We start from the raw sequence: 72089 nt of genomic DNA on the forward strand, positions 1-72089 counted from the left end.
GGGATACCTTTAACGAACAAGCCATGATGTTGTGGGATCGGTTTGTTGAAAGGGGCTACAAGGTTGAAGATATAAGAACAGCCTATGAGAGGGCAGTTAGAGCTGACCGCATCAAATTGTTAGAACAGAATCCTAAATTTGAGAAATACCCCAGATCTAAAATAGCCAAGAATGAAGGAAAATCTGATGTTCGCTTCTGCACAACATATAATCGTGATGTTTATCACATTCAAGGCAGTATCAAAAAACATTGGGGTATTTTACTTCAAGATCCAATCTTAGGTAAGATCTTAGGAAGCACACCGTGACACCATCCTTTGTTTATAGTAGCAGCACATATATCTAAAAGTTTGTATACCACCAAAGTGCAGAGTGAGGAGAGTGCTTGGTTGAAGTATAAAGGCTCCTATAGATGTGGACGCACCAGGTGTAAAACATGTGCACTCATGCAAGTATCCAAAACATTTCACAGTACTGTAACTGGCGCAGGGTTTAAAATTAAACAATACTTTAACTGCGCATCAAAAGGGGTTATATACATGGCAACCTGTAGCTGTGGATCCCAATATGTAGGGAAGACTACCAGGACAGCCAGTATTCGGGTGTCAGAACATATGTCAGCTGTGGAACGCTTGGATACTAAGTCAGCTATAGCGAAGCATTTGATTGAGAAGCATCAGGATACATCATGTGTAAGTTTCCAAATTATAGATAGACCACCAAAAGACATGAGGAAGGGCGATTTAGATCAAAAATTATGTCGCCTTGAGGCTTTCTGGATTTACCAGTTGAAAACCACTGAAAATTATGGAGGGCTAAATAGAGAGTGGGAACTCGCTTGTTTCTGCAATTAGTGCATTCTTTAGCGTGTTTATACTTCTATATTATGTACATATATTTTTAGATTTTCTATATTTTGGATTATAATAGTTAATATTTATAACACGCTATTATTTGTAAATAACCCCCTTAAAAATATGCCAGATAGCTTCAATTTGCTACATTGAGATGTTGGAATTTTGAAAATATTATGTAACTACTAACAAACATTGTATACTAAACTCTCCCTTTTTTTACAGTAGCAATTTGTAACACTCCATAACTGTGCAGGATTTTTTCATTGTATGTTGTGATGGGTGTATGTGATTCACAATGCATTTTTTGGTGTTTATCTATCTATGTACAAATCCTATCTGGGGTTAATGTTTTTATGGGCGTTTTTATGGGTGTGTCTGTTTGGTGAGGTGCTATATTAACCAGCATGGGGGTTAGCATACCTTATGCTTCTGAGGAAGTGGCGAGACGCCACGAAACGGTCAAGCGTAGGGGTACATGTCACTGTCATTTATGCTTTTAATGATTTCCAATAAATGAAGATTTTAAGATTCAGCTACCGACATGCTCCGCAATTTTTTGGTTCGTTTCTATATGATATTGGCCTGGACCGGGGGCTTTCTGCGTGCAAGCACACAGGTTTGCTGAATCTACACGTGCAGGTGAGAGAAGGGGGAGTGCTCCCATTTATCTTTCTCATCTACTATTAGCCCTCCCAGTCCCGAAACTTACAAATGCAGCCCAAAAATGGATTAACCAGGTAGATACTGTAGTTCGGTTGGCAATCACTTCCAAATGGAAATAGCCAACAATTCCTACGATTCAAGAGGTAGTCTCCAGACTCGAAAAAAATAAAACATTTGGGACTATTACAAGACTACGACAAATACTGAAATTTAAATCCCTAAACCTGGAAATCTCAGTTGGTACATGTAATCTCCTCAAAGGTCTCCATGTTTTTTGGGTTTTTTTCCCCTTTCTTTTCTTTTTCCTTCTTCCTCCCTTTTCTTTGCTGTTTTTTCCTACCTCCCATTATGCGATTGTTTAAGTATTGGGGTTAAATTCTTAAACTATTCAGTTTAAAATAATGGATAAGATTGTTAAACAAAGATAAACAACATAAGGTGATAAATATTGTATTTGTACTTTATTGTGAAAACGAATAAAAATTATAAGTTACAAAAAAAAAAAGAACCATGTACTGTTGGTGAAGTCAACTGTTATCCATTTTGGTTGGGTTCTGAATGAAGAGAAGAGTTAACCAGTACCCACACAGAGGATGATATTCCTGGGGGCTCTCTTCGACACCAGTCTGGGATTGGTTTCTTTACCTCAGCACGGATTTTCTCAAGTTACTTCGGAGGCAAAGCATCTCCAGAATCTCAGTTCTTTTCTGGGCCTTCTAACTGTGAGGTGGAGAATGAGGCCTGTTCAGACATGCAGCGCCGGATTTCAATAAGGGGCGCCCCTAGGCCGTGCGGTCCGACCAGGCGGCCGCGCGGTCCTAGCACCCACCTCACCTCCCCTTCCCAGCGCGGCGGCGAAAAAACGCCGGCGCAGCTGCTGTAATTGAATGGGGACGCACGCGTCCCCATAATGCGGCTGGGCGCCATGCCGCCCCTATTTTTTTGCCGCCCTAGGCCCGGGCCTGCAGACATGGTTCCTGGCTCACTGGAAGCAGTATCACAAGGATTGGTCACAGGAAATCTCTCTTTTTCTAGCCTTCAAGTCTCACCTGGTGTGGTGGCAGGACCCACTGAATCTTCAAAGGAGTTTTCCCCTGGAGGAGCCTCAATGGATAAAGGTTTTTATTTTAAAAAGTGGTTTTTATATTAAATGTTTTTAATAAACAGTAAGTACAGAAAGAAGAGATGAGAAATGTCTTACATCAGGTCATTGATATGTATACATAGATTCATGTACAGCCAAAGAGATTACGAGAATGGTGTATAAAAAAATACCAAAATAGTTATAAAAGTTATAAAAGGAATAGATAATGCGGAGAGCAGGTCATACTTGGTCTAGACTATTGCTTACTGCAATGATGCAGTTGTTTCTGGCAGCTCAAGCCAGGGACCCTATATCGCTTGGAATTTAATCGGACATCATCCAAATAAACAACTTTCTGTAGGAGAAGTGTTTCGTTTACCAAAGTTTTCCATTGGCTCAGGGTGGGGGGGGGGCTGGTGTTTGATCTATGACCCCTTTCCAGGCATCCTTGTCCATAGCAAAAATATCAGCAGCCCACTTTAGGTGGTCTATCTAAGCGAGTGTCTACTGACTTTAAAATAATGGTGTGAATCCAAGTGATTACGTTTGCAGTCCAGGCTGTCTAAGGTAGCGCTCAAGTGTACACTGGGTTATTTATAAGGGACGGGCCTGGAACTGAGCCTGGAAGGCTTGTCTTAGTTGTATATATCTAAAAATCATAAGAGTTGGTAGTTGATGTTCTGATCTCACTGTCTGGAATGGTTTGAGCTGCCCTCCTTCAACAATTTGTGCTAAGTATTTTACTCCGCAAGAGGTCCAGAGCCCTGATTCAGAGCGTTTAAATTGCTGGAGTTTGGGGTTCTCCCACAAGGAGGTACCAGGGGAGCAAGTATCAGGTGTTTAAGATATAAATTGTATAATCTCATCACTGAGGCCATAGAGGTTGTTTGTGGGAATGCAGAATGCTCACCTCTGTACAAGTGATTGGCCAGTGCTTCCAGTGAGGTGGCACTCGCAGCCTCAGACAGGAGGCCTTGATTATTTATGTCAGGTGTCAACCACCAATGTGCATATACCAATTGTGAAGCATGGTAATATAGTAAAAAGTTTGGCAACGCCAGGCCCCCCTTGGAGGTCGGGGATTGCAAAGCAGCTAAATTAATACAGGGAGCTTGGTTAGCCCAGAGAAATGCACTGTTACTTTTGTCTATTTGTTAAAACTATCTTTGAGGTATATACACCGGGCATTATGCAATTTAAAGAGGAATTTTGGGAAGAAGACCATCTTAACCAGCTTTGCTCTCCCCGCCAATGAGAGGGGGAGATTAGTGGATGAAGTCATTTTCCTGCAATAATCTTGTAAATCAGGCTCCAGATTATCCATTACAAATCTGTTAGGGTCTTTGTGAATGGTCATTCCCAGGTACTTAAAGGAGCAGGTCCAATGTAGATGAGAGGGAGTTTGGTTAGGGATAGTTATTTCATCCAAATGGTGGATTTCTCCCAGTTTGCTCTGAGCCCTGAGTGCCCTCCAACTTGATTTACCACATGCAGGAGTCTAGTCAAGGAGGCCCCCGGGTCCACCAGGTACACTAACATGACGTTGGTGTACAAAGACACCTTTTCCACCAGTTGCCCCAGTTTAAGTCCCACCATTCCTTGGTCATTCTTGATCTGAATGGCCAGGGGTTCTATTGCCAGAGCAAACAGGTGGGGGAGAGGGGGCATCCTTGCCTTATACCCCTATGGTGCTCAAAGGGTTCTGAGAGATAATTGCTTACTTTTACCTTGCTCCTTGGGGATTTATATACTGCTCCCACCCACTTGATGTTGGATAGAGATATTTAGCGATGCATGCGGCACAGACTGGGGAGCCCATACAGAAAGAGCACAAGTCCAGGGGCTGTGGAATAAAGATGTCACACCTGCCGTCGAATATTTTGTAGTTGAGAGTGATTCAGGAAGCCTTGATTGCGCTCAGCCAATCCTGACAGGCCTGTCTGTGAAGATCTGGTCGGATAATGCCTTGGCGGTGTCATACATAAGGAAGCAGGGAGGCACACATGCTTAATGCTCTTGAAAGAAACTGATCAAGTCTTCGGCGCAGTCCAATTTAAGGGGCATCACAGCCATCCACATTATAGACATTCAGGCAGATGTTCTTAGTCAAACGATCATAGACAAGAAAGAATGGGAGCTGAACCCAAAACTATTTTGGTGGATTGTGGCTCACTGGGGCCTTCCCCAGATAAATCTGATGGTCTTGGATCGCAACCCCAAGATCAAGACTTTTTTCTCCTGTTTTCCATCTGCATAAAATGATTACAGTAGAACCCCGATTTTATATCCCCTGGATTATTGGCTGATTTTTCATAGTCTGTTGTACTGTATTTGTTGGTCTTTATACACCAAGTCAGTCCATACAAGTTAATCCCATATTCGAGAAGAGAGCCCATTCTTTTGTTCTTTTGTCCATTATCCTTGCTTACTCAGTATGGCTCCCCTTAAACATTGACATAGATATATCGTACCACAGGCAAAACACCTGCAAGCATACCAAAAAAACTATGGTCACCTTAAGCCAATTCTCTTTATTTAGGGACTTGTACTGGGAATAAGAAAGTCTTAGAACATAATTTAAAAAAATACAAACTGAAAACATAGCAAAATATAAGATTTTTTTTTATAGCCATTGACAACTACCAGCCACTTTACTACTGACCTGGTATATATTTTGTAACTTTTTTTTTTTTCTTAAAAAGACATGTAAATATATAATTCATATTTATACATTTTTTAGCTATATACAAAAGGAAAGCATTATTGGATTCCCTGCCCACCCCATTTTTATTAGGATAAAATTTGACTATTTCCCATGTTTTCTGGACAATTTGATGTGGACCTTAGGAGTGAGATAAAGCCTCTAGTTCTACCGACTTTATATGGGGCTTTCACTGAAACACACGCTTCAGTCAAACCTCTAGTAAAAACGTTGCAGGTCAACAGCCATATTGATCGTACCATTAACAGATCACTAACATTCCTGAATAAAATGATTTTTTTTAGGTTGCATAATGAGCACAGTCCATATCTTGTGCCTTTATGCAGGTACTTGCTTAATTAAGACTTTTGAAAATCCACCTCGTGCATAATAAACATTCAGGAAGCAGAGATGGTATGTAGCTTATAATGAGGTCTCCCTTCATAATTCAGTTCAAGCAACAGCACCTCTTGCATTGGAATATGGAGAAGTATCGGCTTCCTCAGAGCAAGCAGAAAGTCTAACCTAGCTACAAGGAGTTGTAGGAAGGAGTTGTTGTCCATGAATATTTTTCCACCAAAAGATGAGCTCAGACAGTGCAGAAAAAGCCAAAACGATGGTCTTAAATGGTAGCCTGGAGTGTTTGAGAAGGTTTCGGACACCGGTCAGGTGTTGATATATAGATGAGGTCAGGAAAATAAAATCTCATAAAATTGAGGAATATTAAAAGAGTTGGCAAAGTTTCTACTCGATAAGTTCCCATGATATTGCCATGTCACATGGTGCAGACCTTGGATCTTGACACTTGTTGCATTTTAGAAAGTGCACTGGCTGGAGGTCAACATTAGGAATATTGCTGGTTCCATCCTCAACCAAAAAAAGTACCTCCTACAAACTGCATGTGTAAAGGAATAAGGCTGAAGATGTAGGAGTGGAATTGTACCATGCTTCTGAGGAACTTGTGGCATTTCTGGAATGCTCAAAACAAATGTTCTTTAAATGGAATTTATGGAGAAGAACCCCAAAACAACCCCCAAGGTCAGCGTTTTTTAAGTCCACCATTGGAGTATTTGGGAAGGCAGGGCTCATCGGGGAGGGGGTCATGAGAGAACACAGAGTCCTCGCCTGAAGAACACGTCGAACTTCGAGTGTCTGGGAAACATGGAGAATACTGATTCACTGGCATGGAGAGATCAAGATATTCCTGAAGAGAGAGAAAGAGGAGATGTTACCATACAGAACATTATAAGTAACCATATCTTCTGGGGAAAATACAGCCATTTTTAGTGAAACTATAAGCATACACAATAGCATATATCCTTGTACAGCCATGTTTCAGTAAAAATGTACCTGATTGGAACTCAGAGCAAGAATTCGGTCAAGATCCTCAACCAGCTGATTGAATGTTGGTCTTTGAGAGGGCATGGCATGCCAACAGTCCTTCATCATCATATACCTACAGAAAAAGTTTAAATTAAAACTTCACTGGGCACGAGAGCAACATTGTTTGAGAACATTATAAAGAGGTACAAACATTGGAGCTCATTTATAAACACTGGGCAAATTTACACCTGGGCAGTAACCCATAGCAACCAATCAGTTACTTGCTTTTTTCAGCCAGGTCCAGGTTGAACAATGAGAGCAAACATTGGATTCGTTGCCATAGGTTACTGCCCAGGTGCAAATTTGCCCAGTGTTTATACATGAGCCCCACTGGGTATTAGCATACATGCTCAGAAGCATAAACGTTCATAGACACTTACAACTCATTGGTGCAGTTAGTGGGTTTATCCATCCTGTGCCCTTCCTTGAGTAACTTAAAGAGTTCTTCCATGGGGACACCCGGATATGGGGAGCCACCAAGTGTGAAAATCTCCCACAGCAGCACGCCAAACGACCACCTGAAATACAACAGGCAAAGATTAAGAGTGCACTATCGCAATTATCCTACCAAAACATTAAAGCCTACAAGAAGAGTTTATATGGCCAAGAAAATCCAGTTCCTCCACACACATCCACAGATATTTTGCATATTTCGATCAATTTAGTCTGAACTGTAACACCAACACAAATGATTAGTTTTGGCCAATCAGTCTTTGAGTGTGTGCGTCTCCAAGGCTCAAAGAGAACACATATTTAATAATACTCACACATCGCTCTGATGAGTGTAAATCCGGTCAAACAGTGCTTCTGGGGCCATCCATTTTACAGGCAGCCGGCCCTAAAAGAAATTCCTTGTCTTAAAATCATCATTTTAGAAAAATCCCAGTTTCTTTAAAACCCAATATACAGGAAGTTCCTAAGTGGTTCCTGGCTTATCTAGGTTGTGGGAAAATAGCAGTGTAGGAAAATAGATTTAGAATTGTATTTTGCTCTTTCCTAGTAAAACTCTACCAGTGGATCAGTAATCATCATAAAAAAAGTGATGTTTCTTAATTTACTTTGTGCTTTTCTAGCTCTAAATCTTGTATTACTTGGCTCCATCAACCCAACATTTTTTTCCTGCTGCAAACAAATCAGTCTTCGTAAAAGTAACTCATTTATATTAGCTATGCTGGGGGTGGTTCAAGGGCACATTCCTTAGTATTTATTCAGCCATTATTTCTGCACCTGCTCTTGCTAGGCAATGCACCTCGTAGTGGATACAAAAATCTGCACCTCCAACATACTGGAGACCCTAGCTACTCCCAAGGCAGCTGATAAATTAATTTTACTGCTACTCATACTAGTTAGGAATGTGATTTCTGTAAAGTACTCACATTTGTCGTTTTCTTATAATAGTCAATGTGATGGATGTCACGGGCTAAGCCGAAATCGGCAATCTTCATTATGTTGTCCTCTGTTACTAAAACATTCCTTGCAGCCAGGTCTCTGTGGATGCACTGTAGGGAAAGGCCATTCAGAGAGTCATTAGGGCTATTTTGTGGAATTTCATGATAAAACTTAAATGTGTCATAAAAAAGTATTTTATGAATTGAATATTTTTTTTTGAATGTTACAGAATAGAGAGGGAATAGGATGTGCATAATGTCACTGTAGTTCTCCTTTCAGGTCTTTGGAGAAGATGCTACCAACCAGCAAAAGATCTAGTACCTTTTTAGAGGCTAGGTAGTCCATCCCACGTGCCACCTGGTAAGCACATGACACCAGATCTTTGAAGGAAAGCAGCTGATCGGGGACACAGGTAGGGTTGTAGCAGTACTCCATGCCCGGCGGGCGCCTGGCCCGTAAGTACTCTCTCAGATTCCCCTTGGAAGTGTATTCGACAATTACATAGAGTGGACCTAAACAGTAGAAATGGTAGTTAGTGCAAACATAATGACACGTCCTCTACAGCAATGTATACAAGTAGCATGCCTAGTAAACCATGGGCCAAGAAGAGAGACAGACAAAACACCCCAATTGTTCTTGGAACAAACCAAGCAATATCAAATATGAGAAATTTGCTATAAAGGGACATAATACATTATTATACAATACAAAGTAGGGTGTATGTACTTTCATTATTTCATGAATGCTAAGTAAAATTTCTTGGAATAGTATATTCTGCTCAGAAACCTAGGGGTAAGTGCACACTCTAAGATTTGGGAGATTTAGTCGCTCAATGACAAATCGACTCTTCTTCGGGCAACTAATCTCCCTGATAAACCTTCACGCCAGCTAGAATCTAAATCACAGGCGGGATGGCACTCTGAGAGTTTCGTTTTCCGAAGTCGCCTGAAGTTGCCTCAAGAAGCAATTCGTCGCCTGGCAACTAAATCTCTCCGAATCTTAGCGTGTGCCCTTACCCTAAAAGGGTGCAGGCTTATTGGTTAGTACTTCACCCATAAACTCGAATGCAAGACAACGCCTCTGGTGTTCATACAGTCATACAGCTTTACCATATTCTTACTGTTCCATAAGCTGTCAGTCTACAGTCTTTTAGTAGTGATTGCTAAATCAAACCTCCACTAATTTAGGGATGGAAACATAACACCTTGCACTGTTCTTTTAAACTAGAAGATGTAGTTCAGTGAACAGCTACTGTAACAGGTAATCAAGCCCTAGCTACCTCATTATACCCTGGGAGAGGTGATGATCTGGGAAAAGCTACTGTGATAAATAACAGACTGCCTGCTGATTAGAGGAGGAGATCCAATCAATAAGCAATAAACAACGGGACAGCACAGTAGATCACAGAGGTTCTTGGTAAGGAGTTAAGAGAAGGTAGAGGAAGGAGGTTGGTATGCAGGGAAACGAGGGGTGCAGTTCAAAAAAATTTTATGCAAGAAACTCACCATCTTGGGTGCAGGCACCAAGTAAATTAATTATATTTTTGTGTTTTCCAATCATTTTCATCATTTCCATCTCGGAAATCAGATCCGACAGGTCCTTTTCACTCGCATCAGCTAAATGAAGATAAATTGCATTATGGAACAATAAAAATCACCATCACCCATGCTGCCATAAACCCACCAAGTCCAGCCTTATGCCTCACTGTGTACTGTACACAACAATCTCATCTGTATTATTCAATACATATTGCTCCAGTCTTGCACATTGGCTTTTATTTAGCAAGTCTGGTATTACTGTAGCCAGGGCAGCCATCAGGGGGGGACAGGGGGGAGAGTTGTAGGGGGCCCCGAGGGTAAGGGGGGCCCTGCCACGCCACACTTACTTGATTAGCCGGGCCCCCCCCATCTTTCTGAGAGCTGCTGACTTCGGGAAGGAATGGACGTTTCAGGGGCCCTGGCCACCAATTTTCTCATAATGTGGGGGGGGCCCTGGCCACCAATTTTTCTTTTCTCATGTGGGGTCCTAGCCACCAATATATTTTAATGGGGGGCCCTGGCCACAAATGTTTTTTTATGGGGGGCCCTGACCACCAATATCTTTTTATTTTTTATTAACATGTGGGAACCCTAGCCACCAATATTTTTTTTGTTTTTTTACTGTGTGGTGAGGGGCGGACCTGTAGGTGGGGCTTGCGGTGGGCGCAGCCCAGGGGGCCCAGGAAATTTTGTCATATGGGGCCCTGCGATTTCTGATGGCGGTCCTGACTGTAGCATACCAGAAATGGCAGCCGTTTCCAGCTTGGAATGAGAAGCCATTTAAGATTAATGGGGTTATGTAATAAAAAGCACTACATTTGCCATGGGGCAGTAACCCATAGCAACCAATCAGCAGGTAGTCACCTGTTTAAATGCAAGAATCTTATTGGTTGTCATGGGTTACTGCTCCCGGGCAAAATTAGTGCCTTATCTTAAATATGGAGGTAAATGTCCAACACAGTCATATTAGTACAATGGCAAAGCCCATGTACAGATGGTTCCCAAAAAACTTTTAAAATAAAATGAACTAGCACAGATTAACTTTTTATAGGGGTAACTCACACTTCAACATCTTCACAGCAACTTTTGTTACTTTGTTAGGCTTCTCCTTGTCCAGGCCAATAGCCTCCGCCATGACTACTTGCCCAAAGCAGCCTTCTCCGAGAGGTTTCCCAAGGATCAGTCTATGAAGGGGCACAATATTGGTTATCAGCACTCAAGTCTTTGCTTTGGTGAACTTGAGTGTAAAATGTGACATTGTATGCAATCCCCTCACCTGTCCCTTGCCACTTCCCATCGTGGATCTTCTGGAAGCTCATATTCCGATAGTCCAGACAACATGGGAGTCCCACTGGAAGAAAGGCGTCTGACTAATATCACTCCAGAGTTCATTGATGAGCTGGAGTCCCCTGAAACCTGTTCCAGAAGTAAGAGGTGGGTTACTTTATGAACACAAATGTAGAACAGCTTTAACTATGCTCTTAGAGCAGGGGTCCCCAACCTTTAATACCCATGAGCCACATTCAAACATAAAAAGACTTGGGGAGCAACACAAGCATGCATATAGTTCCCGGGAGTGCAAAATAAGAGTGGAGATTGGCTCTTGGTAATTGCTATGTGGACTGGCAACCTACAGGAGGCTCCATTTGGCAGTAGCTGGTTTTTAAGCAACTGAAACTTGCCTCCAAGTCAGGAATTAAAAAATAAGCACCTGCTTTGAGGCCACTGAGAGCAAAATCCAAGGGGTTGGTGAGCAACTTGTTGCTCACGAGCCACTGGTTGGGGATCACGGTCTTAGAGGATGTACACATGGGGCATGTAAGCTGCATTTTGAGTATAAGGAATGCTCTCTCGCTGAGTAGTTTTGGCCTTTCAACAGTTATCTATGAAGACACATTTTATTTCCTGCAAAGAGCATTCCTTTGGCTGCCATGTTGCTTGTAATAGGTTAGGTGTTCTCCATGACAGATTAAGTCCATCAAGAGAACACAAGCCACCACCTGTCATTTCTCACTCATTTAAGACTGGTTTAAGAATTCAGAAACAATCAGTATTCTACACACCTTTACCCCAAATCCCAAGCAGCTGGGAACTAATTGGTTCTGTGGGCACAGAACCCCACATTTTTCCTTGTAAGTTACAAAGTGAGAGGATATAACATAGAAAATAAATTTTAGAAAATAAATATTACAAAAACAACAAATTTTACCAATTAACATCCTCTCTAAAATGGGCAAGTATTTAATGGAAACCCCCTAAATACTTTCTGTTACCTGTCTGCGCAGCGGGATGCTCTTGGCAAGCTTGTGCACAGCCAGTTGGCTGTTGAAGTCCGACTTCTTCGACGGGTGCTTCATTTTAAAGATAATGATGGTGACCACCATTGCGGACACAAAAGCAGCCCCCGTGCAGTAGATGATAATTTCCAGTTGTAAAGGGGAGGCCAGAAGCGCAGGTTTATTGTCCTCAACTGCACTCGCGTACATAAGAGAATGAAGGTTAATACAACATGTATGGAATGCAGTTATATGTCGTCATATAAACATGTAAATGCTATACAGTGCATAAGCAGTAATATATACACACACGCATATGGGCAATGCACTCACTCATAATCCCTAATAACAAAATATACAACTATTGGGATGCATCTTGTATAAAAAGAGCAAATACAAGAAATAAAGCACAAATTTGATACACTCATCTCCCCCTGAAATCCTCAGAGACAAAATTGTTCAAAAACTAGGATTTTGAACAGAAAGATACAAATAATTGCCAAAGGTATTTGCCTCACACACACACAAATACACCCCTTAATTGGCAATTATCGAGAAAACCACAAAAAATAAAAATATATGACTAGAGAGAGAATATAATTGTGCCATATATTTACACTAGGTAAAAAGAACCTAGACACTATAGCACCTACCCGCACACACACCCAAATACCAAAAGTCCCATGCAGAAAGGAAAGCCCAGATACCCAAGGAAGAAAAAAAAAAAAGAAAAAAAAAAAAAAAAGAGATACATTTCCAGTGCTCCAGTTTTTATAAAGCCAAATACTTAAAGGGAAGTTTTACAAGAAGAAAAATATATATAAAAATGTCTCCTACAACCGGAAAATATGAGTTGACGTTTCTTATGTTGTCTTAAACCTTAATAGAAAGTATGAACCTAAGTTATGACAAACGGTCTCCGTGGCAGCGTCAAACAACTGGGATATTAAGGGGCCACCAGACTACTGGCGTGCTCTGCATATTTTATACATAAAGACAAAAAGTTAAATCTTCAGTGGAACAGGCTTGGCATAAGGCAGGGATCCCCAAACTTTTGAACCCGGTGAGCAACATTCAGAAGTAAAAGGAGTTGGAGAGCAACACAAAAAAAATGTTCTTGGGGTGCCAAATAAGTGCTATGATTGGCCATTTGGTAGCCCCTATGAGGATTGACAACCCACACTGAGGCTCTGTTTGGCAGTACACCTGGTTTTTATACAACCAAAACTTGCCTCCAAGCCTGGAATTCAACAATAAGCACCTGCTTTGAGGCCACTGAAAGCAACATCCAAGGGGTTGGGGAGCAACATGTTGCTCACGAGCTACTGGTTGGGGATCACTGGCATAAGGAATGAGGGCCTACCATGATATCCCAGCAGGCCAGTCAGACCCTGCCTGCTATGGAATAGTTAGATTTATCTTTTGCTTTTGTCTCACAAAGTTTCTCTGAAGGCGTTGCTGTCTCAGCTTGCAGTTTTAGTTTTGTCACTCTTTCACTTAATAGCTGACCGCAAGATACCAGACCTTCTGAAGAACCAGGGACACTGATGGCAAATGAATTGCTTTTAAATGAAATACATTTGGCCAGAGCTGTCCTGGATATTTCCCATGGTCTGGTAACTTTACAATCCCACTTTCCACAGGCCTCCTGTTTTATCCAAAAACCATTAGGAGAAGGATAGGGACAAGCTACAACATAGGTAAAGTCAACTTTGTCTCAATGAATAACCCTTTCTCAAATAAATAAAAAAACTACAACAGAGCAACTGGAAAGTCTACTGGTACATGCATTTCATATGGACAAAGGATCCAGCCACTAGAGCAAACCTAAGTGTGTAGTGTACAAGTGGTTTTTATGTGGTTCACTAAGCCCTATGGCAGAGTAAATGGCTGGTAAACTAATATGGGATGGTCAAGACAGTTTGGACAGATTTAGGGAATTAGAACCTATATTTTAATTACAATAATTTCAATTTGAATTAGACTGAAATCTACCACAAAAGCTGAAAACAAAGACCAAACATAGATTTAGGACATGCCCAAAAGTTTGTCTATAGAAAAAAACTTGTTCTCTATTAAAGGGCTCCCATCGTCCCCTAAGGATTTAGCTATGAAAGAAAGCATTTTCCCTGTACATACAAATATTATACAAAAATCTTTGTATATTTTTGTAGCTTCCTTCAAGGTTATGACAATTTAGGAATAATTGTCTCTTTCCTCTTGGCTGTTCCCAATTTAATTGAAGGCTGTATGTTAAAACAGAATGCCAGCAGTGTATAATTATACCGAGATCCCAAGTGTGTCATTATACTTAGAGTCTTCTTTAATAGGAAAAGGCTCATTAAGATAACAGGGGATTTCCTCTTTGCTTTGCCTTCTGCATATTTTGTGGATTTATTATGTTTCTTAAACATCTTCACTTTTCAAATGTGTGAACATTTCAGTAGCCGTTAGTAAATGTGGGTAAATGACAAAAATAACAGTCTGCTTCATGTTTTATCTTTAACAGGAAAATATGTTTTAGATATTTGTGTATAGGGTGTACTATGATATAATAAGCAGTAAAAGGTATTCTACTGGTCGTCCTTTTTAATGGAAACCTTAAATATGCATATAATAAGCAAAATGGATAACTAAGCACTCTGTATTTTAAACTCAACACGGTTATCCATATTAGTATAACATTTATATATATTTAAATTAATTTCATAATGAAGTGTAATGCCCAAAATCTAAACGGACTACTCAGTTTGTTTACTAGAGCTGCTATATATGTTTACTCTCTTGGCATCCTTTGCCTCGGAAATGCATGGAATGTTAAAAAGTATAGTCAGATAGGACAGAACAGAACCATATATACCTTTAAGAACGGTCAACCATGCAGAATGATGAGAGATCCCAATGGAGTTAGCGGCCAAGCAGGTATACTGGCCAGCATCCTCAAAAGTAACATTTCTCAGGTGGAGAACCTCCATATCCTTGTCCGAGGTGTTGACTCCTGCAGTCTATAGATAAGAGCATCGTAGAGGGAGGAAAAGCCATCAGAAACCAGAAGAGCAGAGGTTCCAGGGTATAAAGAAAAGAACCATTGCAAGAAACCAGGTTAGAAGATTTACAATAGCTTCTTCCATCAAGTTTCACCTACGGAAAAGCTACCTTGGTTAAACCCGTCACCAAAAAAAATTGAGACCTCCTGCCTATTGGAACATGCTAGAGAATGACAACATGGAAAAAATAGACCTGGTGTAAAAGCCTGGTTTAATTTCAAGAGAAGATGCTGAAGAAGAGAATCAGGACAGAGAAAGATAAATCTGTAGAGAGGACTGTGAGGACATTTCCAGAGATCTTTAATAATGAACATTCAAAATGGACTGCCCCAAGTCTAGGCAGTCTATTACAATAAGCAGGGAAATACCAAGGGCATCTCCAGTACCCTTCATTTATGTGCTACAGTCAATTTTAATTTGAGGTGGATACTCTATTGAGAGATGTAGCAAAGGTCACTTGGAGTGTATATTTAATTCAACCAAATTTTGTTGAGTTTTGAATACATATTTATTTTTAGAGCACATTACATTGTAATATAATGTGTTTTATATCACAAATAATCCTCACAGGGAAAACACTTAAGGAAACTGAAGCCCCAACATAAGAATATGAGATATGCATTGACTTCCATATGAGTTACTTCTATGACATAGTGCTGCTCAGTTTCCCAGTCATATGCCAAATGAATGACAGCCCTACTGCCTTACATGGTTGCTCTGCAGTGACACTTTGCATAAGAGCATGATATGGATGCAGTGCTGGTGGAACGGAGATGGTAAATGAAGTTGTGTTGGGGCCATATCTCCTTTCCCACCAGTCTGCTAACACTAAGAAGTGAACACTAGCCCTATGACATAAAGGTAATTGACACAATCAAAGTCATTTTGGTTCTTCGGTTACCCTTTAAAAAATAATATGTTCCTTGTTTCTGGTCATCTCAGTTTAAAAGAAACTAGGCTGATAAATCTATATCATGAGTGGTTGAGAAGAAGGTAGGATAAATATATCCTAGAATGATACAGAATGAAACGAATAAGTTAGAAAATGACTGCATATTAGAACTGAGCAGAAACAGAATGAAATTAAAGTTGACTTCCCGCACCAGGTATTTTTCCATGGAAATAAAAGCACATTAAAAGGGGAAGAAATGTCATTGTTTTTGTCCAAGATTTTTATCCCAAAACCATTCTTTTTTTTGAGGAGGTGCCACCGATTTTACCTTTTGTCACGGGTCTGGTGACGGTAAGCCACGCAGACTGATTGGCCTCACCAATATAATTGGACACTTTACATATGTATTCCCCACTCTCTGCCTCAGTCACATTGTAAAGGGTCAAAACTTCTGCGTCTGAGCTATTAATCCCAGAGTGCTGAAACAAACCGATAACAGGAGGGAATCAAAAGAACAAAGGAAAAAGGAGCATACACAAATATCACATACATCTCTCTGTGGAAATTAAATTATCTTGTGCCATCTTCAGTCTTTGCTGGGCTGCAGTTGCTATTTAACAAAATATAAACACCAAATGTTCAGAGCTAGGGGCAGAGTTACCAAAATGCAAGATGAGAACTTACCACAGAAAAATTCACTCACTTTCTATTCATTACTATAGGTTTTTTTAAAATTGTATTCCTCAATAGATCAAGGTGAAAGAGTTCACCATTTGATAAATACAATTCTAAAAATCCCATAGGAATGAATAGAAAGTGAGTGAATTTTTTTTGCAGTGAGCTCTCTGATAAATGTGCCCCCTAGTGTAGCAGCCTCAATATACAAAAGTCCTTGGCAAGAAGACCCATGCTCCCAAATTTTGCCCCATAATGTATTCATTATGTTAACTCCCCTTGATGAAGATCAGCACTAGAGTGCTTTCAGCAGCTCATAGCACATGGAGCATGTGCAGTGCCACTGACACTAGGAAAAGGGTTGACCAGACATATATGAAACTGTGGTATGCAACTTTGGAGACATGTAGGGTTTTTTAGGCTCAATGAACGGTGGCGATATTTGCCATATGTTAGTACAAAACCCATGTATCTGCACTATGACTGGGCTGGTGCAATAGGCTCTATGTGTAATGGCACCATTTAGAGTCTAATGACAAAGATATATATGAATGGTAAAACAGACCAAAAATTTAAAAAAAAACGGTAACCCTTTTGCCCTGGTCTGGCAACTCAAAACAGTCAGTCTTCTTTTACGAATTGGTTGCTAAGAGTTCCTGCACTAGAACACAATTATTACATAATCAATAGACACTATGACAAACACCAAGTAGTCAGACCTGGACCCACCAAGGTTTGTAGATGTTAACATTTGCCAAAACCTTTTGATGCGTTTTTTTTTTTAAAAAAAAAAAATCTGCATATTACCAGTGGCATAACTAGATCTTACTGGGCCCCACAGCAAATTATTTTTCATGCCCCATAAAATGTCAAGATGTTGACCTGGTTTACCAATATTTATTGAAATTATATATGAATTAGGGCCTCATGGGGCCCTTATACATCCTTTGCCCCCCTGCAGCCGCAGTATCTGCTTCCTCTGCAGTTACACCCTTGCTTATTGCATTAGGTCAGGCACTGATGCCACCCCCTTTGGCAAAAGACAACGAATTGTACTGGTATAGTTACCCTTTGAAACAGTTCTTTTGGTATCTTAAACCCCTGCTTCCATCCAAAGCATAAATCCAATAATTCCAAAGGTGGGTAAATAATACCATTAGCAACAATTTACTGCTGCAAAGGTGCCTTTATTCACCAACACACGACATGTTACAAGCTTAATAGCCCTTTGTTATGCTTGAAAAAGGGCTATTAAGCCCAAAACATGTCGTGTTGGTGAATAAAGGCACCCGTGCAGCAGTAAATTACGCCTAATGGTATTCTTTACCCACCTTTGGAATCTTTGGCAAAATACCATTAGAACCTGCATTCAGGGGAATCCAACCTAAAACTCTTCAGCTGTTAAACACCAACTGTACTGTGGAGAGCTACAGGACAAAAACAGCTGAAGGGCCACATATTCAGCACCCTTTTGTCTAACTGTATAGTTTGTGCCTCCTCTCCAGAAATGGAAGACACCTGTGGAGCACAAAGTGTCATGAGTCCACCCACCCACATAAAAGTGCGCCTGCTCCTCAGAAAATTCTGATTATAAGCTTGTCTACCTAGATATAGGGAGAGAGTCCAAAAGGGAGACCAACAGCAACTATCTACCTATCCTTTGCCTGAAGATCAAAGGCAGCAAACAGCAAGGACGTGTTTGTGTCAGCAGCTATATTTAGCAGCACCCTGGTTAATAAATAATGCACTTATTGCTAATTACATTCAAAAGAGTCAGCAGCATCTGTTTGCAACTCTGTCCTCTCAAGGCGTCATCAATGGATTAAAAATACAACAAAAGGAAGGGAAAATATGCGTAACTGTAACAGAAGGAGTGTCACGCCTTCCAGGGAGCCAAACAACACATGGGACAAAAGATGTATTTACCTTGAGGATCTCCACATACGGGAAGCCATCCGAGGCCACTCTGCTGCCGTTAATTTCAATGTGCCTGAGCCATTGGATGTGAGGCTGGGGGTCGCTGTACACTTTGCAGGAAAATTCGGCTGTGGTTCCCACAGTAACGCTTGTATTCGCTGGGAGACCGGCTTGTAGGATTGGGCGGTGTGGGGAACGCTCTGCAAAGCAATTAATTTTTTTCCAATGGTTAATACAGATAGAGCACTTCCTCAGCATTATTGGCAACTAGAGCACAAATTAAGCAATTTTTAAAGATGGAACACTACCATATAACATAATTATGTTATCTGAAGCACTAAGAAAATCTAATATGCAGACAGAGCACTAACTCAGCACTAGTTACAGATGGAGCACCAGTATAACATTATGGTTGTACTATTTACACCACTATATTACTAGAACTAAATCACCAATATTTGTAAGCATTATTTTGCATCTGAAACTGTATTTGAACCCTGGTACCCTGCATGTAGCTGGAGCTATACCAGTTTTTTGCAGTTGGATTTTAATTTAAAAAAAATTTTTTTTTGCATAATTACACACACACACACAGAGCTTGTATTAGCTAAAGGTAGACAGTGAAATGTTCCTGTACCCCAGCCTCAAAGAAAAATTTGATATAGAAAAAATATAGACACATACAGATGAATAATAGATTAGTGAAGTTTTCTCTAGGGTCTTATTTATTCATGCAAGTTTGGGGAGATTTTTTTTCCCCTTATTCATGTTCTGCCATCTCAGTGGAGTCGCGAGGCTTCTGAATAATTGAAGGCAATTGTATTTACTATATAAGAGCAAAAATGAAATACCTCTGAAGTACATAAAAACGTCAGCCGATAAACCAAGGGGGAAAGTTGGGGAAAGTTGGGGTGGCTTTCACCATTAATTTAAATTGCTTTTACTAGGCTTTACAGTAATGGGGGGGGGGGGGTCTATCCTTAAAATGGTTCAGGCAGTAGCTATGTAAGGTTAAAATTACCTAGACTTTCTAGGCTAAACAACCAGTATTATTGTTAGAATTAAGAAAGGCCTAATGCTGGAAACGAATCCCAGATCACGGGAAACAGATGATGCAATGGTCGTGTATAGGAGGCTCTATTTATGTTGGATACATCTCCATGCTTAAAAGGAATAACAGAAATGTCAATACACTGACTTTTTTTCAAGTTAGTTAAGAATGCAATGAGAATAGCGGGGAAGAAAAGCAAGGAGACAGAATAAATAAACTCAGCACCTTAACTCAGGCCCATGGTGCCCCATGTACAGGAAATATTTGAAATTTAATAGGATCTGTGAGGTGGAAATGGCAGGCTGGGGGGGGAGGCAAAGAAAGGAAAATATGTAGGATAATTAAAGGCGGATGTTCGTGGAGGAAATATTTGAGAGGAGAATTGGCTACTCATTGAGGAAATGGAGGATAATTTCACGATCTGGTAGATATCGGGCAAAGAATGACCTTTGTTTTTTCCTTTCCTGATGGAGACTTGCTTCACTTTAGCATAAGCCTGCTATTCTTCTTCAATTAGTTTAGACATGAAAACTCTTAAGGGCTTTTTGTGCCGAGAGTCTCCGCAAGCTAGAGTCAGACTCAAGGCCTTAAACAGGTTGTTCACCTTTAAACACTTTTTACAGTTCAGTTGGTTTCAGATAGTTCACCAGAAATTAAGACTTTTTGCAATCAGTTTCTATTTGTAATTGTTTTATGAATACTGAAGTGTAAAGCTTCATTTTTAACCTTGTAAAGCAACTCTGGGAGGGAGGGGGGTCGCCGACTCTGTAACTGTTCTAAATTGATACATTTAGTTGATACATTTCTCATCATAGCCACTGCTGAGCAGAATCCCTGAGTTCCATTAAAATCAGCTGTTAGAATTGATACAATATTGCACAGATACTGCTGAGAAATGTATACTAATTGTGTCAATGTATAAATGTATACTAATTGTGTCTAAATATAGCAAATTGTAACAGTTCAGAATGTTCCTGGATCACTGAGACACGAAAATGTATGGGGAAATCCATACAAACATAACAAGCTTTTTGAAAAGTAAACATAATTTCAAGCAACTTTGCAATATACATCAATTAAAAATGATGCAGACTTTTCCTGGTTTTTAATGGTTTGGAAGAGTTCCCTAAGCCTAGCCCCCTGCTCTCCTGCTGATGTGTCAGACTACTTTGCTGAGCTGGCTGACTACTGATACTTTGTATCAGCAGCCATCTGTCCTTAGCCTGCTTCCTCCAAGCCCCACAATTCCCTGCACAAGTGATTTCAATAAGGAAAGGAACATCACAATGCAATGCATTGTGGGTTATGTAGTTCCTGCATGCTGTCTGTAAGCTGTGGAGAAGTTGTTACAATTTGTAACATCAGTGTTTAGTCCCTCCTTCCCTGCCAGGATTTCAATTGATGAAGAACGAGAACTGTTAAAACAGCTGGATTTCAGGATAGAAAATGTCATTATTCATACTTTTTTTTTAAGAAACAGGTAACTGTGATGAGTATATTAGTTGTTTCTGTGTTATTAGTTGTTTCTGAGTATGTTAGTTGTTTCTTGATCAAATTTTGGTTTGGAAGCTGGAGTTCCCCTTTCAACTTCAATTTTAAAAAAACAATAAAAAATGGAAAGCAATTGAAAAAAAGTCTATTTCTGGTGAACAATCTGAAAACAACTAAACTGAAAAAAGTGTTTGGAAGGTGAACAACCCATTTAATGTGGGTTATTTCTATTGCAAATCTAACAAGGAGGCCACATTTTTTTACGTTATCTTATGAAACTTTGATTAATACTTTTTTTGTTAAAGGAGAAGGAAAGCTACCAAGGCAGTTGATTGCCAATAGATTAGCCACACTAGTGCAAGCTAGAACACTATATTTATTCTGCAGAATGCTTTACCATACCTGAGTAAACATCTCTAGAAGCTCTCTCTGTTTGATTAGAATAGCAGCTGGCATATTAGCTTGGTGTGACATCACTTCCTGCCTGAATCTCTCCCTGCTCGCTCATAGCTTTGGGCTCAGGTTACAGCAGGGGAGGAGGGAGAAGGGAGGGGGAGAGAGGAGCCAACTGAGCATGCTCAAGCCCATGCCCTAGAGATTTAAAGAGATACCGATACCAGAAATTATGCCTTTTTACATCTATCATAACATTGGCTTTGCATGCTACTTTACTTTGCCATAAAGAATTTTCCCAATGCTTTTACATTGCCTGTCTGACTCCCTGTGTTAGTCTATGAGGGGGCTGCCATATTTGTGCAGCAGGAGTTCGTTAGCATTAGAAACTTTAACTGTTAGGCTATGATGGGACAGTCAGGTTAGCATAACAGTCAGATTTAGGAACTTTAACTAACAATTGCTTACAAAAACAAACCTCTCAGCAAAAAAACCAGCATGCAAAAATCAGCATGACCTAGATGTTACTTTAATGTACATTCATATTTTAAAAAGTAGTTTTTTTGTGTCAGTATCACTTTAGGCTGAAAGAAGTAAGTCTGATACAGAAGCCCATGTGTACTTAATAGAAGGAAATAAATTATGTGTTTATTTTGATAGAGGACTCAGAGCATTACGTTGCGGGTTTACTGGTGTATTTATATAGACCTTTCTGATAAAGCTTGCTTCGTTTTATCCTTTCCTTCTCCTTTAAGGTCCACCTTTTTTCTACTGGTAGTTGCAGAACTGTTTCAAGACAGCAAATTTTAACCTGCAGTCTTAAAACTGCTGTGCAACTCCCATTGAAAAAAATACTGAATAATAAAGAACCCTACATTGCATTTTTCCAAGGTTCTCACAGTAACAACTGTGGAACATATATGATATCCAGACAAGATAAAACCTTATGCCAGTGGTTTTTAGACATATTCAAATGAGCACACATTTGAGGTCCAACATTTGGCCAGAGCCCCTCCTTAGACCACAAGGTTGCAAACATATATATAAAAAAAAAAAGCTTAATCTGCCATTCAGCCATTGTTCCAAGAAAATCCAAGACATTACAGACAAGTGCTCACCCCAAATATAGCTGTAACTGACCTCCAAGATGGACTTCTTCCCCAAATCTTGAACTGACCTTCAGGCTGGGCCCACCCAACTAAGGCTCTGTGGAACCACTGCCTTATGCATTATGAATGAATTGTACTGGTCACTTGGCCACAACCCCGTAACCAAGAAGTGAAGGGTAGTTTGTATCCAGACAGTTATAAAAACACCAGTACAAATGGAACTAGAATGAATTGGAAGTAGAAGGGCTCCTTCAAGCCACAAACAAAGAACAGCACTTACCAACAACATCTAACTGGTATGTGTGGTTGATGGCACCATACTTGTTCTCCACAATACAGGTGTAATTTCCTTTATCAGATGGGACAACGGAATCCATAATAAGACTCCATGTTTGAGACCGGACCTAGAAGTGTTAAAGAGAAAAGCAATAACAGACAGTATTAATATTTATTTTAGGCACTACCATCTTAAATCCCTAATGTTCCCTTCATGCTAAGATCCCAGCTTTATTGCCCTGACTTGGCTTGACTTGTTTATGCTTGAGACTGCCACCATATCTTCAATAAGGACTCTGATCTCTTGCAAAGTATAAGAAAAAACACATCATCCCCCACACCAACTATACCAATACTCTACCAATATTCACAATGTTGATGGCACACTACCCAATCCACAGAACTAAAGATAAGGGATAACAAAATATATAAGGTTGGTCAATAGTCTGATGACAAGTCACACTCAGCAACAGCTTCAAATACCCATTTTCTCACTGGTTGCTACATCTAATCTGTAAAGCTCTCTAATGAACTGCAAAGCAATCAGCAAGAGGAGTGATTAATGGAAGTCCTTTAAAACAAGAGACACCACAGCATGCTGGGCAGGCAGAAAAGGCAGTGCCACTTTAAAGGTTGTGCTGGCACGCAAGAAAAACCAATGGCCTGGAACAATCTTGCCAGCTGAAATTTTAACATCCAAGGTGCTTTAGTCATTCTGGCACTGATGCTATAAAATGTTTTAAGGTTTTTAGAGTCAGCAGTATCAGTCAGCCCCCTCTCAGGGAGAACCAGGTACCAGGGAGAACCAGGGATGGTGTCATATATAAAATGGAGAGGAGTCATCCTTCTGTCAGTCTTCCTTCCCTCAGCCCACTTGTTGTGTTATAATAAGGAGGGCAATTTAACACCCTAGACACATGGTGGTCCCTTTTACATACAGCCCCCACACGCCAAGGTGAATCTTTGATCCACTACTTTACTAAGCAGGACCATCTTGGCTGATTTAAAGAGGTAATGTCATGTGAAAAATGTGTTTTTCAAAACGCATCAGTTAATAGTGCCTCTCCAGCAGAATTCTGCACTGAAATCCATTTCTCAAAAGAGCAGACATTTTTTTTTTTATATTTTATATAATTTATTCTGACATTGGGCTAGATATATTGTCAGTTTCCCAGATGCCCCCAGTCATGCGCTGATAAACTTCAGTCAGTCTTTACTGCTGTACTGCAAGTTGGAGTGATATCACCCCATCCCTTTCCCCTAAGCAGCCTAACAACAGAATAATGGAAAGGTAAACAGATAGCAGCTCCCTAACACAAGATAACAGCTGTCCGGTAGATCTAAGAACAGCATCCAGGTCCCACTGGGACACATTCAATTACATGGAGTAGGAGAAAAAACAGCTTGCCAGAAAACAGTTCCATCCTAAAGTGCTGGCTCTTTCTGAAAGCACATGACCAGGAAAAAATGACCTGAGATTGTGCCCACACACCAATATTACAACTTAATACACTTGCTGGTTCAGGAATGACATTTTATATTGTAGAGTAAATTATTTGCAGTGTAAACAGTGTAATTTAGAAATAAAAACGACATCATAAATATCATGACAGAATCCCTTTAAGAAAGCATTTTACTTTCCAACAAAATAAATTTGCGTCCATTGCATCTCGCCCATTATACATATATGGAAATGTCAGCTACCTGCAGCACTACCTCTGTATTACAATAACATTGTGAGTGATATGTGAATTACAGGAATGCAAAATATTCACTTAGTGCAGTCCTTTACTTAAACAAATGAACCATGTTACTAAATGGAAAATATACTCTGTTTATAAGAGTGTATCGCCCATCTCCATAAATACTTAAGACACAGCTTACTATGCACACAGAACATCCATCTCTTAATTTTGGAATAAACAGTTTGTCACCATATTGCTTATATTTACTGGTGTCTTTCCCTAGGACTGCGGAGACAACAGCACCCCTGGTGGTCATCAAGATTCTGTTATAATTCTGCCTGCTATGGACATCTATGAATGCAATATACAAAGCTATACATAAAAAAATCAGGCCGGATTTGTGGAAAGGCCACCAAGGCCCGGCCTAGGGTGGCAGAATTTTAGGGGGCAGCATGCTATCCAACCACATACACGTTGGTTCAGAAACACTAGGGATGCGCAGGAGACACAATAGTTTTTTTAAATTTCCAGTGCGCCAATCCCCATTTTCCCAAATAAAAGGGAGGGTATGGGGGACAATGAATGTCAGCGGGCCTAGGGGTGCCCGCTATGTAAATCAAGCCCTGAAACCAATATTATATGGTCTGCCAAATAACGGAGGCCCAATTTCCCATCTGAAAGAATTTGCCATTATACCTTATATCCACCAATGCGCTGATCTTGTTGGAACGCCCTGCCATTCTTCAGCCAGCGAAGTGTTGGCGTTGGAGTTCCATTTGCTGGACACCTAAATTTTACAGTTTTTGCTGCTGGCACTGCATGAAGCTTCTTCTCCATTTTTTCTGGATGTGACCAAAGTGGACCTGCAGAAGAAAGTGATAAATCAGTACGTTGATCTGCAAATATACCTCTGGCAGGGTTAAAGGGGCACTATAAAGCAATATATACATATAAAATATGGGGGAAAACATATAAAGTCATGGTTTTATGGTATATTTTTGTACATGTAATATAAAAACTGTTTAGCTGGGCCACACTCTTTCTATTCACATTTCTTTGGGAGGACTTCCTTTATTTATGGCTGTATATTTACCAAACCATATTAGAGGTCGTCATTAGAAGAATTCAATGTATAGTTCTTGACACTATATAGGACTTTCTCTTGCTTTTGGGTTCTACTGATGACAAATTGGATCTCCATCAAGAAAGAATGAATGAATGGTCCCTTATAGGATCAGATCACATTCTAGAGCTGATGTTTCTACAAGGGATTGCTCCTCAGCCACACCTGTCGCTGCCATTTTGGGAGTTGTAGTTTGGAAACTGATAACTATGGGGTACACTAAGCGGCAGAACTTCAGTAGATGATAAACTACACTTCCCAGTATCCTGATTCCCAACTTAAATGTTTTTAAGTTGTTAGCCAATCACTGGACTATTGGTAAAGGGCAAGAGGGCTTACTGCCTCATCACAGGAACACCCACTGTTCAGCTATGCACATAGACTACTTTGCATGCAGTCAATTGTATAGGAAAATTCTAAGTAATCTGAAAACTCAAAACATTTAATAAATAAAGCACAGCCCCCATCTTCCCCTGACCTCAGTTTTCACCACTTTTTCGATGTTGTTGTATCCTCACTATACAATACAAATCCATGTAACCTCGCTGTGTTTGATTCTAGATTTCTGCGTGTCCTCACATTCACCCGGTGCTATTAAAAATCCTATTTATCTCCAAACACAAGCGATGTGTTCGGAGGGTTAAATAGTACCCAGTTGGAGTGCTGAGCCTTTATTTAAGATAAAACCCTAACTACGCTCTTGCCTGAACTCATTGCTAAGCCCAGATAATTGGGCAGCCAATTGAAACTGGAACATAAGAAGATCACACACTATCCAGTGTCACATTGTTCCCTGCACACAATTGTTCCTTTTGTGAAGGTGAAAGAGGTAAACTTTTTTTCTGTATTAGTGGGTCTTAGAACATCCATCTACTTTTTTTTTTTTTTTTTTAAAGAAATGAAGGATTTCCGTAGTGTAAAACATATCGAGTAGGCATTTCATTGTATTGGTTCCTGTGCCTGCCCTGCCTTTACTCTGGGGAATATATTAATGTGTAACCCATACAACTGAAGACACTGGAAAAGTCTCCCCTTCCACAACCTCACTTTTCCATTTTAATGCCAATAAAGGCTTGAGGGAAATGGAAACACTTCCCACAGCCAGGGCAAGAGTTCTAAAGAAAATGTAGTAGTGATGGCTATGAGGCATCACTCAGTGACTCGGTACAGACACAGGGGTGATCTGTCTTTCACTATTAATGGGCTCTCCTGAGCATTAAGATGGATCAACAGCCTCTTCTCAGTCTCTGGGACTATTATGGTTGGTGAGATGTTGTAGGAGAGACTCTCCCTATTCCAGGAATATTCCCATTAGCCCCTTTTTATTCCCAACATAAGCCCATATATATTTAGCACTGTCTACTGCTCTACACAACTGTGTTGTGAGAGTAGGCCATGGCTAACAGGCTACCTGGAGGGCCCTAGGAGGCCAGTCCACTTCAGGGGACAGTAACCACAAAATCAATAGAATAGAATCCAGCAAGGAAAGGAAAGGAAAGCCTGCCTTAAGGAATATAAAGACCAGATAAGTTAATGATCACAAAACATTGGATCTAGCAAGATTAGGGATGCACCAAATCCAGGATTCGGCTCGGGATTCTGCCTTTTTCAGCAGGATTCAGATTCAGCCGAATCCATCTGCCCGGCTGAACCGAATCAGAATCCTAATTTGCATATGCAAATTAGGGACAGGGAGGGAAATTGTGTGACCTTTAGGAAGTAAAAAATGTTTTTCCCTTATCACCTTCGGATTCAGTTCGGTATCCAGAAGGATTCGGGGGTTTGGCCGAATCCAAAATAGTGGATTCGGTGCATCCCTAAGCAAGATACACAAGGGGCATTCCATTAGACAACAATATAACAGTACAATCAATTTATGGCCACAGCCATTAGTAATCATTTGGTTGTGATTTACATTATTTCCAGAAGGAAAGCATTGTTGTTGCGCTGAAATAGAAAAACTGAGAAAGGCATTGCTTAGATAACAGATACAAGATGTTTAATCACTGCTGAGCTGGTAACAAACACCATGTAATAAAAACCTTGGCTTCCACTTCCAAGAGCACATTTCTATACATACAGGTTAGAAATGAATATGGTTAGTAAGCACTTGTTTTCAATGTTGGGGTCACATGTCCTTGCCATGCCATAATGGGCTTGCCATGATGGGACACAATCCTCCCCTGTAAGTCTGCCCAAACTCAAACAATTCAGGAAAACATATGGCCTTGTGCATTTTTTAATATTCTTTATTAAGAAAACTCACAGTTTCAGGTTTATTAAATATTTCTCATTGAAACTTTTCCCAGCAGTAGAAACTGATTCACAGCAATCTCATTCTCCAGTCATAAATTGTACATTCACGGTTGTGTTTCTACAAAAACCATATAGCTTTTATTTGCAATCTTTGTGTGATTATTATTAGTAATATTTCAGAGAACTGAACAATTATAGGTTGATCCTACATTGTGGATACCGGCATGATCCAATTGTAGTGAAATAAGAAATGAAAATTCTTCTTGAGGAGAACATTATAACTCTCATGAAATTTTGATTTCCGTTTTCTTTTCCTAGCTTTGGATATTTTTCACCAAATAGACCCTTAAGACTGATGTAGAGGTTTTCTCTCCCAGTCAGTGGCGAAACTGGAGTGCGCCAGGGCCCCTGGCAAAAAAAACCTCAGAGCGGCCCGGGGCACTCCTATCCTCATGTCTCACTCTGACTCTACCCATGTCCATTCCCGACTCCACCCACTTCCCGCCCTGACTTGCGCCCCCTTCCTCACCTTAAGAGAGCAGTTGGGGAGGAGAGGGTTTTCCTATTAGCTATGGAAGCAGACCCCCCCCACTTCCGCCCCCCCTTTGACTGCAGGGTCTGCTTTCTCTATAGTTACGCCCTGTTCCCAGTCTAAACTCCTGTTAACAAGCTAATGGTCTAAAGGCCACTGCTTTGCGACAAAGTTTTGCAGATATAAAAACTTTATATATGGTATAAGGTGGGCTCCAGCTTTGAGAAGCACAATGTAGCTGTCCTAAAGTTGAGGAAAGGAGGCTATTATACTTACGGTTCGGTTTGGAGTTTTCTGCAGCTTTCTCCTCAGAGGATGAATTGTCATCATCTTCATCATCGTCCTCGGCCGAAGGCAGTGCATCTGTGGAAAGGCAATTAGAAAGGTATAAATAACTGAACCTATAACATGATGGGGTCTGTGTGTGGATGGAGGTCAAGAGAAGATAACATTGTACACATTAAAGCAAAGCATTGTGTTAAATCCAAAAAAACAAACAAAAAAAAACAGTATCTTTATAGGACAACAGTCCTCAACCTTTTTTTGCACCATGGACCAGTTTCAAGTAAGACAATTTTTACAAGGTCCGGGGGGGGGGGGGTGTAGATGTGTGGGTGCATTTTAGGCTTACCAAAAGAACTGTCCAAACAGTATTTTGGTCCTTATCGCAATCAGTAGAAAGTACAGTTTCACACAGCTGTTGTCACGGCAATGGCGCATCAGGGAGCTGGGATTACAGGTAATTAGGGCCTTTTTGTTTTTGCAGCTATTATAGACTGGGACACCTTTGGTCCCAGCTGCAGTTCAGCACAGCTGCAGCCTGGTGGTTGGGGACCCTTGTTAAAGATGCTTAAATGGTGGTTGGAGCTATTTGAACAAACTGTAAATTGCATAAAATGGTATAAAAGGGAATGCACTTGCTTTTGACTGGCAAAAATAATTGTAATAGCTATCGGTGGTCTACTAAAATAGGCATATGAACCATTAAAGATGGTTCTAAATAGCAGCGCCACCATGAGCAGAATGGCTACCATCAGTGAGACACAGTAATTATGATATTTTGGTGGGAAAATTTGCTTCCTGTTTTCAGACCCTGTTTTACCAGCACATAATAATAAATAAAATAATCCTTTGTGTGCATATTGCCAGTTGATGCCATTATTGAAGCACATACTGGCATCTTGGGTTTAGGTCTGACCAGGGCACCATTTCTACATCATGTTTTTCCAGTTTGCTTCTGTTTCCTCCCAGAGTCCAAAACACTGGTGGATTAGTTGGCTTATAGAGATGCTGGTCTGAGTGTGTGTTTCTTATGAGAACTTTTTGGTCTAAAAGGTGTTTTCTAAAAATCTTCTGATTTTGTACTGTGCCTTGAAACCCACCCATCCCTCCCTGGGCCTCTGTTTTAGCCCCTGCTCAAAATGGTCTACATGTAGATACATATTGTATCAGGCACCTATACAAAGCCTTCTGTGGATTCCATGGGTATGATCGCATATCCAAACAGACAGAACCTCAACCACAATACTTCACAGTTGGAGTCAGTGTTCCACTATAAATGGTATAAGGTGGGCTCCTGCTTTGAGAAGCACAGCATAGTTGGCCCAGGTTTTGATGAGCACAAACACCATGTGCTTTTTGACCACAACTACAATTTTGCTCAGATCAGTGTTAGGCCCAACACGAAAAAAATATTTAAATCAGGGATCCACAGCTTGAAGTTATCTGAATTAAAATTCCCAGTAAACTCATCCAACCCCCTCGTACAGGACTATCCAAACAGATAGCTGCTATAGTTTTACTCAGGTTTCCACCTGCCTTGCAGTATTAAACAAATGATAATTTCCCTCTGTCCAATAAAGAGTATGGAGGCAAAACTGCTCATGTGCTTTACATCGCAGAGACCACCTACATTTATTAGCTGTACAGCAACAAAATATTATAATTCATATTACCATCAGCTTAATAATTTAACTCACTATTAAAATTGGCCATTTATAACTTCACCTATAAGAATGAGATCGGTTTAGATTGTGTGACTTAAAACACAAACCAAAAATAGTTTAAAAGCCCACAATTACCAGAAAGACTATATTCTTCTATGCTTTCCAGAACTCTATAACCAATAATGATTTACAGTGATTGTGGACACAAATGAAAAACCGTAATGCAATGCAAGAAACCGGCATAAATTAAAGTTTCTGATTGGCGAATACCAAAAGTTCAGGCAAATAAACCTGATGCCCACTGGCAGAAATAATTGAAGGTATATTATGATACTGGTCGAGTGCATTACAACAGAATCGAACAGATTAATAATTACATTTTAGGCCGTAATATGCCTTTTTTACATATACAAATGTCCTAACTCTTTGTAGGATTTTGCTAATTTTGTATGCAAAGGACATTATGCAGACTGCAAGCTGTGGTGCACTTGCCGACAGCAATGACCACACACAAACTCTGAATGCACTCATACCATTTGGCCACTTTAAATAGATTAAATTCATTTCAAAGGTTTCTAAGCAAATGGCTTGGGGGTGGTTAGTATCACATGAAAACCCACCTAACACCTCAACTTTAAGTCTGTCACACACACTAAATGGTCCTTAATACCATCAGGCTGACTGCTTTGTAGGTGAGATTTACAAACAAAAGGGAGAGCACTCTGCAATGTCACACCTTAAAGAAACAGTAACACCAAAAAATGTAATTGTTTTAAAGGAATGAGAATGTAATGTACTGTACTGGTAAAACTGGTGTGATTGCTTTAGAAAGACTGTACAAACCACATATGACCTTGGGCTCAGTCTGTGAATAACATTGGCGGGCACTTATTGGTTATCTACAGTATATTCTGTGCATGAATGGCTGCCCCCATGGCTACAGAGAAGCTTCTTTATATATACTATAGTATAAACAAATACACTAGTTTTACCAGTGCAGCATGACATTACATTATATTGTCATTCCATTAAAACACCAAAAAATGAATGTTTTAAATTAATGAAAATATTTTATATTGTTTCCCTGCACTGATAAAACCGATGTGTTTGTTTCAGAAACACTACTATAGTTCATATAAACAAGCTGCTGTTTAGCAATGGTGGATATTGAAAAAAGGCTATATGGCACAGGTTAAATAATGGATAACAGATAACACCATTATATGTTCTACAGATCTTATCTGCTATAGCTGTTTAATCTGAGCCTTTTCTTCTTTGAATGGCTGCCCCTATTGCTACACAGCAGCTTATTTATATAAACAATATTGGTGTTTCTAAAGCAAGCACACCAGTTTTACCAGTGCAGGGCAACTCCATTATATTCTTATTACTTTAAAACACAAATTTTTTGACTTTACTCTTCCTTTAACTCCTGGCCGGCAAAGGCTTCTATAATTAGCAGCCTGGAAGCATTTCTTTGATCTTATGCAGAAGCCACAAAACAACTGTTATGGAATTTCTGGTTGGCTACAGGTATTTGAATTGATGTCAGTAGGACATGGTCAATAACTTACATGTCAAAATAATTCCAGTGGACAGTCGTTTAAGCCACATGACAACATTGCTTAACAAGGAAATTATGAATCTGAACTACCATGTCTAATGTGTTAAAGCATCCCTTTTTCAATAACTATAGGCTACATAGTGAGTCTATGGAAAATCACTGAAATACATCTACGAGGGTTGTTCATTTATGGAGTCCAACATTCTCAAAGACAAAAAGGGCATTTGGCAACTTTGCATTGGTTTCTTGGGCGACAATACTGTGTTTATCGTAACAGAGATGGTATAAGTTCGGCTCGACAAACAGTAACAAAGTCATAGTAAGTGTTGTAACAGTGCCAACAACCTGAATTCTCTTGATCTAATCACCAAAAGAACATGCAAACCCAAAATATCCATAAGACAGAGCTGGGAGCCTCACCATAGTTAGGTATCTAATTCAAGGTAGTGAATTTTCTCTACATCCTATTACAGGAGTATCATTTCCTACCTTGATGCTACTGGGGATGCACTGTCACACATCTATATGGTAACATCTAGCCATGCAGACCATTAAAGGAAAATGCTATGTTCTATTCCATTGCTAGTTTTACATTCAATAAAGACTTTTTATACAATGTTCATGCAAAAATGTACAAATACCAAGACAACACAAGGAAAGGAACAAGACAACGAGACATAAATTATGGTGACAGGGTGGACAGCTACACACAGGCCATGATTCTAAAAGAGGGTGGGGGTGACTTTTGACACAACACACAAGCTACAAACCTGATACATTAACGGAGAATAATACTGTATATGTTCGAGAAGGCCCGTTAGTAACACAGGCATACACCCCATTGTCCTCCGGCCCTGCGTTGGAAATTTGGATCTCCTCCCCTGTTATGCGCGTGCGGTTAGTCTCCGAAAGCTGAACTCCATTTTTCACCCAGTTGATGCTCTGAACATCTTCTCGTAGCCTGCACTGCAAAGTTATCCTGTCTCCTGGCTGAGCAGAATACGGCTCCACTTCCGTTTTGGTTTTAGGGGCGACTGAGGGTTGGAAAAAAAAAACCCAAATTAAAAAAAAAAAAAAAAAAAAAAAAGTTTATTCATATGAGGACATGGGTTTAAACAACTTTGAGACAGCCAACGCTTATATTTAGGAATACTGTTAAATTCAGATTGGCAAATCCTGACAGAGTGTATCCTACTAAAAAAAGTCAAGGTGGTGTAAAATGGATCTATAAGTAGGTTTTGGCTTATAAGGGTACAGTTTACAAAGAGTATTTTCCTTCTGTACCTCTTTACTTCTAGTGGAGGCAGCCATATTGATTTTCACAAATTAGATTACTGTAAAACTCCACCATAGTTTGAGCTGTTTTCTAAGTGACCATATTGAACCCCTCAGTCAAAGTAAGAAATATATACAGCCAGGGCTGGTCATATCAAATGTGGGGCACAATTGGGACCATGTTGGCGGGGCCCCTAGACAAAGTGTTGCTGGCTACTGACACACCAAGTATTTAGGAAAATAAGTGCATACAGGCACAAAATAGAAAGGAAAGGGGCAGACAAGGTAAGAGAGTGAGAGGGATGAAATGGGGGCACATAATAGGGGAACACAGGGTAAGAGAGAGAGGGAGGAAATAGGAGAGTGGACTGGGCCAATTAGTTTGGGGCTGGGCCGATTCAGCTTGGGAGCAGGCTTGGTTGGATTGGGGGCAGGCAAGACCTATCAAGGTTGGAGGAAAGCTGGGCCTATGAGAGTTGGGGGCAGGCTAGACCTATGGTTTTTGGGATGGGCTGGACTCTCAAAGTTGGGGGCAGGCCAGGCAGCATCATGTGCTGAGGGAAATATCTGTGCTGCCCTGTGGTGCGGGGCCCCCCAGAGGTGCGGGGCCCTATTGGTCCAATAGGCCTAAGGCCGGCCCTGTATACAGCTACTATTCCTATGTACAGATCTATGCGTGTATATATAGAAGGAATGCTCCTCCAGCTGGAAATATTGCCAACACCTAAGATGAAAGGTTTGAGTAAGATTTTAAGTTTGGGAGGAAATAGATCCAAATCCTGTGTATGCAGCAGGCATTGGATGGGTGAAGAACAGGTTGGACTGTCTAGACTGGTAAGCAGAGCAGGGAGAATAAGTGGCAGCAGAAGCACAAGCAGTGACTCAGGACACCTCCTCCTCCCACCATAGATACAGATATGGAACCTGAATGCTCTGGGCCTGGGGTTTTCCAGATAATGGATCTTGCTGTAATTTAGTTCTTTATACCTTAAGTCTACTAGAAAATCATGTAAATCTTCCAATACTGATCAAGTACAAGGTACGGTTTTATTATTAAAGCGAAAAAACAACATTTTAAAAAAATAAAAATGGTATTATTTGATTATAATAGAGTCTATGGGAGAAGGTCTTTCTGTAATTTGGAGCTTTCTGGATAATGGGTTTCCGTATAATGGATCCAATACCTGTATCAAAAATGTTCCACTTCAGCCCAAATTCTAGAGCATTAGATAATTATAGTATTCACCCAAATCTCACCATGAGTACCCTTTATGCTTGCAGTAGAAAGTAGTAGGGAGAACATATAGCCAGTCTTGGGCCTTCAGTCTACGACCCCCAAGCCACTGCTCTTGGCCCTCCACCAAGGGTGTGGGGGTTGTCCCACAGTTTAGGAGCCACTTTCCAATGGTGTGCTTATCTTTAATATAAAACCAGTAATGTATATCACAATAAAACACATAATGCTTACTGGGCAGGCCAAATACCTTTCAAATTGAAACTTATCCTCAAAAGCTTGTGAGGGCTGCTTTCTAGTGTGCAAAGAATACTATTTTATTGCATTATATCTGTATTATATACAAGGACAGTGCATAGCCAAAGCACAAAGGAAAATTGGTTCAACCACGCTTCTGGGCAGACAATTTAATTAAGGGGATACCTTCACATTTATTTACATGATACATTACATTTCTGTACATATGGGAATACCATAGCACACAGATCTGTGTTTTTTCTATGCTCTGATAAACACATCTCTGCTCGCTTGATTGACAGAAGAAACCAGGCTCATGCAAAAGGCAGCTTCTTCTTAAGATGGACGCGCCAGTGCACCTCATTAGAGGCAGAACAGTGACAATATGCGCAGACATCCTAGATGAAAACCCAGAAAGCTCTGACTTACAGGAATTTTCCACAGAGTTTAAGAAAACAATATTTGTTTTAATGATTCCCTTTTCCTTTGGAATAAAATGGTAACTAACCTGCATGAATCTATATCATTGGTAAAACAATCCTTTTGGGGTTGGGGTACTGCTTATTTTCTGTAGCCTGTAGAAAATAAGTTGCCGCTTAGACTAGCCATAGCAAAGCATAAGCATCTTACTGTTTATATTGGTACTGCAACTACATTGAGAAATTTAGCAGAACCGAAACGATAAGCCAAATAAAGAAAAATCCATCAAAGGAGAAGCAGAATGTGACAGAAACTGGCAGAGGAATAAAAAAAATAAGATAGCAGCTTGGGCTTTCCAAGTAAAACCAAATGTAACCAAGAGATTCAAACAAAAACATAGGACTCCCTTTAAAAACAAGCTGCTCACATTACTCATCATTATTTTCTTATCCCGCCCACAGTAGAACTGTATAAAGTTTGTTTAGTCCCAGTACAACACCCGGTCTTGCCTGTGCCAACAGACAGGCCTAACATCACACAGACAAACCCACTCATAGCCGGAACAGAAAGACGTCTTGACTTCCCCACCAAAAAAAAGATAAGACCATATGAGATTATGAAATATATTCAGTTCCCTTTAGGACATACATATGCATTACCCTTTCTTGTAATAGGTCCTAGGATCAAAGAGCTGCTTCACTGTACCAAACTACAATAGGCCTGGACTTGAAATGGGTATATTAACCTGCAATTCTCTAATGCAATAATTTTAAATAGAAGTATATCAACTACTACTCCCATCATCCTGCAACAGCCAATGTATTTTTATTACATCATCAAAAACCCATATCTACCATTCCAGACTCCACCAGGGAAGGGTTTCTATTGCCAAATGACATTGATACCCTGTGACCGACCCTTTAAACGGCATTTGCAATTTTGAATAAATTTCTGAGGCACACAAGGCCGGCCAGCAAACCATAAATCAGCACAGTGTTCTGTGACAAGACAAATCGCAATAGAGTGGTAGGGCCAATGGGGTGCTTTTATTGGTGGTATTGAGTTGAGGTAATCAAAATGGCTGCAAGTAGAGATTGTCTCCAAGAACAAAAACTGTGCACGCAGAGTTATGTTTATATTGACTTTGATGATATACTTCAAGTTACATATCCCCTTTAATGTTTATTTTTATTATCTGTGGTAGTGAGTTCTAGAGTGTCCTAAGCACTTTAACATACATTGTAATTGAAATACTGTGTTAAACCAGACTCTTACAAACTGTACTTACTTAGGTGTCTCCCTCTATAAGCCTATTTAACAGGCACCTTTCACAACATTCCTTTAAAGAATGTTATAAATGTTCCAACATGCTTTATGAAAAAAAAAGAGGGCAACATTGTTTTTAAAGAGACTCTGCAGTTTAATAATGTGTTCCTTCTGGATTGTGTCGAGTACACTGGGAACACAAAGTTTCTCTCTATACAGGTTATGAAAGATCTTTGCTGTCCTAGATCAGATTTACCTATAACTCAGAAATACTTTTTTATATTTGTGTAACCCAGTTCTAAGCCAAGCAGGTCCTTGACCGAAAGTGTATATGTATATATGTATATATATTATATATATATAAAAAATCTAATGAACCATCCTAAGGGGTTGCTTCTTTTGCTGTTCTCTTTGGTCTCTTGGTGGTCCACTAAATGTTGGACCTTAAAGTACAAAAAAGTAGGGATGCACCGAATCCACTATTTGGGATTCGTCAGAATCCCCGAATCCTTGGTGAACGATTCAGCCGAATACCGAACCGAATCCGAATCCTAATTTGCATATGCAAATTATTGGCAGGAAAGGAAAAAAAGAGGAAAAAAAAAATTCTTTTGTGACAAAAAGTCATGTAATTTCCCTACCTGCCCCTAATTTACATATGAAAATTAGGATTCGGATCGGCCAGGCACAAGGATTTGGCTGAATCCGAATCCTGCCCGAACCCCAAACCAAATCCTGGATTCGGTGCATCCCTACAAAAAAGCCAGAGGAACAATGTCTTAGGGGGTTGCTCCTGTTGCAATTCTCTTTGGTCTCTTGGAGGTCCACCTAAACCATCAGCGTTGCACACATACAAATATGGCCTAATATAATCTCTCTAACGAGAACTGGTCTGTTCCTTAAGAAGATTGAAAGACAGAATGTTACTAGAGCACCTGAGCATGTTATTATTTTTCTTTTCTTCACCACAAATGAAACCAATGCTAATTACCAAAACTGTAGCCTTCAGACCAAATATTATATCGCTTTGAATTTGCCTTCTGATGGGAGAGTTGCCAACTAAATTAACTTAGCTCAAATTTGTGCTTGAGGCAACGGGACAGAATAATGATGCTCAGGTGGCATACACTGGGAAAAATTTCATTTCATTTCTGCCCCCTGGCTTTTAATATCAAATTTAAAGAAAAAAAATCAGAGAGAAATACAATCAGCTTGTATTTCAGTGGTTTTTTTTTTCTTTTTTTAAAATCGATATGCATGCACAAACATTAACCAACCATTCTGCCTGTCTTAGTTAAAACCCTATGTTTATAAGTTTTGTTGTCCAAGGCCAACAGTGGGGTCAAAACAACACAACACACTTGCTACTGTATCCCATGCAAGTCAAAGATGAATCACAGATATGGGTGAATTTGCAGTAATTCTTACCTAAAAACCACCTATGCATAATTTTTGTTGAAAGTAATAGCAGTTTCAGTCTGGGTATCAGGTGTGAACAGTACAGGGTTTTAGGGTATAAACAAAAGAGGTGTCACAGGTGTGAACAATACAGGGGGGGGGGTTACATGTGTGAACAATACAGGGCATTACAGTCTGAATTTGAGGTTTAAACAATGCAGGGACCAATTAATCTCTGTACTGATGCCTTTTAAAGTTTACACATGGTAAGCAGACACAGCAGGCAGACTTTCAAGTGGGGGCCACGCAAGGGGGGTCGCCAGTTGGACAGCCCTGCCTTAGGTGCTGCTCATGGAGGGTTGCAGTCTTGGAACAGCAGTAGACCAAAAGGTTCCCCCATGCGGGTGTTCTGAGGCAAGTCTCTTAGTTTGAATGAGAGGCCATGGCACACAAAGTGTGTCACGATGAGGAAGAACATAAATCATTGCAGTCAATATTCAGGTATATGATTCGTATTGCCTGAATAATGATCCGTTCATTGGGCCCTAGGGCCCACGATCAGATCAGTCCAATATCATCAACCTCAAGGTGGGCATATCGGGGAGAGATCCACTAATTTGGCGATTTAGATCAGTCCAATATCGCCCACCTCAAGGTGGGCATATCAGGGAGAGATATGCTTGTTTGGTGAAATCGCTAAATGAGCGGATCTCTGTGTATGGCCACCTTTAGCCACCTGACTGCACGAAAATTGCCACAGGTGTTCAAAAATTATTCCTTTAGATGCGAATGAGAGACCACGACAAGTTGAGTCATATGTCTATTGACTGCCATGTTTTTTTTGTTCTTAATCATCATCTGTCCCTTAAGACCTTTTCTGCACTGCTTAACAAGGGTTGTGGACTAGCTATAGCAGTAGCACAAAAGGTTGCCTTTTCTTGCTTCACGCTGCAAAAGCTGTAACCGAGAGGTGTACACAAAGGCGGAGGTAAATGGATACATACAAGCAAGATTGCGCAAGCTTCCAGCACCCAGCTCGCAGTTGCCACAATTAAGCCTAATTAGCCTAAGGTGGCCATTTACCGGTGGGAAAGGACTACTTTGCAGGAAGTTGTACACCTGATCTCAGCAGAGGTTTTGTTTAGGTGTCACATGAAGCCTTTTGTTGCAGTTGTCTTACATAAAAAAAATATATATATATTTTCCACCCATACAGTTTGCAACTGTAATCCATTTGTCAGGTGGTATCAGATTATCGGACTCAGTGTCTCCTTCCACGGCACTGATCATCTAAACGTAAACATGCTTTTTGTGCCAATATCTATATGATATTGTTACAGGAACTATGTATGCTATGAAAGCTATATAGGGCATTACTTGCCAAATAGCACAAAGTAATTGTTTTAAAATATTTTTCCCCCCTAAAGCTGCAGTTTGCACGGACCTCCATATTGGGGGGGGGAGAAGCACTCACTGTGATGAACACAAAGACCTCATAGACCTTCAAATGGAAGGGGTTGTTCACCTTTGAGTTAACTTTTAGTATGTTGTAGAGTGATATTTTGAGAAAATTTGCAATTGGTTTTAATTTTTCATTATTTGTGGTGTTTGAATTATTTAGCTTTTTGTTCATCAGCTCTCCAGTTTGCAGTTTAAGCAATCTGGTAGCTAGGATCCAAATTACCTTAGTAACCCAAGGATTGCAATGTTTTGAATATGATAAGAGGACCTGAATAGAAAGAGGAGCATAAATGTCCAGCCGTATTTGTGTTTTTAGATGGGGTCTGTGAACCCCAATTTGAAAGCAGGAAAGAGTGAGAAGTAGGCAAAAAAAAAACAAAAAAAAAAAACTATAAATAAGAAAACCAACAGAAACATTGCTAAGAATTAGTCATTTTATAAACTGCTGTTCTGAGTCTAGAAACAATGTAGCTGAATCCAGTTCCCTGGCAGCCAAAGCTTCCCTTCTGTTATGTTGTTGATTCTGAACCAGCTGTAAAAGGGATAGACTTGATACTGCTTTCAATAGCAATTGGATTTACAAATAACATTAAAACCCACTCAACATTTGCACGTATGAAAAAGTTGCTAGAAATGACAATTCTTATTAAATTTTTTTGGCACCCCAGTAGAAAGATAGAAAAAGTACAGGCAGTACATGCTTAAAGGGGACCAGTCACCCAAAAAAAATATTCACATTAGTCAAGCAAAATTAACTTTAATTACACTATATAAATTTGAATCTTGTTTCCTTCGGTCTGGGAATTCATAATTATAGCAAGCAGGCAGGAGCCATTTTGTGGACACTTATTATTGCATCATCTCAGAATCTTGTTTGTGCACCAGAATGGGGGACCTGATGTCCATCCCCATGCACTGGTTACACAATTAAATGGTGAAGAGAAAGGTAGAAAATGTGGGGAGAGCAGTGACATCTGGGAAGTGCTGAATGGAAAGAGAAAGTAATTGTCTGCCCCGCCTCTATGCCTAAGGCATATTTGATTGACAGCTGAGATTTTTAAATGAGTTTACAACAGCTATGAATGCTTTAATAAAAATAGAAATTGGATTTCATGTTTAATTTGAAAAGGACTTATTATACAGATTTGTGTGTCTGGGTGACAGGTCCACTTTAAGGCCTTATCATCTTACCTGATTAAGAAGAGGATTTCTGTTTCACTAAACACCGGAATACTTCATTAACTCAGATTATACATCACAAGAATTTGTGAGCCATTACCTTTTTACACCCTGGTTAATGTATAAGCCAGTTTTTGTACCTCACTGAACAAAGCAAAAGGTGAACGGAGCTGCTTATAACAGAAAGGCAGGCATAAATTATATGGAAGCTCAAATGGTCCTTGCAAGATGCCAAGCTGCCTACATAGTACAGAAAAAAAAATATTTGCACATGGTACATAATATAAACTGCCTATTCAATATGGCTCCCTGCAGGGCTATGTTTAGTTAGTATTGCTTTTGTAATGCCAACAGCAACTACAGGCAACCATTGATAACAGAAGAGCCATGGTTGCCATTTTGCATTTTCATCTTGTCCTACTATACTTGCTGTTCCTCCATCACCTCACAATGAATGTGAGGGAGGCTTTGCAATAAACAAGTGGTTGTTACGAATCAGGGACTTTCATGGTGTAAACGCGTGTAAAAAAATTTGGGAGTCGAATAATGGTGGCCCCCAAATCATTAAAAAGCCTCACACTCAATTTTGTCTTTAGTCTCTATGGTGCTATTACCTCAATGAGTGGGGAAACAACCATATTGCCAACTGGTGGGAGCATGTGCTGAGAAATGCAATTCAAAAGCAGGTCAGTCAGGACTTTTTTTGTTTTAAATTACAGAAAGTGAAGGGAAAACCAGAAACTTTCCAAGAGAGAGATTCGGAGTGAATCTTAAAATAAACATGCAAAGGAAGTTGCTGTAACATGTCTGAGGGTAGGGGAAAGAGAAGGTTTTTGCGGAGGGGAAGAAACAATACATCTGCTTTCAAATGCAAATGGAGCAAAAGGCATGGGGATGCAAAACTCTCGTTAAGCTGATGCTGAGGGAGACGTTGCCATAAAGGGCCTACACAAAGCCTATTCCAGACAAAAAGGGATTCAATAGTTCTGAGCAGCAGGCCCTGGCTGGTTTCCATGGAAACATCAACAAAGCCTAGTTATATTTTTCCCCCTCTACTTCCTGAAGCATACAAATAGGCCCGTGGGTACCCTAATCCCAAAACCAATAGATGGAGTGGGTTTTTCTTACCAAATATTCCCACATATAAAGGAGCAGGCAATAAAGCAAAATCACTTTAATCCCTAGTCAGGGGAAGCTTCTTCCCAGCACAAAAAGGGTTACTAAAATAGCAAAGGAACTAAATGGAACAGTAGAGGATGAGAACTTGGGCAGAACTTTTGGTTAATGGGGAGTGGCCAGCTGCAAACAACATACCTTGGGGCAAATTGTCTCCTGTGAAGGCTTCACCACACTTCGCCGGCTGTTTATTCGCTACCACTACACTAATTCACTAAAATGCAAAGTTGCGTCTCGACAGCCAAACAATGGTGAAGTTTCGCTAGCGTAAATTCGTCAGCGCGAGCATTTCATAGCAAACTTTCGCCAACTTTCGCCAACTTTAATTTCTGCCTAGCTTAGTAGTATGCTTAGGTCAATTTGAATAGGACGGGTACAAGACAAAAGAGATCCTCTATTGTCCTAGACACAGTCCCGGATGTGTGGCATGGTGTCGCAGCGTTTATCCGACGTGACACGACTGTCGGATGCAGGCGCTGCGTCTGCATCCGACAGTCGTGTCGCATCGGATCAACGCTGACACCATGCGACAATTCTATCTTTTACCCTATTTTTGTTGCATGCAACAATTCGCATGCATTTTGTCGCAGCGCGTCAGATCGCGACAAAATCGCTCGTGGAGTCCTACCCTAAAACAAATGCCCCTCAAATTAAATGTTATAACAAAAAAATTTTAACAGTTACAACTTTTAAATACAATCCCACTTTAAAATATGAAAAAACGCCAGTTTTTTTTTTAAAATAATTTTTACGACTTTTCGGCATACAGGATATGATGTCACTGACATAAGATTGAGGAGGATGCAGCTTCATCTGATCAGTTCGCCAGGTCTAAGCCGGTGAAGGAAAATCTGACGAAAGGGGCAACGTTCTGTAAAATTTGCATTTTAGTGAAAATTCGCCTGCCAATATTGCACAAAGTGATGCTCTGTCCTCTATGCCTGTTTAGTAAGTTGGCAATGTCTCTGCGGATAGGATTTCTGGAAATTTTCGCTAGCGACGGCCACTTCACCCTTTAGTAAATCTGCCCCCTTGTGTCCCACAGCCTGTATTCCAGCCACTTATACACTAAAGTTACAAAATGAAATATTACAACATTTATCCTGGGAGTGGGAGATTGACAACAAATTAAAATGTACATGCCCCTCGCATCACCAGTGGTTATGATAGTCTTTTGCTAATGCTTCCTATGGAGAAGAATGTCTCAGCCAAAAGAAGCAGTATGGAAGCTCCCACCCCATGTATAAACAGAGACACAAACAAATCGGAAAATCTTAGACATGGGCCACAAAATTCCAGCCCTTTATGCTCTTGGTTGCACCTACTGACTGCAAATAACATCAATCAGAATCTTATAAACACAACTGGCGGCACCTACCGTATATATGTAACTGGGAATTACATTTTATGCAGAATGTGTGATTCCCCCCCCCCCCGTGGGTTTATCAATACATTCTCAAGAGGGAGAAACTGTTTCTTCTTTAAAATAATTGCATTGGCTGCTTGCTAACTGAATTACAAGCATTCCTTTAACACAGGTGTCCCCAAATTTTGTTACCCGTGAGCCACATTAAAAAATAAAAAGGAGTTGGGGAGCAACACAGGCTTGCAAAAACGTCCTGGTAAGCCAAATAAGGGCTGTGATTGGCTATTTGGTAGCCCCTATGTAGACTGGCAGCCTACAGGAGACTGGAAGTGCAACGGTTTTATATGCAACCAAAACTTGCCTCCAAGCCTGGAATTCAAACTATGCCTGACCAATCAAAGGAAACTGCCAACTGGTTGCCATGTACCGAGTAACCTGGTTTGCTTTCCAAGTAGGATAAGTTAACCCATACCGTGTATGTGAATTTTACATTGCATCTTATCCAAGGTATTGCCTACATATTTCTATTATCAAGTTACAAAACGTGAATTTGTACATATTTTTTGGCACTTCCTTGTTAATTGCTTCTTGTTAAAGGATGTTTTCTTATCAAACACTTGAAGCCCCCAGGCAATGCTGACCCAGGAAACCGCCCCAGGCCAAGCAAATACCTTTTGTCTCCAGTGAAAAGGGGAAGAAGTGGCTGAAAAGTTCAGAATGGGGCCCGATTTGCACCTCCAATTACTCCTGATCCGTAATGGTGCAGGCCGCTAACAATTTGGCCATTATAGAATTTGATCAAATTTGTGACAAGCACTTGTGTATATGGGGATAGTTGTATCTCCTTCTGCCCTAATAACTTTCCAATCATTCCACGCTTTAAAAGGTGCTTCACAAGAGTAAGCCAGATGCAGCTTTTTGCTCTATTAAGCAAACAGTTAAAGGGAAAATATGCCCCCCACCCAAGTAACAGCTTTTCTCTTTTAATTAAACAAAAATGTTACTTTGCAAGTAAAAATTCGTATTAGCACCCGGATCTTTAGCTGCTCCAAACTGCTTCTATTGACATAAGCGCTACCCCTGCCCCCTCATCTTTGCACTCTGATAAGAACAGGATGGGCATCTGACCGACAGCACGCTCCCCCTTTAGCATACCAAAAATGTTGGTTCAATTATTTTTAATTTCCTGCAAGACTGTCACAGTGCCCGCAGTTTGTTTTAGGAAGCCAAATATACAAATAACATCTGTAAGACGGAGGGATCTGGTTGACTAGTAAGGAGGGGACATAAAGGGGGGGAGCAAAATAAAGATAAACATTTGCTGAGGTTAAATGCAATTAGCACAGAGCCTACAGAACACGTAGCTGAGGAATTTGCCATTTCCAGAGGGCCATTAGTTCCTAATTAGACAGCTTTGTTTGGGTCCCATGTAATGTACTGTTTTGGTAGAGAACATTTTTCTACAGACAACTAGCTCCATTGAGTTCCCGAAGCAATGCAAGAAATGGCAATGGGTTTATTATACTGAACCATTCAAAACAAACAAACAGAGACAGAACTTGGAAAATGAAGGTGGATGTGCAAGGGGCAAATTGGTCCCTAGATCTACATGTGACTGAGGTTAGGATTGGGCTAGATAATTCAAAGGCGATCTCCTTTAGATTGTAAGCTCTTTTGAGCAGAATCTACTTTACAGCCTGTATTCATATGTCACTTCTATGTTTCTCTGCCGGCTATGCAATTTCCCATAGGTGAAAGAAATGTCCTGTGTGCCACTGGCACCATCTTTAAATGTTCTGAGAACTTTTTCTACCAGCAAAAGTCACTGTGATAAAGCATGGCAATTTTGTCAAAGAACATTCTATGGCAAAGAAGGGCAATGGCAGAGGGTTGCTTTAGTGATGCCAAGTTTGGTTGCCCAATAAAATGCCTTTACAAAAATACTCAGCTTCATTATACAGAGCAACCTGGTCATTATCAGCATATATAGATACTCTGCATCATTATACAGAGCAGTCTGGTCATTATCAGTGTATATAGATGCTGAGAGATACTCAGCAACATTATACAGCACAGCCTGTCCATAAGAGTAGACTGACAATCTCTATAACAAACAATGGTGTCTGATCATTATCAGTTGTGCATTTCCCAGCACCCTGTAAGCACACACGTTATCAGCTCTGTAATTTCCAGCACAGACAGAGGAGAAACTATGTACATCTGCAAGTTCTGTTTGCTGGGAAATAATTGGCTCAGGAGGGCCAGGAAGGTGCTGCGTGGTTGAGTGCTTTATATTTCCCCAGAATGGGGATTAATTCCTCAGAAAAAAAACACAAGGCCCCAGCTGTTCCAGTTGGCCTATGACCTTCTGTTTTTCCAAAGTGTGATTTTCACCCCTCACCCCTAAGTAAAGGGCCCTGGGCCGCCCCTCCCCCTTGCTTACAAGGCCATACACAAAAGCTTCCTCAGTCCCTCTTGATTGATGCAGCACAAAGTTGAGTGGCCCCTTTGGTTAATGAATTGTATGGGTCAAAGTGTCTGCTTATGTATGGAAATCTCTTTACACGCAGCAATCCCCCAACTCCTATAGGCCTTTAGCCACATCCAGCAGGGAAATACCGGTCTAAGGGGAGGAACAAATTCATATTATTTGTAGCATAACCTGCACCAGTGATCAACCAACCTGCACCTTCTCTCACTAATATGTATCTCTTCCATCTATCTACCCCTAGTCTAAACCCTCGTCCCCCCAGAGAGAACCTTGCCTTAGGTGGTATTGTCCCACCAGTTACCAGGTGTTATGTTTTGGGTAGCTGAGGATGACAAGTGTATAACAGTGCTTTATTAGCAGAGACTCATGCAGCCATTATACAACAGTAACTTTCACTTTTAAGCTGACAGTAAGTATGCACAGTATGTCTGAGCACAGTGACATCTACAGGCCATTTGCATAAACACCACACCAGGCATGCCAAAAAGACAAATTTCTGGTAATTACACTGGAAATTTGGCTTTTCTAGCATATAGAGCACAATTGCGCCCTCCCTGGACCTCTGGCAGCAATCATCATCATAATTTATTTATATAGCGCTGTCAAGATACGAAGTGCTTTAGTTTAGGTAAGTGTGGGTGGCGGACTCGCGAATGCCGCCTCAGGTGGCTTTAGCACAAGAATCGCCGCTGCTTCTAGGCCCTGCCTTTAAAGGCCCTTGTGTCCTTCTGTGGGCAAAATGTTCAGGAAAACCTCAAGGAATCGGGCACCATAAAAGAACATATTCCTCAGTGCATTATGTAACTTGCAATGATCCTACAATAGGATAACAAGTCCTAGAGATACACAAAAACACAGAAGCAGGCTTGGACTGACAATCTGGATATTCTGGAGAATGCCAGAGGGGCTGCTGTACATGCTAAGTACCAGTGCTTAAAAAAAAGGCAAGCCTTTGTCTGCGTACAATGGCATGTACAAGGGTCTCGATGCAGCAGTATACTCCTGGTAGACTTAAAGGGTAATTGTAGCTTGAACAGAGGGACCTTTGCTTCAAAGTTAACAAGTCTCTCTGCTGGGCAATGTCATAACACTAATAAGAAGCCAGTGTTTACCTGTGTTATAAGAAGCTTGTGTTTACTTCCCCTTTAAAAGTTACATGGTAACAATAAATCACAGAATTTACATCTTGAAATACATCTACAAACATCTTATAAACTATAATAAAATAATAAACTACTTTTCTGCAAAAAGGTGAAGGGATGCCAAACCTTACTGCAGTTGCTGAACTATTGCCCAGCATCGCGACAGCAGGGTTGTTGAATATTAGTTTGACAACTTCAAGTCAAGCAATCCTTTTACAAAGCAAAATTTAATAGCAGGAACAAAGACTCGGCCAGCTGCCTGGAGGAAGGAGGGAAAGGGTTCAGGGCTCAATTACAAATGGCCCTTATCTGACATATATATGCTGTATTGCTGGGAAAAACAGGGGATTCCGAGCCCCTGGGAGTTTGTCAGGCAGCACCTTAACCTCTCTGTGGAGGACCCCCTGTGCCGGACTGGCCGACTGGGATACCAGAAGAACCCCCTGGTGGGCCCAAGCGTCAGTGGGCCCTTTTGTTCTAACCATTTAGCCTATTTCATGGCCATTCCCTATTTCATTATGGGTATAAAATGCTTAATAATGGAAGGGAATAGTAAGTAGACATAAAAGACTAGGATAATAAAAAGAGATTGAGTGAGTAAATGAGGAATAATAGTTTGGAAAGTGGGCCCACAGTTAACAGTTTTCTGGTGGGCCCCTGGCATCCCAGTCCGACACAGAGGACATCCTATATGTTTAGGTGAAAAGTACCCCCGGGCGGCGCTGTACTGCATGTGCCGCCCCGTGCCAGAGAGGTATGCAGCAATTTTACCTAGAAGATGAGCACAAACACCCTACAGCTATGGAAAGTAATGTGAGGACTTTATCAAGACAAAAGGCAGAGCAGGAAGTCTGCGCCGGATTATGTACTAGCCCCAGGGTAGAAAACCTGCTCATCACACTGGGAACACCTTGTGTACGGAGATTTGTACTGCTGGTCTGTATTTCACTATTTGGTAAGGCCCATGGATGTTGATTATGCACCACCAATAAACCCCCCATGGATCACTACATGTCCCATAGACTATTATTATACTTTATTTATAAAGCACAGACTTGTAGTAATAATAGGCTCAAAACCATTTCCGGTTAGAACAATTCCAGAATTCTCTCATCCACCAGAATTTTAGAGAAATAAAAAAAAAACTAAAAACATACCTTGGTCGGGGAGGGTGGAAGGGGGCCGGGCAACTGATAAAGCAGCTCCAAGCAGGACACCCCAGAGGAGGAGGGACCTTCCGGAGAACATCCCAAGTTGGCTAGTGCACACAGCCGAAATCCATGAGACCTCCAGTGTCAGGCACGAGACAAGCCTCACACAGCTCCTGAGGAAGGCAGACAGGGAGGCACCAGTTAGCAGAGAAGAAGAATTAGTACCAAAATTGTGTGTGTGTGTGTGTGACTGTGTGTGTATGTGTGACTGTTGATCCAAAAAAATATTAAGTTGCTATTGCCTTTAAAAGTGAAACATTCCAACTAGATAGAATGGAGAGCCCAAAGACCTTTCGAGAGGACAGTTTCCAGTATTCTGGACCCAGTTTGTCTAGTTCTCTACAACTATATGCAAATATTGGTACAGGCTGCCAGGCTCCAGAGCACAAGCATGGGGGGGGGGGAGATTTACTTAGGGAACTTGCAAACTAATCTAAATCAAATGCTAGGGTGCCCTTTCAGGACACTAATCAAGACACCATCTCTCCCTACTATACCTGCTATCCCACAGTCACGGTCCCTTCCCAGGGGTTATATCCCCACTGCTACTATAGGCACCATTTCTCCCTTCTATACCTGCTATCCCACAGACAAACTCCCTTCCCAAGGACTATTATCCCACTGCTACTATAGGCAACATCTCTCCCTACTACACCTGCTTTCCCACAGTCACAGTCCCTTCCCATGGACTATTATCCTACTGCTACTATAGCCACCATCTCTTCCTACTACACTTGCTGTCCCACAGTCACAGTCCCTTCCCATGAACTATTATCCCACTGCTACTATAGGCACCATCTTTTCCTACTACAATTGCTGTCCCAGTGTCACACTCCCTTCCCAGAGACTATTATCCCACTGTTACCATAGGCACCATCTCTCTCCCTATTATACCTGCTATCTCACAGCCTCAATCCCTTCCCAGAGATTACTATTCCCACTGCTACTATAGGCACCATCACCTCACAGCCACAATACCTTTAGAAGAGCCATTATGCTCACAGCCTCTCTAGGTGCTGCTTTGCCTCTGTATAATTGCCACTCTGTGGTGCTACTAAAACCTTATGGCTGTCCCTCACTTGCATATACAGTAACACACACAGAAAATTACTGCTGGCAATGCTTACATGCGCCTGAGAAAACCTGAAAAATCATCAGTAGCTTGTAACTACATTGATTATTCCCAGGGGAGCCTTCGGTTTAATAAACATTTCACTCATGTAAACAAGCACAGATTAAACATTACATTCAGCACTAAACCACAAAGGTAATAAATAATATCACAGCATTGACAGAATTATTAATGGCAATCGCAAACAGTACCCCAGCAAGGCAGATTTTGGTTATTTGCCATACATAAGGACAGAACAAATGTTAATGACAAAACCATCCGGCAGCTACAAAGCTTGACAGGAATAGTGATCAAAGGAAGGGTGGAGAAAACAAAAGGTTGAGGATAATTTGAAGCAGGTTTGGGTCTGGGTGACGTCAGCTTGATATGACCCATTTCAAGCAACTCTTGTTTTCCAAGAACACTCGGTGCACCCAAAAAGATAGCTTTACCTGTAATGCTAGTGTATCCAAAACTTTCTTTTTACTGCACCCAAAGACTGTGCCTATATTGCTGGTTTGCTCAAATACTTACTAGGGTCTCAGGTCTGTACTGCTGGTACACCCAAAGACTGCCTCCTCCCTCAGGACCTTGCTCTTACTGATAACTTTTAGACAAACAAGAGATTACATATCTACCCATTATGTGTACTCAATTAATTTGCACCAGATTTGTAAATATACATAAATGTTTGCATGCTAACTGCACTGACATTAAATATACCTATACAAGTCTCCCCCTCCTACGACCCCATAAGGATTAGTGGGGTTACAATGGTCTACCCTACTGCTTGGGTTTAACAAAATATGACCCATATAGTTCTCCCTGGTATAACAGGGGTCCATGTTCATCCAAATACACAGAACCACTGATTAATCTGGCTCCGACTTCTCTACCCATTCTGCTCATCTTAAGTCATTCATGAGTTTCCAATATAGATACTGGATTCAAACCCGAGCATATTTTGATTCGATATACACATACAATTAATAGTTTATATGGGGCTGGTAACATGGCTAAAAATCCTGGCAGTGTGCAGCCATCTTAAATCAGTTAAAGTGGACCTGTCATCCAGACATAAAAAAAACTGTATAATAAAAGTCCTTTTCAAATTAAACATGAACTCCAAATACTTTTTTTATTAAAGCGTTCATAGCCGTTTTAAACTCATTCCATTAAGCAGTTGCTAGATGTCACTGCTCTCCCCTCGTTCTCCCGGTTAACCATATAATTGTATAGCCAGTGCATGGGGATGAACATTAGGTCCCCCATTCTGGTGCACAAACAAGATCCTGAGAAGATGGAAGGCTTGCCTTAATAACCGTGTACACAAAATGGCTCCTGCCTGCATACTATACTTATGCGTTCCCAGACTGATTGAAACAAGATTCAAATAATTTATACAGCTTGTCTAATGATAAAATAGGATTTGGAATACATTTTTTGGGTGACGGCTCATCTTTAAGCATGCAGTTAAGATATGATATCATAGATGTTTGTACTAATCCTTGGGGAACATGGAATTTGTATCTGGATTTTTTGCAGGCAGAGGGAATCATTTTGAACTAATTGGTTTGATACATTCACCTACAACCCCATCTTGTCATCATTTGCACTGAAAAACAATCCTTTGTCCTAAAACGGGCCCTCCAATGTTCACACTCAGTTATTTCCCACCAATTAACTTGCTTCCCTCTCCTACTAATTACTATTCCAAATTAATGAGTATTATGCAAATGGACAGGCTTCATTCAAAGGCACATCATTAACAAGCAGATTTACTCAAAGAAATTTCAAAAAGGAGGCCCAGGGTTCTTTGGGAGTCACAAGTTATTCAGCAACTAAAGTGGAAAAACGACATGTCCTTTAGGTTTTGCCTCTTCAATTATAGTATATAGTATTAAGGTATGGTAGTAGTAACAAAACATTTACTAAGGGCAAGTGTTGTTAGTGGAGTACTGCAGGGCTCTGTACTAGGTCCCTTGCTTTTCAACTTGTTTATTAATGACCTGGAGGCGGGCATTGAAAGTTCTGTTTCTATTTTTGCAGATATTAAATTGTGCAGAACTATAGGTTCCATGCAGGATGCTGCCACTTTGCAGAGTGATCTGTTTAAGTTGGAAAACTGGGCAGCAAACTGTAAAATGAGGTCCAATGTTGATAAATGCAAGGTTATGCACTTAATATATATAACTTGCATATAATATAAATGCAAGTTATATACTAAATGGCAGTGGGTTGGGAGTTTCCTTAAATGAGAAGGATCTAGGGGTTTTTGTAGATAACAAGTTGTCTAATTCTGGGCAGTGTCATTCTGTGGCTACTTAAGCAAATAAAGTTCTGTCTTGCATAAAAAGGGCATTAATTCAAGGGATGAAAACAAAATTATGCCTCATCTGGAGTGTGCAGTTTTGGACTCCAGTCCTTAAGAGGGATATAAATGAGCTGGAGATAGAGGGATGGAAGACTTAAATTATGAGGGTAGACTGTCAAGGTTGGGGTTGTTTTCTCTGGAAAAAAGGTGCTTGCGAGGGGACAGGATTATACTTTACAAGTACATTAGAGGACATTATAGACAAATAGCAGGGGACCTTTTTACCTATAAAGTGGATCACCGTACCAGAGGCCACCCCTTTAGATTAAAAGAAAAGAACTTTCATTTGAAGCAACGTATGGGGTTCTTCACAGTCAGGACAGTGAGGTTGTGGAATGCACTGCCGGGTGATGTTGTGATGGCTGATTAAGTTAATGCCTTTAAGAATGGCTTGGATGTTTTTTTGGACAGACATAATATAAAAAGCTATTGTGATACTAAACTTTATAGTTAGTATAGGTATGGGTATATATAATTTATATGAAAGTAGGGAGGGGTGTGTCTATGGATGCTGGGTTTTCATTTGGAGGGGTTGAACTTGATGGACTTTGTCTTTTTTCAACCCAATTGAACTATGTAACCATGTAAGAGAACCCAACAACAGTGCCCAAAAAAGCTTTGGGGATTATGGGGGTCTGTACTTTAACCAAAGTTGCAGATGACTGTGACCCCTGACTGCCCTACCCAAAATTCAGCACCAGGTACATGCTTTCATAACATTTTCATTTTTCAAATTATGTCATAGTTTCAATATAAAATAGCTACATCGGGTTACAGTTTACAGGATACCATTTGCAGGATTGAGTCGATCAACTCAATAACTAGGGTCACATTTTGAAGACTGCTGATCTGTTCCTCTATGCCTAGTTGCTTCAGTGAATATCAATTCCAGCTATTTAAAGAAAAATTGATGTGCGCACACAAACACGAAAACAGTAAAGGGCTGTTTCAAGGATGAATGTTTTTACTGTGTGTTTTCCCCTGACTCCATCTGGAAATCTAATATTTCCACAGGGGAGGACATCGGGCCACCTGTAAAAACAATTAAATGTTTATATCATGCGGCCTGGAGTTTCTAGACACCTAACCTTCTGTTGCTCTCTACTGGGTAGCACTTCAAAAAGTTAGTCGCTATAGCAGATGGCCCCTAGAGTACCCAAGCTGGACTGTCCTTTAAACCATGGGGGGCCAACCAAATGAACTTCTGGTTAGGTATAACCCCCATCCCCCATTCTGTTTTGCGTGCACCTTTACGGAGGCAAACTGTTAGGAGTAAACATCTAGAAGTTACAAGGATTCAAATCCAACAAAAGAATACTAGAAAACTACACAAACTAGAAAAATGGCCCATAATGTGCAAGTTAATAGGTTTATTAATAAATAGAACATGGGATTAGGTTACTAAGAACTAAGCATCACTAAAAATCACTCTGAACAATGCCCTGAGATGTAGATGATTATATTGTAACTGGCAGGGTTCTGTGTACCCAAACTGTGAGAGATACCTACTGACTCATACAATTACATCTTGCAACTTTATACACGTCAACTATGACACGAACACCATGGTCAATGAAAGATTTATTTCCTTACTAAACATTGTCTGTAAACCCTGGAAAAACAGTGGTCAAGCTTGGAGAGGAAGAAGAGCAGGGTTGTTAACATGCAACATGGGTGAAGAAGAACAGTGCTTGTACAAGCATGTGTACAGACATATTTCACAGATGTTGGAGGTCTCTATGAAATAAAAAAAAAAATCACTGGCACTAAAATATGGTTACAATGAGAAGATATGTTAGTCAGATTTATTTGCATTTATTTATAGATTATAAATACACTGAACAGGAAAAACTCTAAACAGGGCATGAAGGTAGCAGAACACTGAAAGGATGATTAATGGAGGAACACTGAAAGGATGATTAGGAATGGACAGACCAAGGCCATAATGAGGGCACCACGACGATGGATCTGCATGGGGAACTCAGCATGGTAAGACAATGCATTGGGTCAGATTACTACATCCTATCCTGGTGACCCTGGCCAAGGCAATTTGTTTCCCTGTGCCTAAGCAGGACAATCACCACAAGTCCTATGAAGCGGGGCAAATAAAAGCAACCTGCAGTGATTCACCTCCACTAGTGGAAATACGCTTCTGTGAGTTCTAGTTTCTCTATCTACAAAGTCAGTGTCTATTGGAATAGGATCCTTAACATTCAACTGTCACTATTAAATTAATCTAGAGGTGATGATTGTGTCATTAATGAGAATAGCAGGGATATAAGCAGAGTCTGTTCATTTTAACACTTGCATGGTAGGATACCAGTATGCTGGAATTGCTGCCTCACAGGGGGTACTGGGTTCAGGTGCAGCCAAAGTTCTATCTACTTGAGTGATTTTTCTTCCTTTGCCCCAGTTTTCATCTAGGGTCTAAACACAAACATTGTACCTTTCTGGAACCTACTCAAGAAACCTGTCCTCATGTGTTCCATGAGTTGAGCACTAGCACTTCTAGAAGAAATATGTTCAGTGAGGGCATCTGCAGCCAGAGAGCGAATCTGCACCCTACAGCCAATGAGCAAGGGCACCTGTACCCTACAGCCAGTGAGTGCGGGCATCTGCAGCCTACAGCTACTGAGCAAGGGCACCCTACAGCCAGCGAGGGAGGGCATCTGCACCCTACAGCCAGCGAGGGAGGGCATCTGCACCCTACCCTACAGCCAGCAAGCAAGGGCATCTGCACCCTATCCTACAGCCAGCGAGCGAGGGCATCTGCACCCTAAAGCCAGCGAAGGCATCTGCACCCTACAGCCAGCGAGCGAGGACATCTGCACCCTACAGCCAGCGAGCGAGGACATCTGCACCCTACAGCCAGCGAGCGAGGACATCTGCACCCTACAGCCAGCGAGCGAGGGCATCTGCACCCTACAGAATCAAAGCCACAAGCTTAACATCTGCTTTTAACTTCCTTCTCCCCCCCCTAGGCGCAGGAGCTGGGCTACATTTCCTAAACTCAGTAGGCAAACAGAAGATATTTGCACAGATTATCTTTGCAGGAAGGGCAACCTCCTATCTTAATTTGACTATAATTATACAATGTAGTCATATGTTAAACAAGAAGCATATTTACAAAGGAAACGAAAACATGCAGTTTACGGCCCGAACACAGTCCTAGAAACAAATGCCCTCGTTGTTCTCAATGTCCCATGTGCCAAATAATATATGCCAACCGGAGAAGGTAGGTCAGAGGACTCATGATGGCATCATAGGCTGGGCATTACTTAAAAGTAATTTGCTTAATAGAAGAATATAATGTCTATGACTTTCAGTGTGGATGCTGGAATCAAACTAAACTTGTTCTGGGGAATTCTAGAACTTTAATAATACTTTTTGGAAGTTTTCAGCACAAAAAGACTGATATTATAAGTCAAACTGTCCAACTACATTTTACCTGCAACTCCCCCAGATGTCCTCATACTACAACTCCCAGCATTCCCTGACAGCTAAAGTTGTTAATCAATAACACACCAATCCCTGGTTTATTTTATCTTGCACTTTTGGACATTACGAGCGGAAGCCCTCACCCACAGAAGACCCCTCTCTGCGACAATCATATAAAATACTGTTTCTTAAAATGCATCACCAAAACAATGGCAATAGCAGATAAATAAAGTGGCCATATTTAATACCCCTGATTTGGCTAGGGGGGAGAAAGGATGGCTCCAATTTTAAAATCTCCACTTTGATCTTATTGTAGTAGCGTCCAAAATAAAACAAGTCCAAATTATACATTATAACACATTTTTCAAAAATAAATTTTATACACAGAAAATATTTGCTTATCAGTTGAAGATATAGATTGCAAGTCCCCCTGTATTGGTCAGTATTTGTATGTAGTGTGTATTACTGATGTATACAACCTTTTATCATTCCAATAAGGATTAATTATATCTTAGTTGGGATCAAGTACAAGCTACTGTTTTATTATTACAGAGAAGAAGGAAAATGATAAAAATTTTGATTATTCAGATAAGATGGAGTCTATGGGAGACTGCCTTTCAGAGCTTTCTGTAAAATGCATTTCCAGATAACAGATCCCATACCTTTATAACTGTCTAAAGTGCAGGGTTTCTCGTATATTTAAAACATTGATAGGGGTAAAAAGTAAAAGCTACCCGCACCAAATTGCCCCAACTATAGCTGCTAAACAGGCAAGAACCAATGGCACATAGGAAAACAACATGCAATTTGCGTCTTACCTGTTTCCAAATGTTTAGTTTCTTATCTCGGATCGTCCAACACTTATATTCCTTTTATTAGTAGGGGGAAAAATTATTTTCAAAAAAAAATCTCTAAAATCTTTAAAAAAAAAAAAAAAAAAAACAAGCCTTAATTTTACTTTTTAAATATCCTCTTCCAATAACTTTTAAAAATTAAAATTTCTCCCAGGAATCCGATGTTCGTAGAGAATGAAGCTAAAATTAAAAAAAAAATTAAAAAATGTTTTAAAAAAAAGTATTTTTCGTTTAAAACAGCTGTGATTTAAACCATGTGTCCTTTTAGGAAAGAGCTAGAGAAAATGTGCAGCTTTGAAGACACCTTGAGAGAATTCCAGCAAGAGGGAAAAAGTTGTAGGATCCGCACAATTCCAGGAGTTGGAGCGCAGGGTCCAGTTCAGAGATGAAGTTACTTTGCCACTGAAACTGAGAGCAGAAATGAGGGAAATGTGGAAATTCTATAAAAGGATATTAAAATAAAAAATAAAAAAAGGATGAGCTGTGTGCAAGTCTCCTGGATTTCTTAGGCATGGAGAAGTGAGTCAGTTCTTACTGAGACTTAACAATACACTCCACTCACCATCCCCCATGCAAGAATTTGCAGCCCCTCCCTAGCTGAAGCTCATTTGCACAAGCCCCGCCCACCCTCTCAGATTTCTCCCTGTGCACCCTGGGGCTTGTAGTTTCTCAAGCTGCTGCTGCTGCTGTTTGTGGCTGAATGTGGGGCTTTGCAAGCAGGGGAAGTCAATGAGATGAAGGTGGGAAGTGCTGGTGCTTATGTTAATCCTCTGTTTGACCTCCCTCCTCTCTCCTTCCTTGTGCATGTGAATGGAGGGCAGTTATTTGTATTTAGAGTAGACAGCAGATACACAGAGTGGGAAGGCATGTAACAAAGTAGCAGGACCATACTGTTTTTTTTTGTTTCTTTTTTTAGAAGTGGCAGGTTAGAATGTGGCTGTAGTTAAACGTATTCTGTCATGATTTTTATGGTGTAGTTTTTATTTCTAAATTACACTGTTTACATTGCAAATAATTTACTCTTAACATGTAAAATTTCATTCCTCGCCCAACAAGTGTATTTTTTTAGTTGTAATATTGATGTGTAGGAGCCATCTCAGGTCATTTTGCCGGGTCATGTGCTTTAAGAAAGAGCCAGCACTAGGATGGAACTGCTTTCTGACAGGCTGTTGTTACTCCTACTCAATGTAACTGAAGGATTTGCAGTAGGACATGGATTTTTACTATTGTATGCTGTTCTTAGATCTACCAGGGAGCTGTTATCCTGTGTTAGGGAGCTGCTATCTTGTTACCATCCCATTGTTCTGCTGATGGGCTGCTGAGGGGGGGGGGGGCAGTGATACCACTCCATCTTGCAGTGCAGCAGTAAAGAGTGACTAAAGTTTATCAGAGCACAAGTCACATGACTGGGGGGCACTTGGGAAAGTGACAATAGGTCTAGCCCCATGTCAGAAATATAAATAATCTATTTGCTCTTTTGAACATCTAGGGATGAAGGTATAGAGTTTAGAGTTTCTTTACGTTCCCAAGTTTGGTAAATGGAGGGTCCCCTCCTGTTTGTACCTGCTTAATGACTCATACGGCAATAAATCTATGCTAAAAGCAGCATGTTGTGTATTGCCTTGCTGGCTGCCCACTATAAGCTTCCAGATCAATAGACACACGTAAATATGGAATGATTTGCATTTCAATCTCATGTAAGTGCACTTTATGCAGCCATTATTCTGCCAGGGAGAGCTGTTGCCCTCAACCTTACAATACACACATCATACTCATGTAACACTTGGATTCCTAAGTTGCTACAGTCAGGGAACATAGCAACAAGATGGTTGTTTCTATGGACTTACTACAAGTATGGGCAGCCATGCTGTGCAACAGTGACTCCCAAACTGTGGAATTGGCCTAGGGGGCTAGAGTCAAGGCCAGTTGGGGAAGCTATTCACAGCTGGAAGGCTAGGTGAGATTTGGGGGGGAGGGGACTGTGGCCCATCAGGTACCAGGAAAAAAATCTGAGTGGGCTATTTTAAAGGGGTTGTCACCTTTAAATTAACTTTTAGTGTGATTCAGAAATCTGGTTGCTAGGGCCCAAATTACCTTAGCAACCATGCACTGATTTGAATAAGAGACTGGAATATGAATAGGAGAGGCCTGAATAGAGAGATGAATTATAAAAAGTATCAATAACAATAAATCTGTAGCCTTGCAGAGCATTTGTTTTTTTAAATGGGGTCAGTGACCCCCACTTAAGGGCAGTGACACATCACCTCTTCTTCAGGGTGACTAATCTCCCCGAAAAGCTTTCCGGCTGGTTAGCATCTAAGTTGCTGGCGGGATGGCACTCGGAGCGCTTCATTTTCCAAAGTCACCCGAAGTTGCCTCACAAGGAAACTTCGGGCGACTTCGGAAAACGAAGTGCTCCGAGTGCCATCCCGCCAGCGATTTACATTTTTCTTTTCGGGGAGATTAGTCAACTGAAGAAGAGCCGATTTGTCGCTGGGGAATAAATCTCCCCAAATCTTATAGCATGTGTCACACCCTTAAAAAGCTGAAAAGAATTAAAAGAAGATGGCAAATAATTTAAAAACTATATAAAAGAAAAAATTGAAAAGATGCATAGTATTAGTCATTCCAAAACATAACTTAAAGGTAAACCACCCCTTTAATCTTCACACTATGCAGAGAGTGGTCTATGGTGGGGGCCTGGTAACCAAGCATAAAACAGGGGGTGAACACTTATTTGTTGTCCTATATATTCTTGAAATAATCCTGTTGGTGCATTATTCCTTCTACCAACAAAGGTATCAAAGCTGAGCTTCAGTGCAGGGGCAACTGGTTGCCATTTGGTTGTTGTGAATCTACAACTCCCAAGATCCCCTGCTGTTTTTAGAAATGTATTCTGCCTTCTCTAGGTTCAGTGGGGGTCTCTTACGCCATCCCACATGCTGTGCCATAGTACTGATCCACAAATGCCCCTCAAATTAGAGACACAAATACAGAAATGCAATTAGCAGTGCTACCCTGTTTGCAGATTCATTGCACAGTAAATCCATTTAATCCTTTTACAATCAATGTAGCCCTGCTAATTGCATCTGTGTAAATACATAGCCCCAGAATCAACAGTTGCTTTGGTAATCTTAAAGGGAAACAACACCTGCAAAAGGTTTGCATAATGAAAGAAAGTATCATATTAAGCAACTTTTCCAATACAGATTTGGCATAAAATGTATTTTCCAGCATAGTTACATTTGAAATCTGTCCCTTTCTGCAGTGCAGGTTCTGACTCTTGAAACAATGTAGCAGAAGCCAATTCTCCTCCAGGCAAAACAGGCTATTTGAGGAAGAAGTATATGTGTATTACTTGTAGTGAAATATGAGGATTTCAGAAGTCACCATGGAGCTGTATGACCTGTATAATGGCTTATGGCCTCAGATGTCACCCCTTATATTTTACACTAGAGGTGGAAAATAATTCACTATAATTGATTATATTTATAAATAGCTGTATTAAACTCTAACTAGCTTTGTTATTTGTATATATTATGAGCTAGCCACCTTTCAGAAAGACTAACAGGCGACAGTCTAGACTTGCCACCTATTTGCTCTCTAAAGTTACCTAAATATTTAGCATTTGCCTCTAGGCCAAGCCATCCTGTCACTGTTTTCACTTTCTTTGTCTTTCCTGTCACCTAATGGGAAACAGGACCTATTTAAATGTAGGTGTGGGAATAGCTTATCACATACACAGTTATATTTCTCTACAGTATATGTATATGTGTGTTTGGGTGTGGGAGCTGCCATGTTGCTTGTTAAGTTATTCTCCACAAAGCACTTAAAAGAAAACTATACCCCCAAAATGAATACTTAAGCAACCGATAGTTTATATCAAATTGAATGGCATATTAAAGAATCTTACCAAACTGGAATATATATTTACATAAATATTGCCCTTTTACATCTCTTGCATTGAACCACCATTTCGTGACTCTATCTGTGCTGCCTCAGAGATCACCTGACCAGAAATACTACAACACTAACTGTAACAGGAAGAAGTGAGGAAGCAAAAGGCAGAACTCTGTCTGTTAATTGGCTCATGTGACCTTACATGTGGTTTGTATGTGTGCACAGTGAATCTTACGATCTCAGGGGGCGGCCCTTATTTTTTAAAATGGCAATTTTCTATTTATGATTACCCAATGGCACATACTACTAAAAAAGTATATTATTATGATAATGGTTAATTTACATGAAGCAGGGTTTTACACATGAGCTGTTTTACTCAGTATCTTTTAATAGAGACCTACATTGTTTGGGGGGTATAGTTTTCCTTTAAGCAGCCGTACTTCTGTCCAATGCTCCAGAGCCTGCCCAGTAGGCTAGAATTAAAATGCATTCAGCACTGTCCTCAACATTACTCTTTTGCTTTTAAGAAACCCATTAAAGGTTGAAGTGAAAATTCGAAGTAAAAAAATTTGAATTTCAAGCTGTTTTTGTGTACTTCAACTATCAAATAGGCCAAAATTCTATTTGAATTTGAAAAAAATTAGACTATTCGAATATCGAAATTTATCATGTACTATCTCTTTAAAATTTCGACTTTGACCATTCAGCCAAACGAAATGCAGATGCACACCTGGTCCCTCTTTCAGCGTTCACGGTGCATGGATCATAGGAGGACGGCACCCCCAACACAAGGTACGTAATAATTAATCCAGCACACGAAGTTTGCTCAAGGGTTATTACCCGTGTTTAATGTCAAGCCAAACAGGTTACAACATTTCGGGGGCGTACCCCTTCGTCAGGGGTACGCCCCCGAAACGTTGTAACCTGTTTGGCTTGACATTAAACACGGGTAATAACCCTTGAGCAAACTTCGTGTGCTGGATTAATTATTACGGACTTTGACCATTCGCCATCTAAAACCTGCTGAATTACTGTTTTAGCCTATGGGGGACCTCCTAGAACCTATTTGGAGTCATTTGGTGGACTTTGAAAAATCAAAGGTTTTTTTTTAAATACTTTGATTCGAAGTAGATCGAATATGATCTTACTTCAATTCGAACAATTCGAATACAGCCTATTCACCCACAGAAAAAAAACTTTTTAATAAATTTAGGTTGGTCTTTTTTTCTTCGAATTTGAAGTTTAAAAAAACTCCCATTACTTCAAAATTCAACCCTTGATAAATCTGCCCCCATGGGGTTATTTATTAAAGCTGAAAGCTAAAAACTCTAAAAATTTGAGATTTTTTACTGTAAAATTCACATTTTTAGTGGGAAAAAAAACTTGAATTTTTAGAGATTTATTTTACTCTGAGGCTGCTAAAAGTCATAATCCAAAAATCCACCATCACAGACCTGCTGAGGTTGTACTGTATATTGTAAGTCAGTTGGAGAGGTCCCTATTCTATTTGGAAGTTTCTGTGGTCTGCACTAGAATTTGGCAGAAAATCCAACTTCGTGTTTTTTTGGGCAAAAATCCATAAAATACATGCTTTTCAGGTAAAAAACGGAAAAATCAAGTAATTCAGGAAAAAAATTCAGGAAAAAAAATTAAATAATGAGAAAAATTCGGATTTAGATAAATAACCCCCTTAATATCCAAACACCAGTGTGGCTTTAATTTACATGATGCATAAGGGCTATAGCTGCCTCCTTTGACTCCCGTTGAATGGAAAAGTACTGGTACTTGTGCTTTTTGGCCTGAAAACAGAGTATTTTGGGCTGAAGATGTCAAAGCTGTATTTTGGGGCTGAACCTTAGGGCAAGGGCACATGGAGTATAGGCTCTGCTGCTCTCAGCCTGCATACCTATACCTCCTGGGCCCTCAGCAGCCGCAGGGTTTGCTTCCTCTGTAGTTACACCCCTGGTCTGAAATCAGCCTGCTGAAATACACAGGCCAAAACCAGCCCCCATGTGGGCAATAACCTCCTCTTCTTTTCATATCTGGAACCGTTGTGTTGATTGCAGGCAAATACACTTGGCTGCTTTCGGAGAGAAAATGTTAAGTCTTGTGTATTAGAAAGGGTACAGAGAATGGCAACTAAGCTGGTAAAAGGAATGGAAAATCTTAGCTATGAGGAAAGACTGACCAAATTGGGGACGTTCACGATGGAGAAGAGGTGATATGATAACTATGTATAAATATATAAGGGGATCATATAATAATCTCTCTAATTTAGCAGTAGGTCTTTCCAGCTGACACGAGGTCACCCATTCCGATTAGAAGAAAAGAGGTTCCGCCTAAATATTCGGAAGGGGTTTTTTATAGTGAAAGCTGTGAAGAAGGGGTTGGATGGCTTTTTAGCAAGCGAGGGAATACAGGGTTATGGAAGATAGCTCATAGTACAAGTTGATCCAGGGACTAGTCCGATAGTCCATTTTGGAGCCAGGAAGGAATTTTTTCCCCCTCTGAGGCAAATTGGAGATGTTTTTTTTCCTTCCTCTGGATCAACTGGCAGTTAAGCAAGTTAAAAAAAAAGTTAAAAGGTTGAACTTGATGGACATGTGTATTTTTTCTACCTAACTTACTATGTTATGTGTTTCTTGGCGGAAATCAGCCAAATGTGTTTGCACCAATAGCCAACACAAGGGTTCCAGATACATCCTGTGTATTTCAGCAGGCTGATTTCAGCCCCAGTGTGTCTGCTCAGAGAAAGAGGAATAGAAATGGAGACGTTGGGTGGAAGAGAGCTGGTCAGCTAATTCAGTTACTTTTATCACTGGGAAATGAGTGTTTCTCTAAACAACTGTCACTAGCAATTGTCCCTCAATCATATCAGTCCATCAGAGACACGTCCACCCTCAGATAGCAAGGAAACTGTTGGTGTATTTTGGGAAACAGTCATTCTAATCTCTCTGTTTGCCAGAGGCTTGGAGGTTAGACAAGATAAAAGTGGTGAAGTTGGACTAGTGAACGGGCATAGAGAAAGTGCCATGATTTAGGCTGCTTCCCTATCCTTGGAATGACAGTAGCAAATCTCTGAGTGATGTAGTGAGATAGTATGGAGGGCCACATTCAGCCCATGGGCTTCAAGTTAGAGAGGCCTGACATACTGTATGTCTATGGCCTTGTGTCTTTAGCTGTTAATTGAACTCTAAAAAAACCTTAATTTGATATGAATTCTAGGGGATTCGTTGGATTTGTTGGATAATGTGCTCATTGAATTGGATTATTTTTGGGCCATCTCGTCGTCTCTCTGTATATAACCACTTGATCAATCATTTAAAAGCTTTGACTATTCCTACGTTATGATAACCTTTGCCATATCTAATAACAAAGGGATTGTGTGGCATTGCCTTTGGTTGCTGTGAATGGTTTAAGACCACAAGTTGGAAGAGAGATAATGTCTCAATAACCCAGTTATCCACAGACAAAGGCATTCTGTGCAGCGCAATTTATGACAGAAGACTGTGAATAGACAACTATCTGATTAAGGGATACTGTGACGGATTGGCCTTTTAGAGATATCTGCAAGTGTCTGCAAACATTGGGTGCAGTGGTTACCATCTTCTCTTGTGGAGACCAAAAATGTAATTTTTCAATGCAAATTAACATGGAGGTGTTTGGTCATGTATATGTGGGAACTGAGGTAGGAGGACTCCAACCTCTTTATGCAGAGCACTATTTAATACTATGCAAACGAATAAGGGATGCGCTGAATCCCCAAATCTTTTGTGAAAGATTTGGCTGAATACCAAACCGCGACAGAAAAGGAAAAAGTGGAAAAATTATTTTTACTTCCTTGTTTTGTGACAAAAAGTCACATGATTTCCCTTCCTGCCCCTAATTTGCATTTGAAAATTAGGATTCAGATTTGCATCCTGGATTCAGTACATCCCTAAAATGAATGAAGAAGAGTATGGGCATTCACACTAGCATCCACTAGCTGAACCGGCTTTGCAATCGCCATACAGCAGGACAGTGCTTATTTTGAGGATCAGGTATAAGTGATCAAGGTGACCATATATGGGGCACTCCCTATAGCCTGTCCAACCAGCAGCCAGATTTCTATTTGATAGGTTAGACTGCCTTTGATGCAGTCCTTTCCACACATTAGTCTCCATGGGCCTACAGTGATATTTTTGGCCCAGGAGCAAGCAATTGGATCAGCTTGATTTGATCCAGCATGTAAGATGTTGCATAGGCCAACTCGTTTGGACAATCTCGACATCCCATGCAGGATATATGTTGTCCTTGTCTTTGTTAAGTGCTTCGTAGATGGAACCATCCTGAGGAGGAGGCAGCTGTGACACTGAGCATTTTTCCACATTAGTTGTTCCCCACAAAGAGCATATTCTGTGTGTGTATATGGGTTAATTATTAAATGGGCTGCTCAACTTCAGCATTTAGTATCTCACACCTTATTTAACTCTATAGCCTTTTAATATCTAAATACTGTACCTCGCATATATGACATATACTTGATAGGAGGCAACTCGCCTTTTTCAGTACAATTGAAGAGACATTATAACTTGATTTTTTTCACTGATTTTTTTTTTAATTAAAAAAGGAACAGCAAAGAGAATTGTCCTCTAAAATTCTTGGAAAATGGCAACAATAGAATGAGCATTCTCATCATACTCTGCATAAACAACACAGCCGTTATACCACATTATCCCCATATTCCACAGGGCTTTATAGAGATTATACATCATTCACCAGGTTACAGCCTAACTATCCTATAACAAGCAGAATATGGTTGTGTGGAAAGGAACCCCACACAAGAAGAACATGCAATCCCCTCGAACATAGTGCCCTGAAATTGAACCTGGAACACTGCTGTGTAACAATGGGGCAGCCATTCAAATGAGAAAAGGCTCAGGTTACACAGCAGATAGCAGATAAGCTCTGTAGAACATAATAGTGTTATCTGTTATCCACTATTTAACCTGTGCCATATAGGCTTTTTTTTAATTTCCTTCATTGCTACACAGCAGCTTGTACTTGAACTATAGTAGTGTTTCTGAAGCAAACACATCAATTTTACCAGTGTAGGGCAACAATACAATTTATTTTCATTACTTTAAACCGCTTTTATTTTTTGGTGTTACTATTCCTTTAAGGTCAGAATCTTACCCAAACAGTCTAGGCCCAGAAATACTGGTAACTTAAAAGATGTGTTTACAACTAGGCCACTACATGTTTGTTGGCCTCCTGTGTGGCATGTGCAACCCAAGGAAGAAGTAAGAAGGGGACCTACCAGTAGAGGGTTTTTCTAATGAAGCATGCATACTCCACTAAGGACCTGACCAGTGATGCATTACTATACCGCAGGGGTCCCCAGCCTTTTTTACCCACGAACCACATTAATTTGTAAAAATAGTTGGGGATGTCGTTGGCAATTTGGTAGCCCCTATGTGGACTGACAGTCTAAAAGAGGCTCTATATCTAGTTTAAAGCAACCAAAAGTTGCATCCAAGCCAGGAATTTCAAAATATATTTGAGGCCACTGGGAGATACAGCCGAAAGGTTGGTGAGCAACATGTTGCTTACAAGCCACTAGTTGGGGATCACTGCTATAGGGTGTATCTGGATGGTGGCCCAGAGTCCATAGTTCTCCAGCTCCAAATATCACCATCATGAGGCAAATTAATTTCAAATAAGGATTGAGTGGGGGCAGGCTAGAGCATGGTGGGGGAAGAGCTGGAGTATGGTCGGAAGGAGTAGGGGTCGGGGTCCTGTATTGACAGAACAGCCTCAGGAACAATGGATCAACTGGGGATTGATATCTTGAGAACCACCCAGAGAGTTATTTTATCCTCCACAAGCCTCCAAGCTGCTCCTACTGTTATGTTCCAGCAGCTCCCTCTCATTTCTGTTCTGAACCAGTCACGCGGGCTGTTAGTGCAGTTAACGGATCAGTGCTATTTGTCTATCCATGTGGATGGATAAAACAGACAATATCAGATGGTTTAGCCTACAGGCTGATTATATTGTATAATATATCATTATAAATAAAAAAAAGAATAAAACTTTAACAATCCCTGTAGAAGTTTCAGATGCTAAGGACACAGCTTCATAAATCTCCCAAATCCTATAGTATTCTCTGAAAAGGATTTTTCTGGCTGAACCTCTCCTTGTAGACATGCAAAGCTGAGGAAAGTGTTCTGCAGCCTGCACTCTGCATTTCTATGAGCAGGTCACTGGGTTTGTTGGCTGTAATAGGAAACCTCTGTAGGATGATAACCAGGACTCTACATATAATAATAATAGTAAAACAAAGAGAACTGTTACACAAAATAATTGCAATGCAAAAGCAATAATTATACTAAAATACAGGTTACAATTACACTAAGAGACACATTGCTACAATTGTTCTATTCACAGAATTATATGGAAAACTTAAAAGCATAAAGGAAAGTTCACTTAGAATAAAAAGGAAAATACACCCTTATTTTAAGTAGTTTCTTAATGTTTAAAAAAAGATACTAGACACTATTGGTCCATTTTTGAGCATTAGGTACCACTGTACTATTTCTTGTCAGAGGAACCACCTCAGTCACATCCACAGACTTTAGTGTATAGTGGCACTAATAGAGCAAAAACATTTTTAGGCTAATAGGACATGGGGCAATGGTCCAGGCATTTTGGATCTCCATGGGCAGGGCACACTGCCCTCACTCCACCCATAATTTGGAGTTTTGATGCCCCATCCAATTACTGAAAAATTGACTGCTGAGCCCACTGAGGGAATAAGATGTGCCAACCCAGTTCTGAATATAGTGTCGTCGATAAGTTTGTAACTTGTCCTCAGTTGACCTCCAGCTCGCTCCTGCATACCCCCAGTCCCCTCTCCTAGCTCCGTCTGTAGAATGCCCTATGTTTCCTAGGTGGTGCCCCCCAACATCATACTTCCACTTCCACAATACTTCCAATTTGTGTCATGACCCTTCCCCTGATATTATGGACCTGCCACCTCTGCCTTGGCTGATACAAAAGCAGCCAAAAATTGTCAACTTTAGTCTCTCACGACCTTGAACCTGCCTCCCCCTGACCAGGCCTGGACTGGTAATCTGTGGGTTCTGGCAAATGCCAGAGGGGCTGCTATAAGGTGCCATAGAAAGTCAATATTTAGTGGGCTGGTGTGGACTGTTTGGGCCTCTGTGTGGGTCGGTGGGCCTCTGTGTACCTGAAATGCCAGGGCCCATTTTAATTCTCAGTCCAGCCCTGCCCCCCACTGTGCTCCCCAACTGGAGGACATTTCCATCAGGACCAACCAGCAGCTGGGTAGCATGCCGGCTCAGTGGGTAGCTCTGCTGCCTTGCAATGCTGGGGCACTAGGTACAAGGAGGTAAGAGGTTTCCTCTGGGAATTCTGGTTTCCTCCCACACGACAAAAACAAATAGGCAGGTTGACTGGCTTATGATAAAATTGACTATTTTGAATGTGATAGGGACCTTAGATTGTAAGCTCTACTGAGGCAGGGAATGATGTACACAAAATAAATACTGGGGGAATTGATATCTCTGCATCAATTGATATATATACACACAGTATATAGGTGACATATATTTGAGTAAACAGTGTCAGTTTACTCAAATCTATAGTATGATTATTTATCATTATAATTATTTGGCGTAGTGGTTCGGCATTGTACCGCTGTGGAAGTTTCATTTGTGCAAGGCTGGAATCTGGATACAACTTTGCATATTTGTTGTTAGTACTTGGGATACATAGGGATTTCCAAATCAGTTCTATCTGCAGGCAAATCGGTTTCTACTATATTCCAATATATGTTTTTGAAACACATATAAAGAAACTTTACGGTTGAGGAGGGAAGGCAGCAGCCTGCTGAAACAATGCACACACCATGCACTTTCTACACCATGCTGAAGATTTTAATTTGCTGGAGTGCTTTGCCTCATATACTGGCTTATGTGAAGATGACATTATTTTTATGACAACTTTACACTATTAATCTAGTTTTGCTTTACTCCACTTTTGTAAATAACTCACTTTGTTTGGACAAGTGACTCAAAGAAATATGATCATCCAAATCCCTCCCAATGCACTGGCACTGTCTGCAGGCTGGATATATGTCAGATTATGTGTGCTCATGTTATGGGCATTAAACTCACATGCCATTATTTAATATGTATATATAAGTGCATTTATCACCATAGTCAGTGCATTATCAATAATGTTCTATTAAAAGTACACACACATGCATACATATATACTTGATGTAGACACCTTCTTTTGCTAAAGTGGACTAATGATTATTTGGTTATATCATCATATGATAGATCTACAAAAAAACTATACATGGTGAACCAGATCATTACAGGAACCAAAGAAAAACCTATATTCTACATTACTAATAATTGTGCAAGTAGAGCCATTATCTGCTGAGCTCTTGCTTATTCTTCTTTATACTGAGGAAACCAGCATTATGAAGGCACCTGTCCTCAGCTTTGACGTCCCAATTAGAGTTAATTGCGTTAACGCAAGGCTGCTCCTGCTGGCTGCCTGCCAAGAAGCACGTATAAATTGAATTGATGATATTGCAGGTGTCTGGATTTCATTTGTTACTAAGGCTGCATGTACTTTTAACTCCTTTGCTGACAGTTGTTTGGTAAGGGTTAAATTGCCCTCAGCCATTGTCAATCATGGGTCCTCATACTTACTATAAGCTAATATGGCCCTCCATCCCAAGGGAACCACAATTATTAATCTACTTACGGGGGAATGTAATAAAAATCGCTAACGGAAAAACTATTCGCAATGCGAAAAGTTATGCCTTTGCGCGAACAAATTTTGCTTTGTGCGAATTTAAGATAGCTTTTGCGAGCACGGAAACTGTTTAGCGACCACTTCCGACAGTGAAAGACCATTTGCGAATTTTATAGTTTGCGCCAAAGCGCAGTCATGTAATAAAACTTTTTACTGAAAAAGTCGTTATGTTTGCTCCAAAAGATTACGACACCTTCAAGCTCTTCTTATGAGTGCGCAATTAAAATTCGCAATGCGCAATTAAAATTCGCAATGCAATAACAGTTTAAAGAACAATATTACATTGCGAGATGTGGATTTTTAGTCTTATTGGTGCGAATTGTTTTGCTCTTTGCAACTTTTATTACATTCCCCTGTTAGTGTCTCTTGGAGCCCCCTCTGTCACAGATCCCTGACTGAAGTACCCCTTGCCCTTAATATATATAAGAGGTAGTCCTGGTGCTTAACATATATAAGAGACCATATATAGGTGCAATGTGTGGCTCAAATTTTTTTTTTGATCCATGCCCAACCCACGCCAGCCTGCCCAAGTCTAAAACCCAATGCCCAACCCACTCTAACCTAACTTGTGCCCAACCCACCCTAATCCCACCCATGCCAAGCCTGCCCCAGTCTAAAACCCAACTGCCCTAACCCTACCTGCACCCAGACCGCCCTTACCAACCTGCTTGACCCATTGGTTTGAGCATGAACCGTGTATTACTAATACACAGACTGACATGTGTTACCATGGAAACAGTCTATATCAGGGTTAATCAGCCTTTTCTCGCTCATTTATGGTTGAACTACAACTACCAGAATGGCCATAATAGAGTTGCTGATGATTGACTCTACATCTATTTAACATGGGCTGAATGTGTGGTGTATGGGCCCAGCTGGTAACAGCTCAGGCAGTTTCTAGGTCATGTGATCACTGCAGTTCACATTATTTCAATATACACTGAGGGAGGAGAAGCTTAAAGGGAAACTATAACCTAGAGCACCGCAAACCTGGTTTCTATAAAATATATTGCATAAAAAAAAAGCCTTTATATTTTAAATAAATATAGCCTTTCGTTAGAAATATACTTTTGGATATCAATGGATGATCTGAATAGAAAAACTGCCATTTTAAGCCAAAGTCCACCTTTTGGCTCATAGGAGACACTGCACTAACAAACCAAGACACATACATGGTAGGTTACTTCAGCCATTGAAAGGACTGAGCTGTGTCTTTTACTCTCCCTTCTTCCTGCATTATTTCCTGTCAGCTGATCAGTGAAGCAGCACACAGACCATCACAAAATGGCGGCTCAAGGTAAAAGATGTAAAAGGGCGATGTTTACTTATACATATGGGTTGGTAGGCATTTTCCAGTTGGCTTCATAGGAGGCCTACATTCATTTATTTATATACCATTTGTTTTCAATAATATTATAAGGTCATTGGAACACATGTTTCTTATTACAAATCCGCTGTGGGTATTTCTAAGGCAATGACCTTCCTGACAGGAATATATTTGCACCTTAATAATTAGCAAAAAAAACGGATATTATTGCTATATTTCAATATATTTTAATAAATGTGCATGCATCTTTAACCTGAAACTGTGTTGTAATCCCTGATGGATTTACGCTGTCATTATGTTATAAAAAGCAGTAACGGCTTATCTTGCAAATACTCCTCTGACGGAAATGCAGAATTAAGCATCGGTTAATGAGAGAGATAAGTGTCTAGCTTCCTTTGTTGCTTGGGAACTAGTTTTTTCCCCCAGCATAATGTGTTACCTGGTGCAATGATGTATATGCAAAGTAATGATAATCATCATAAAAACCTGGGAAGACACAGATTTCAGAGGCACACTGACCCGTTTTCAAAATGCAATTGATTGAATTATTATTCTCAACATGTCATTATGTGGCTACTAAAGTTCTGTCTTGCACAAAAAGGGCATTAACTCAAGGGATTTTATAGGTCCCTGGTAAGGGTTCACCTCCAAATCCTACTCTTTTTGACACTCATGCACTTTTAGGAATATTTACTATAGCAAATGGGCATCTCTCAAAATGTTACCCTAACTGACCTTAAGGCTAAGCCCACACCCCTGGTCCCCTGCTGTAATAATACAGTGAGAGGTGGCGGCGTAGACGCTCCCTCATCTCTTGACTCATGCCGCGTCTTCTTTGGGGTTGCTTCTAGCTTTCTTCAGCTTCATTTTGAGCGGCTGACGTCATTGTGCTTGGTTGCGAAATTCAAATTTTTAAAGGCTCCACAGCCAATATTCACTGCCCAACTTAGGTCTAGCTCCATAGTGTCTGGGTGCGTTTACACTGGTCTGATCTTGTTCCTTGACCTTCTGCTGCTTCGGGTGCCTGCACTGACCTTTGCCTGTTTACTGACCATTCTTGGGATTCTGATTTTGTACTGTGTTACAGTTGGTTCTGACCCCGGCCTGTGACCCCGACTATGTCTGATTTCTGATTTTGTGCTGCACTGCCCGATTGGTACCAACCCAGCCTGACCTTCATCTACGCTTCCTGTTCCCAGTCCTTCTAGTACACATTTACGGTTTCCTTGTCTGCCCAGAACACTCCCCCCCTTGGTCCTTTCACTATAAGACCAGGAGCAGTGGCGGAACTACCGGGGGAGCAGGGGGTGCGAGCGGGCCAGGGCCCGCACCCCCTCAGGGCCCCCCGGCAGTCCATTCGCCACTGAAGATGCGGCCAAATGCGGCCGTAAGGAGGGGGCGGGCCCGGCTGCGCGTCACGCACCAAGGCCCGCCCCCCTCTAGGATCGCTACTGACCAGGAGGCATCCAAATAATGGAGGGCTCCTCCCGAATTGAAAGGTGGCTGTTATAGTCGAAAGCGTGAGCTGTGACCAGTACCTTGGTGTAAGTTCTGGGTTTTGGGATAACATACGTTACAGCAAAAAGGTGTGAGTTTTCTCCAAAAGTAAAGACCAAAAATTAGAATTAAACTTTCAAATCATTTATTAGGACATACAGGTGACCGCCTAATGCGTTTCGTACCTACTGGGGCACTTACTCATAACATACGTTACACCTGCATCTGCTCTTATAGGAACTACTACCTAGCAAGTACATAGAGATAACATAATACCAGCATAGGCATTCCCCTGTACTGAGCATAAATGGGCAGGAAAGTTAGAAGCAGTGAACCTTTAAGAAACACTGTCAAAATTACAGTGTAATATATATTTTTTATTTGTTTTCACATAAAAAGGAATGACCAGAATAATTGCAGAATAATTACAAACTAATATTGTTTTACTGTGATAGTTGTATGAAAAAAGACATACTGCAAGGACACCAGATCATTATGCCTTTCCAGAGACTCATGCTTGGGGCAATACTCACATTATATTGAAACCAGTCCAAAAGGTTTGCTGTATTGTCTATGTCACATTATGTCTCTGATCTATGTCAAGATCCCCCCAAACACTAAGAACTGAACAGATTAAGATTGTGGCCAGAATGGAAGCCCACACCTCCCAAATTTGAAAAATGTAAAGAAGGACAAATACTTCAGCCACAGCAATTTTTTGACCACACCCGACACCCCCTAATTACCATGTCTATTTTACACAATTTGGCAGGTTATGAAGTTTGAACACATTTCTGAGAATTTTAGGGCAAGGTTTTATGTGTTTAACAGTTTTGTTAATAAAGCTGAAATTGCCCTTTAAGCTATGAGTGACAGTTTCCCCAAGATACTTGCTTATCTTAAATAGTTACAATTGTTTCTTTGCATATCTTTAATTGTTACAAATGTATATAAGTGCAGATGTTCAGTGTTCTGGGCTCTCTGCCAAAAAGCCTGTTATTTTAATTACATTTCAGAAACTTTGTATCTTTTTCTGGGGTCAGTGAAGGAGA

At 40.5% G+C, this 72089-nt stretch overlaps 1 protein-coding gene across 4 annotated transcripts; it reads right to left on the reverse strand.

The window, feature by feature from the left end:
* Positions 1-5115: 5115 nt before the first annotated feature.
* xfgfra2 (fibroblast growth factor receptor) lies at positions 5116-56159 on the reverse strand. Of its 4 annotated transcripts, none has more exons than XM_018254101.1 (18): positions 55446-56159; positions 47651-47817; positions 32619-32882; positions 28615-28701; positions 25124-25290; positions 22747-22870; positions 18432-18622; positions 14752-14896; positions 11889-12085; positions 10892-11031; positions 10678-10799; positions 9583-9693; positions 8399-8589; positions 8065-8187; positions 7456-7526; positions 7069-7206; positions 6656-6761; positions 5116-6509 (listed from the first exon to the last, which is right to left on the reverse strand). In XM_018254101.1, the coding sequence occupies exons 2-18, from the start codon at positions 47739-47741 to the stop codon at positions 6345-6347; spliced, it is 2433 nt and encodes an 810-aa protein (XP_018109590.1). In that variant the 5' UTR covers positions 47742-47817; positions 55446-56159; the 3' UTR covers positions 5116-6344.
* Positions 56160-72089: the final 15930 nt, after the last annotated feature.

The sequence above is a fragment of the Xenopus laevis genome, chromosome 3S, assembly GCF_017654675.1.
Source record: "Xenopus laevis strain J_2021 chromosome 3S, Xenopus_laevis_v10.1, whole genome shotgun sequence".
Lineage (NCBI taxonomy): Eukaryota > Metazoa > Chordata > Amphibia > Anura > Pipidae > Xenopus > Xenopus laevis.

Bases quoted from the DNA above. Each gene is read 5' to 3' on its own strand.
- xfgfra2 (XM_018254099.1), bottom strand. From the start codon at position 47,741: ATGTTCTCCGGAAGGTCCCTCCTCCTCTGGGGTGTCCTGCTTGGAGCT. The intron at 7,207-7,455 runs GTGAGTATTATT...GTTGTATTTCAG, and splicing joins TACACTCATCAGAGCGATGT to GTGGTCGTTTGGCGTGCTGC. The intron at 6,510-6,655 runs GTACATTTTTAC...CTCTCTCTTCAG, and splicing joins TTGCTCTGAGTTCCAATCAG to GAATATCTTGATCTCTCCAT.